This window comes from Rhizophagus irregularis, chromosome 8 (assembly GCF_026210795.1).
Source record: "Rhizophagus irregularis chromosome 8, complete sequence".
NCBI classification, from domain to species: Eukaryota; Fungi; Glomeromycota; class Glomeromycetes; order Glomerales; family Glomeraceae; genus Rhizophagus; species Rhizophagus irregularis.
Genome location: NC_089436.1, coordinates 4,656,983 through 4,723,245, shown reverse-complemented (window position 1 = coordinate 4,723,245; position 66,263 = coordinate 4,656,983). Strand labels below are relative to the sequence as shown.

The 66,263-nt window shown below is 27.0% G+C and overlaps 9 protein-coding genes across 9 annotated transcripts; 4 read left to right on the top strand and 5 right to left on the bottom strand.

The window, feature by feature from the left end:
• Positions 1–18,496: 18,496 nt before the first annotated feature.
• OCT59_028901 (uncharacterized protein) lies at positions 18,497–19,620 on the bottom strand (the record flags this gene model as incomplete). Its single annotated transcript, XM_025330810.2, has 3 exons — positions 18,497–18,731; positions 18,800–18,890; positions 18,966–19,620. 3 exons carry the CDS (start codon positions 19,618–19,620, stop codon positions 18,497–18,499), a joined length of 981 nt encoding a protein of 326 aa, XP_025168428.2.
• A 373-nt stretch (positions 19,621–19,993) lies between these two features.
• OCT59_028900 (uncharacterized protein) lies at positions 19,994–22,279 on the top strand (the record flags this gene model as incomplete). The annotated part of the gene is made up of 8 exons (XM_025329483.2): positions 19,994–20,036; positions 20,126–20,354; positions 20,420–20,466; positions 20,542–20,847; positions 21,052–21,138; positions 21,299–21,547; positions 21,752–21,887; positions 21,955–22,279. The coding sequence occupies 8 exons, from the start codon at positions 19,994–19,996 to the stop codon at positions 22,277–22,279; spliced, it is 1,422 nt and encodes a 473-aa protein (XP_025168427.2).
• A 3,395-nt stretch (positions 22,280–25,674) lies between these two features.
• On the bottom strand, positions 25,675–27,872 carry OCT59_028899 (uncharacterized protein; the record flags this gene model as incomplete). The annotated part of the gene is made up of 9 exons (XM_025329482.2): positions 25,675–26,005; positions 26,086–26,221; positions 26,307–26,648; positions 26,731–26,817; positions 26,891–26,962; positions 27,036–27,341; positions 27,414–27,460; positions 27,523–27,742; positions 27,830–27,872. 9 exons carry the CDS (start codon positions 27,870–27,872, stop codon positions 25,675–25,677), a joined length of 1,584 nt encoding a protein of 527 aa, XP_025168426.2.
• Positions 27,873–28,449: 577 nt separating this feature from the next.
• On the top strand, positions 28,450–29,622 carry OCT59_028898 (uncharacterized protein; the record flags this gene model as incomplete). The annotated part of the gene is made up of 3 exons (XM_025328039.2): positions 28,450–29,116; positions 29,195–29,285; positions 29,358–29,622. 3 exons carry the CDS (start codon positions 28,450–28,452, stop codon positions 29,620–29,622), a joined length of 1,023 nt encoding a protein of 340 aa, XP_025168425.2.
• A 4,840-nt stretch (positions 29,623–34,462) lies between these two features.
• OCT59_028897 (uncharacterized protein) lies at positions 34,463–34,798 on the top strand (the record flags this gene model as incomplete). The annotated part of the gene is made up of 1 exon (XM_025328038.1): positions 34,463–34,798. The coding sequence occupies one exon, from the start codon at positions 34,463–34,465 to the stop codon at positions 34,796–34,798; it is 336 nt and encodes a 111-aa protein (XP_025168424.1).
• Positions 34,799–34,846: 48 nt separating this feature from the next.
• On the bottom strand, positions 34,847–35,062 carry OCT59_028896 (uncharacterized protein; the record flags this gene model as incomplete). The annotated part of the gene is made up of 1 exon (XM_066147644.1): positions 34,847–35,062. The coding sequence occupies one exon, from the start codon at positions 35,060–35,062 to the stop codon at positions 34,847–34,849; it is 216 nt and encodes a 71-aa protein (XP_065994332.1).
• A 5,095-nt stretch (positions 35,063–40,157) lies between these two features.
• Positions 40,158–43,005, bottom strand: OCT59_028895 (uncharacterized protein; the record flags this gene model as incomplete). The annotated part of the gene is made up of 10 exons (XM_025308583.2): positions 40,158–40,521; positions 40,591–40,726; positions 40,811–41,008; positions 41,179–41,265; positions 41,340–41,402; positions 41,645–41,794; positions 41,865–41,911; positions 41,973–42,186; positions 42,285–42,401; positions 42,948–43,005. The coding sequence occupies 10 exons, from the start codon at positions 43,003–43,005 to the stop codon at positions 40,158–40,160; spliced, it is 1,434 nt and encodes a 477-aa protein (XP_025168423.2).
• A 127-nt stretch (positions 43,006–43,132) lies between these two features.
• Positions 43,133–44,092, top strand: OCT59_028894 (uncharacterized protein; the record flags this gene model as incomplete). Its single annotated transcript, XM_066147643.1, has 3 exons — positions 43,133–43,595; positions 43,668–43,758; positions 43,843–44,092. The coding sequence occupies 3 exons, from the start codon at positions 43,133–43,135 to the stop codon at positions 44,090–44,092; spliced, it is 804 nt and encodes a 267-aa protein (XP_065994331.1).
• A 6,878-nt stretch (positions 44,093–50,970) lies between these two features.
• Positions 50,971–51,339, bottom strand: OCT59_028893 (uncharacterized protein; the record flags this gene model as incomplete). The annotated part of the gene is made up of 3 exons (XM_066147642.1): positions 50,971–51,023; positions 51,085–51,135; positions 51,210–51,339. The coding sequence occupies 3 exons, from the start codon at positions 51,337–51,339 to the stop codon at positions 50,971–50,973; spliced, it is 234 nt and encodes a 77-aa protein (XP_065994330.1).
• Positions 51,340–66,263: the final 14,924 nt, after the last annotated feature.

Below are 66,263 nucleotides of genomic sequence, written 5' to 3'. Positions count from 1 at the left end.
CGGTTCGTAGTGCTCTTTTTATCTTTTACTTTCCGCAGCCATTTTTACTCTAGTGCGTGGTGAGCAGGATGTGCTTAGCACTTCCCTCCACGGGATCATTTTCGACACCAGGGTGGTACTGTCAGACTTGGAGGTTTGGTTTACAATTTAATTTAGAATTACTTTAGGCTTACGTATAGTTCGTCCCTGTAATTTGTATCATGATTTTGTTCACATGGAATTTAAAAATAAAAATAAAATGACTAAAGATAAAAATATGCAAGATCAGCCCCAAAGAAAATTAAATAAATAATATCGGAGCAAGATATATAAGATTGGAACAAATAAAAAGCCAAAGTCAAAATTAAATGAGATCAAAAATAACCAAAGATAAAAACATATAAGATCAGAGTAAATGAGAACCGTGAGGTCGCGCCTGTTTAGGCGACTGAGATGCCTGAACGTGACGGGTGCGCCTTGATTAAGGCGCATAAGCGCTGCAGATGCGCCTTGGTTTATGCGCCTGGAACAGGCACGACCTGCCGCAAAAATGCGGCAAACTTTTGTCATGGATGGCTTGTCGTAGTATCTAGTATGCATATGGTTACATCCCCGCCACAGGGTTACCTCAACAATGCAATGTTCAATAATACTTAATATAATCCTATAACCTATAAAACACTAATAAGCAAATTAAAATAATTTCAATAATGGTGTTTATTCAATAATACAATAATGCTTTTATAATTAGTCCGTGAACACGATATTCAAGAAATTTATACCGCAGAGAAAATTCTAGACTTTATCATCGACTTTAAATCTCATCTAATAAATTCAAAAATCCGTATTAATATTCTTCAATAAAATTTGATACTTTCTTTCAAAGTAGGATTTTAGTTCTAGAAATTGGTCCTACTTACTTTTAAGCTTCTTTTATGAATTTTCTTCGATACTTTGTATTAGCCAGGTAATTAAACAAAATTTCCCTAATTGTATAGTTATAAATTGCAAATAATTATTTAACTCACCATGGTGCTAATTTAATGTTTTAAATAATAATCAAAGATTCCAGATAAATAACTAAAGAATCCATGCAAACTAAGATAGAGGGTGAAGCTTTTAAGAAAAATTAAAATTAAAGCTATAATTATTTTCCCATTTCTCTAAAATTAAATGTTAAAATTTGATAATTACAACTATGGTAACATTCCTCTTTATAATAAATATCTGTTGATGTGGGTCATAATATAAGTGTTATTGTATTTGTTGTTAAAGTTGTTATCTGCATGTACATTAAAGTCAATGAATTCCTCTTTTTCACTCTAAAATCGCTAACTATATGTTTACTAATTGTAATTAAATAATATATGAACACAGTTTGTTTACTCGTTAGAAATAAAGAATTAAGATCAGTGTTGTAAATAAATTAAAAGTCGACATCAGCCCATCTAAATAAGCTTCAGTAGCGAAAAATCACTGTTCCGTTCTGTTCCAACGGATCAAAAAAATTGATGATCCAAATGTTCCGAAGTCTGAACACGCAATGTGCGCTTGGTTTTTTAATTGACGTGATTGGTTGGGACTTGGGAGCAAACGGAATAGATCAAATGCGATTTTTCTGCTAGCTAAAAAAAATATGCAAAAATCGGCACAGAACGGAACAGAACAGAAATGAACAGGGCTACAGTATTATCTTTGTCAATCCACGATAGTAAAAAGCATAACGAATGGTATCACCATTTTCACGTTAGGATAATAATCATTATATTCCTTAATTCGCATTCATTATCATTATTGTACAAGCTGTATACTGTACTACCCACAATTCTTACAATAATCATCTTTTAAGATTGAGCTTATCAAATGGATCAAAAAATAATGAAATCTGGTTATAAGTATAAGCAAGGAATGTGATTAAACTTTAAAATATAAAGAACATAATTTCTTTGAAAAAGATTAGAGAAAAAGGTTCAGTTGATGATTTGTTTTTCGTGATTATCATTTTGAAACAAAAAAAAAATGAATTGTTTGACATTATTTACCGTATTTCTGTATTTGTAGTATTTGTGGTTCAGTGATCCCTTGTTACCATCTGGTGATTCTGGTGATTATGTGATATGTGATATCATCGAGTTGTCCATAATCATATATAATTAGGAGTGTTTGTTAAATTTTTTATTCTTATTTTTATCTTTTTATCCTACAATCTGACCAGGACTACATTTCTATATGATTCTTTTTTGACTGGCTTGTCTGCGGTCTTATATAAAACAACAATGCATTTTATGGCATTTTTTTCTCTAATCGTGAATAGCGTTTTGTAATATCTTCAAATGAGATTACTTGGATGGTAAATATTTAACATTGCATATTTCTAATTATGGTTTGTAAGTGAAAAACGGTTTATTTAATTTTAACTTACGTTTTTAATTAGTGTTGGTCGCCGTAAGGTTGTGACGTATTTGCCGTACTAACTAATATGTCACGTGACCCGAATAATAACTAAGTGATCGACCCGGCATTAACGAACTTGGCTGAAATCAATTATAATTACAACTTAACGTAATGCGGCATTTTCGTAATTTTGAGTCGTAATCCAAAACCTGGGGTAGAAAGTCCAAATCGTAATCCGAAATGGCGTAATTATTACTTACGGCGACCAACCTTATTTTTAATAATATCAAGAATTTAAATAAATTGAATATTGCAGAAAATATTGAAGAATTATTAAAAACATTCAATAAAATTAAACGAAAATATTATATATCTTAACATATGCCAATGGCGATAATATTAGGAAATATTTCAATTTATTTTTATAATATTTGTATTTTATTATTAAAGGTAATTTGTAATATATAGTATTGATAAATAATTTTTTTATAAAAAGTTTTAAATTAAAATGACGAAAAGAAGGTATTATCATCTTTGTTCGTTTAATAAAAATCTCTTTAATTTCATTATTAGATTATTTGTCTGCCGTTATACTTTTATTAGATGTCCATATTATTCATCAACTGGATATTACTTCAAATTATAACTTCATTTATATCTTTACAATGTGATGACAAAAGCAACTTAGTTATATCTTTCGGTATAATTTTATTACTATTATTATAATTATTCCAATTTATATGTATTGTTCTTATAGCGATACGAAAATGTTCAAAAATTTTATATGTTCTATTTTATTTTATAGGCTTATCTTAATTGGATGATTATATATAGAAGAATATATTACTTTTCGCGACTGTGGATGGTAATTAGTAATTTTTTTAACCAGCTTTATCAAATGATTTTATATATTAACTACATTTAATATTCAGTATTCCTAACATATACTAGGATTCAATATTACTGATAACATTATATTTAGAGAACATCTTGCTATCGGTAAGCAAATTCTATTTTGAATGGTATTTTAAAATCAAGTTTACATACTAATATATTGTATATACGGTATATAATTTACAATTAGCTATACCCAAGGTCACTTGTTCATCTATTTTAGTATCTTTTAGTATATAATTCAGAAAATAAAAAGATTCTAATAGAAATCTCTCCTAAGAAAATTTCTTAAAAAATTTAATTAGCGCTTAAATCGGAGGTAAAAAAATTAAATGTCAAATAAAACCTGGATTTTACAGTTAATATAGTAAACATTAATGACGAAAATTTTAAGCATTGACAATAAAGAAAATGAGATGGGAAACATCAATGACAGTGAAAATGTTGATAAAGATCCTGGCGGCGAGAGGTTATTGCGTGACTATTAATGCTTGAACTTTCTCGTTAACAAATTCTATCAATATCGCCGAAGAATATTTCTGAGTAGGTTATGCATGACTTTGAACTTGTAAAAAAGGATTTGAGCCAGATTATTGATATAGTGTTAAAATTCCTTTTGATACTAAATCAGATATCATGGTGCAAACAAATTACCCTTTAGTTAATGATACCATTTGATGCTATTGCTTTGAATACGAGTAAGAACTTTTAATGTCAAATTCCGCTGTTCTTGACTTTTTTATTGTACAAAATTAAATTTAGTTCCTTACTTATAGATGCTACTATTTCTTCTCAATCTTCGTCTCCTTCGCCATCGGAAGAATGTTGGTTTCTCTCATCTCCTCTATCACAAGTAAAATTTTATGAAATAACAATTTTGTCAAATCCGTATAATGATAAATATTCTTACAAGTGATTTTTAAACTTTTTTCTTAGATTATACCTGAATGCAATCCACGTTCAGTAGGATTTCGTACGATGAAGATAAAATGAAAAGTATACTGGATCAAATATACCGACAGATGGGGCGACGTAAATACTCTTACAATTCTTACGATGAATGTTATTGCTAATACCGGCCTATTTTATAATTGGTATCCTACAATCCTACAATCGGTTCTAATGGTATTTATAACTTAAAAGTTATTATTTTTGGTCAAAAGAAATTTAAGTATAAAGAATCTAATGATATGCTTCATCCGGGATTTAACAATGTAATGCAGTTACGTTCTAAGTTAATACCCCCTTTGGTAAAAACGTTGATAAATGGACCAGTTTCCCAAAGCTAAGTTAGAGGCCAAATCCGCACCAGCATTCAGAATGCAGAAAGGGTTCGCATATCCTTTGCTGATGATGTCGAAGAAGATATTTGTATTATTGATTTGATCCAACCAGCAATGGTGTCTGATGCGGCTAATGAATAGGGTGAATAGGGTTCTCTGGTAATTGGGATAATGACCTTTTCTTTTCATCCAAAGGATGTTCACGTGCATTTCTAAATTGATGCTTATCACGCCATAGGTTTGTTCGATCCAATAAAGTTATTAAATGTATTGTACGGACAAAGATCTTCATAGATCTTTTTACATGGGTGACCTTTTACGATGTCGTATTGTTGTATTCCTTTGGTTTAATGCACTCCGGAAGTTGTTACTAATGCCAATAGAAAAGCAGAAAAACAAGTGTTTTAAAAGTGGGAATAAAATATTTGTTTTATGGCAACAATAATCAAATAAAGTTGGATAATGTAAATAAAAATACTTAATTTTTTTATTGAATAAAATTTTTTTTTAGCTAAAAAAACTTATTAAATTCAATATAATGAAATGACTTATATATTTACTATGATATAATTTACAGGGAATCCTATTTTTTAATTACATAATTATCATTCTTTTTTATAATCTACATCCTCTACGTATAAATCAAACATATTTACTTTCTCAACTTGAAATACTTCATAATCATCAATATCAAAATAATTTTTTGGTATATTAACATTAGAGTAAGTATTTGGATAAGAACTCCAATCACCATTTTGATCCATACTTAAATCACATCTACCTTTCTTATATTTTCCAAAAATTGGACCCCATTCTGGATCACTTATTACAGCACCACGAAATTTATTATTATTTATTCTACCAATTTTACCAGTATTAATATTTTTATAATCACCAAATGAAAATATAAAACTATCAGAAGTATTTTTCCAACCAAATCTATTCCAATCAAGTGGATTATAACCTCCAACTATTTGATCCGAATTTTTAATTTTTATAATTATAATATTTGCTCCTTTATTATCACATTTATTATGAAATGTTATAGGATCAAATCCATCCCTACTACCACGTAAAATAAGATTAAATTTATAATTAAATAAATATTTAGAATTTCTTTCTTTTCTATCAATCCAATTCGCAAAAAGTGTAGTATGTTTTTGATAAATTAAAACAGAATCAATTTTACATCTTGGTGTATATGTATCAAATGTTGGTTCATATTCGGGAACCGTATGAAATTTTAAAATATCTTCTCTTAATTCTTTAGGTAAAATTTGTTCAAAAGGTTTAATCTTTGTAAAATAATCATCAGTAGATATATCATAAAATCCAATCAAAGGTATAAATTTACGAAGGTTTCTTTCAAGATTATTAAAAGTTTCACGATTCCATTCAGAAATGTCATCATAAAGGATATTATTATTATCTTGTGATAATCCCCATTTAATTAAAATTTCCCAAATCTCAATTTCATCTAAATTTAAATCATCTTGTTTTAAAATAATTTCCAATAAAGAAGAAGGTAAATGAATAAATTCATCAGAATTAAATAAGATATATGGTTTAAAACAGATCATATCTAAACAAAATTTTTGTATTTTATTAAAGGTATTAAGATGATGAACCCTTTGAAGTATTTCAACTGAATCATATTGTAAGAATTTTTGATGATTTTTAATAAGAAAATTTTCTCCAATTTGAATTAATTCATTTAATTTTAAATCAACTGAAACAATAATAATATTTAAAATTTCATTTCCAGTTTTATTATTTAAATTAATTTTTCCCTTAGAAAGATACCTATTAAAGTGAATAAAAAAATTTTTTTTTTTTAAGATTCTTTTTTTTTTATTTTTTTAAAAAAATTTAAACCATAAACATATAATAATAAAATAAATATTTACTTGATAATAACATCAAAAATTTGTGGTGTAATATTTGGTTTCTTAATTAAATGTTTCTCATCTTTCTTTTCAATATCTTTAATAGAAAGTATTTCGTCAAAATAATCGGATTTTTTACGTAAAGTTTTAGAATCGGCATGAAATTCCTTAAAATTTGGTTCTTTTCCAACATGAATAATAACATCATATTTTGTATTAGTTTTATTTAATTTTTTGAATACTTTTATAAGCGACATTTTTTTTTTATTTTATTTTCAATTATTTTGTGAAGAAAAAAAAAAAAAATTTAGAACGAAAGTTTAATTTATAGAATTATTTGTTACACTTGCTCAATTGCTGTACTATGATCTGCTTAGTTCAGTAAATAGAATTCTATATTTGTATTAATAAAGACAAATTACGCCCTTATCTACTGCGGCATAAACGCATAAACGTTAATGTAACAATATTATAAAGATAAAAATAACAACAACATGTATTAAAATTGTTTCATCTTAATCTTCTTTTATAGTTATTATATAAAATTCTAAAAAAAGGTGAGCTAGCTCGATAAGCAGCCGAGCTCCGATCCGGGCTCCGGGCCGAGCTCCGCGAATCAGTATTCGAGTTGCACATCATTTCACCGCAGCTCGATTTTTTGCGTTCAAACCACCGTCCGAGTCTGATATTTAATGTATTTAATGCAACATAATTATCGTATTATCACAAAAATATGGTTAAAACTTTTAATATAAAATTACTGACATTTAATATTTACTACTATCAAAGATGCTTAAAAAATTTTTTGACTTTTGAAAATTTTTATAATTGTCAATATATCAAAATAAATTCTTAGGATATTAATATCAAAAATGAAAAATTTGTATAAAAATTTTTAACTTACCATTTCATTATATCAACATAATTGTTTTATTAATTTTAGTTTTAGCTTAAATGTTTAATTCAATATTTTTTTTATAAACACTAAAATGAAAATATAAAGTTATCTATTTTACGAATTACTCTAACCATATTTTAATATACTATATAACTGAACAATGAAATTTAAAATATGTCAGATCTTCGATAAGCAGAAAATGGATTTAGACCGGATAACTAATATGCAATATGATATTCTAGGATTCGTTTAGTTAAAAACACAAACAAATAAAAATTTTTGTAACTAAAATTGACAATCATATCCTGAAATGCATGATTTTGATGACAATCATACCTTGAATTGAAAAAATTTGGCGTATTTTTAATATTTTTATAGATTAACCATAATTCCCAATTTGGATGGACGAAAAAAAAACCTCGCAGATAATTTTATATATTGTTAAAAAGTATGAGTGAAACTAACGTTTTTTAATTTTTTTTTTTCATTAAAAATATTAGAAGTGGGAATCACCTTCCATTTTTGATCTAATTTTTTTTCTCTTTTTCGTAATAATGAAGTTATTTTTGAATAATTCAAAAAAATTTTTCTTGGAAATCACCCTCCATTTTTTCTCTTTTTGTAATAGTGAAGTTTTTTTTTTAGAAAATTCAAAAAAATTTTTTAAGAAATCACATTATATTTTTGATCTAGATTTTTTTTCTTTTCGTAATGATGAAGTTTTTTTTGGGGGGGGTTTTTTTTTTGAACCTATAATTGTTTATGAAAACTCAAATTTGATTGACTTTATTATTTCGATTGTTATTTATAAATTCTATCATATTGTATTGTACCTTTATTAATAATAAAATTACAAAAAAAAAATATAAGTAAAAAATTATAAAACCTAAACTTTTGACTTTAATCTGAAATTACACATTTTTTAAAAAATATTTCACGTATAGATACAGCAAATTTTGTAGTAAATGGAGGCTCACAAAATGACATTAACCTGTGCTACTGTTTCTTTGGATACTTTTATATTTACGTATTGTCGATCATATGTTGCAGGGAGCAAAATAATAAATCAACTTGTTAAAATTTTAATATTTTTACTATAAATTCCCTGATTTGGCATGACGAATCACGTGATTATATAACCTTAATTTTGGCCGGAACTATAAAATATTTAATTCTGGTAAAAGACAAATGGATGTTTCACGTGATTTATAGCAATCTAAATTTAAATAAAAATTTTGGTACATTTTAATTTATACCTCCAATGAGGGCTTTCTACGTAAGGTTATAGAATTCGCTTAAAAATCTGGTTTCTTAAATGTAAGTTAATAGATGACGACATGAATTGGTCACGTTATAATTAAAAATCACGTGACTATATTGTTATTTATTTTCTTTTTTCTATTTATACGAATGTATAATTATTAATTTTATTATTAGGTTGAATTTATTACAGTAGCCATTCGATTTCTGCATTTGTGATAGATAGATTTTAGTTAAATTCAGTAGTCAATCGTGATTTATTCGATGGTAACATTTATAATTTTCACTTCCTTGCACTTATTCTGAATATTAATCAATAGCCATTTTGATTATTTTTAGTAAAATACATTAAACAATATAATTTATTTTCTGTGGTCATAAATTGATTTTATTTACATGATTTATTTCATTTATTTCTCCTTTTCTTGTAGATCTTAGCGATATACAGAATGGTACAAGTCCGTGACTATCCGTGTTTTTCATCTCGGGAACTTTTTTTACAAGGTGTGAAATACTTGTGAAATCAATTAATTAATGCCGTAATGCCGGGCAAAAGTCCTAGACTTCTAAAACAATAGGATCATCGAATTCGTATTAAATTACCTGTAAAGGAATATAAAAAAAACCATTATTATACTTTTATAGTGATGAATTATAAATCAAATCAAATCAATTGTGAAACATGATAAATTTATCTTAAATAGATTTATTTTATTCTAGCAGATTCCAAACGATAAATTATTTAGAATAATTATTAATACTTTTTATTTATTGTTGGAAAAAATAAAATTTAGATTATCTGATAAATAAGAAAATTTCATGATTATGGCATTTGGCGTTCCAAACTGCATATTTTATTTTTTATTAAATCAGGTACCTTTTATCAAAGAAAGATTCATCAAATATGAACAAATTCAGATAAAAAAAATCAAAATTATTTTTTTTTCGAAAATGTCGAACATTTTTAAACATTTTATTTTTAAATATGACTAAATAGCTTGTTTAATTTTGTAAATATCAATATAACAGATGGTGATATTGGAAAGATTTTTATTAATACGTCATGTATTACAAAATTCCATATATTACAAAATTCCATATACTCACTATCTCACCATCTACTAATACAAAAATTGCTAATTCAGAATGCGATTTATAATATAAAAAAGTTAAATTTGACTTTTTTCAATCACAATAGCTAATAGAGCTAATAGATAACAATTGTTGTCGCGATGCTGTTTACGCGTTCAAAGTATAACCGAAAATTTGCGTAACAGTAATTCTAATATAAATACTCCCACAAATCAATTAATACATAATCATAATTTTTTTCAAATTCTTTTCAACAAATTCTTTTCAACTTTCAACTTTTTACTCAAACTTTTTTTTTATTTTTATTCGTGTATATTCAAATTTCTCACCTCTATATTGAATAAAAGTTTTTTCTTGTGTTCAATATGTTCAATATGTGTAAGTATAAAATTATTGAGGAAGTGTAGGTGATAAATTCTGGGAAGAGGAATTCGTTATATTCCTTCCTTTATCATAGAAAGCAAAACGTTTTGATGGGAGTGAACAAAGAACAACTAACAGAAAGTGTACACTCTATAATGGAAACAATGAATTTTGACGTTGGTAATTATCATATTCTAAAGGGGCAAGACAGTGAGTAAGTATTTTTTTCCATTGGTTAGAGTTCCTTTAATACCACATTAATGATCGATTTTTTTTTAGTTTTGTTTGGACATATACATCTGGAAAGTGAGGATAGTGCGGGAACTTTTACAACAAAGTGCAAAATCAAGACTTTGTTTTGAACAATATAAAGTTAAATTTTTTATCATCAAAACTAACTGGGTCAGCAGCTCCAACCGTTTAAGAAATCAGGAATGAAACATCAACTTTAACAGCTTCAAATCATCCATCAAAGAACTTATTTCCGATCATTCATTATCACCGACCGTCCGATCATCCATCTTCAGGACAAGCTTCTGATCATTCACAAGCCTTCAAAGTTCAAACAGACAGCTTCAGAATTGAAGTCCAATGACTTGAAGCTCATTTTCAAATATCTACAACTTATAATTTCGTAAAATTGCTTGCAGCAACGTAAACATCAAAATAGGTATTTTTTGCAACAAAATTAAATAAAATAAAATGTAATCGAACCTTTTATAACATTTGTTATTAATAATTAATAATTATTGCATATAAAAATCCCAAATTTTAATAAAGAATACTCTTAGAATTTGATGAATTTTACTGTTAAAAAAAAATTTAGAAAAAATTTAATTAAAACGCCAATATTTATCCTAAATAGGAAGCTAAGACCTTAAAAAATAATTTATCAATATTAAATGATATTTAGATCACCCCTTATAAGTTAATTTGAATTGGGTAACGAGAAATTATCGCTAGAATGATTTGATCGTATGAAGAATTTCGATCCCGGTTCGAAGCAACGGGCTGCTGTTGCTAGTATTTAAAATATAAAAAATCACATAAATCAAAAATTATTGACCTACCTTTTCTGTGCGATTTGGGTTCTGTCATTAAGAGTTTTAGAACGCTATACAAAATCCTACATTTTTATAATAACAATAAGTTTAAGTGAATTTTAATTTTATACACGAAAAACTTGTTTAAGTATCTTCTCATAAAATGATCTACAAATCTGTGTTACAAAATCATTTGCGAATCTTTTTTATTTCAAAGTCATATCCGATTCTAAAAAAAGTTCAATCTTCCCTTTTCACATGTTTTTTTCCTTTCCCTTCACTTGCTTTTTCTCTTCGTTCTTTCATTTTCCTTTCCTTCATTTTTCCCTTCCTTCGTTTTCTCTCCTCGTACTTTATTTAAAAAGAGCTGCAAAAAAAATAAAATTCAATACTCTATAACAAATATTTATAGCATTTCGATTTTTTTTTCATTTATTTTAATGAATATTTCTAATTATTCATTTTCTTTCTTTTTATTAGGTATTTTTTCGAGTAACTGAATGTGGAAATGGATAAGTAAAATAGGTGTTTTTCGAGTCTCTAATGGGAAATGGAAATGGGTAAGTAAAAAAAGACTAAATTTTTTTATATTTTAACGAACATTTCTGATTGTTCAGTTCATATCGGCTGATCAGAAAAGCCTCCCATAATTTTATATGCTAAATGACAATAAGTAACCCATCAGTTATATAATGAACCCATCAACTGAGCTTAAATATTAATTGGCTTGATTTTTCCAATCAGCCGATATGTTTTCATTTTTTTTTAGGTATTTTTTTGGTAAGTAAAATAAAAAATAACTAATCTTTTTTTTATTTTTAGCAAACATTTTTAATTATTCGTTTTTCTTTCTTTTTTAGGCATTTTTTGTAGTCTTCTCTGGAACTCACTTGGATCTAATGGAGAGGGAAGGTTTCCAGACACTTTTTGTTTAGATTTCAATTGAAACCAATAAGTAAAAAAGAAAAATTTTTAATTTTTAACTTAACGAGCATTGAACTAACTGTTTGTTTTTTCTATTTTTTTTTTAGACAGCTTACTCTTCAGATTTTCACTTGGATGTATAAGATTTCTAATTTTAGATTTTTTTTCGTTTTTTTTTTTAATTTTATAAACTGTTACTATAAACAGTTCGTATATTTTTCTTTTTTTAGGCAGCTTTGTTCTTCAGGTATATATACGTGTGGAAAATTTGATAATTTTTTTTTAACGAAGCACCACATTTTGTTAGGCAGCCTAAACATGTGGAATTTCGGTAAGAAATCAGAAGCGTTCTATAACTTTATTTCTTTAACGAAATATTTCTAATATTTCGTTCTTTTTTTAGAAATTTGGAACGTGAATTTCAAAGAATTTCTTTTTAATTTACTTTTTATTCTCTTCCTTCTTTAGACGGCCAGTTCCGGAAATTTAAAACTACTTTTAAAAAAAAGGTTTCTAAGCTTGGATGGGTATGTTTTCAAACACACTTTGGAAACCTGTTTTTCTTCAGGGAAGAGATATTACCAATTGCTTCTTTTGTTATTTTTTTTAGGTTTTGGGATGTTCTGAGAAAAAATAAAAGAACATAAGTTTCGTATGTATTATCACGAAACTTAATTAATATAACATTTAAAAAAATAAAAATAAAACTATTATCTTTATTTTATATGTTTTGGCAGTTCTGGTCATTCACGTTAGACTTCAAAGATTGGTGGCACGTTTGTATATATAACAACTATTATAGTACTACATATTATTTGTATTGGCAATATTAGCAATTTGAAATAATCACCAAATAATTAACTAAATAAAAGAACAATGTAAAATCAATTTGAAATCAATTACGATTTTCACATGAAATAACAAATAGAAACGTAATAAATGAAATGTCATTTTAAATACTTTTTTTTTAAAAAAAAATGAGAATAAATAATAATCAAATCACAATCGAATCTCAAATTCTAATATTCGATTTTCAATTGTTTTATAAATTTAAACTTAAATCTTTGTGGCGTAACGATTTGATTGATGATCAAACGAAATTTTTTTTTTATTCCACAATAAATAAATTTCAACAATTATTTCAATTTTTTGATATTTTTATTTTTTAGTTTTTTTTTTCACATTATTTACGAGTTTCTCAATAATTAATTTTTTTCATTTTTATTTTATTTTATTTTATTATAATTATTTTTTTTTTTTGGCAACACGTATTCTTTATTAAGATACATAAAAATCAAACAGAAAGAAATATGTAATATATATATATATAAAATAAATTATATTTATCCCTCTATCCACAAAAATTCACACTTCACTAAACAAGAAACATTAGTAACATTCTTTTTAAAAAAAATCAAAAGTTTCAAAGTTTAAGGCTTCGAAACTTACCATTTCCAAAGTCCAAACCATCCCAACGCGAAGTCGAAAGACCTACAAAAGAAAGAACAAAGTATTGTAGCACAATTTATTGTCTGCTATTCTTCTTGAAAATTAATTATTTTCATTCTCAGTTAATCTCTTTGTAATCGAATTTTATAATTTTTACAGTAAACGTAAGAAGTTTAAAGGCAGACTCTGATAGCGAAAGGAATAATAGTCAAAGAAGTGAGGCAGATTCGGATAGTGATGCGGATCCGGAATACGATGATTATTATGAAGAGAAACTTACTTAAATAACCGAAAATTTTCTTATAATGCCATGTCACACATCAAATTTATCAAATTTCGTTTTAATAATCATGGCAAATGTTTCAAACGTAAATATGTTTAATGTTCTAACAAATTGGCCAAACGATGCAACTATAGCTTTAATAAGGTAGATTTAATGTATTCACAACCACAGTATATTGCAACATGTAAGAAGTATATTAAACGAATTAGTTAAATAAATTTTAAACAATCATTTTTAGGCTTATGCAAGAATATGAAATACGAAGGGATAATAGACGAAGATAGAGGAGAGATGCTTCTTTATATAGTAAGTAAAGATCATACATTTGGACGGTATATACCATTCATCCTTAGTTAAACAATAGTTAATTATTTTATAATTTTAGGTGCTAGGCATGCCTAACGAAGTTAATATCAACAAGAAGAGTAACGAGAAGTTACCATTGTTCATAAAAGTTTAAAATAATTAAACATGCCAAATCTTATGTACCAGAAAACAGTTCCGATGACAAGTTATTAAAAATTTATCAGAACAAGAAGGAATGCAACAAATTTACTGCTTCTACTATTGATAATGACATATCAATCAATGTCTTATTGCCAGATGGGACAGAGTGGTACCTATAAGTAAACTATGCTCAGTAAGTTCTTCAAAGAGGTATACCTCAAGGGGAAGATGCCATTTACCCAGTGGTTGTTATTGAAGAGCATGTAATGACGCTCATCATAGTTTTTATGGCGTCCACACACGTCCATATAGGTGTTCAAGGGTAGCATAATTAACTGGGTGATAGTCCTTGCATGCTCTGAGATGATAATGACTAAAAATTTTTTTTTTTGAATTTTGTAGGGAATACTGGACATGGCCTGGAAATAGATGTGCACGAAAATTATTGCATTTGTTGCAATTATTCATATTGCAAATGCAAAGCTAAGAATCACCTTATAATATTATAAATGCTACAAAGGAAAAGGTGGTATATATAGAGCTAAAAATGGCATGACTCGATCAATAAAGTTTTAAGAAAAAGTATAGCGACTTCTTCAGATCAACAGAAGAAAGATAATAATGGTAAATTTTGAATACTTGAAAATTTTTCAAAGGTTTACTTTCGAAATGGAGAGACCAGAACACCTTTGGCTTTCCAGACCCATAAAAAAAAGTAAATGAACATTGGTAATCACTCACATTAAATTAAACTAACTACCTTGGGAATAGAATTAAATTATTATTTTACAAGAATTTTATTACACTATTAAATCTTATCACTATCATTGTTTATTTTGCTTTCTATACTTTTATAATTTAATGTATTAAATTAAATTAATGATCAATAAAAAACAAACAATATAATTTCTCTGAGTGTTGGAATTGTAAGAATTATCTCTAATAAATTTGGAAACTTTCTCCGATGTAAGGTATGATAAAAGTTATGATAAAATGGTGATAGACTTGAGTTGACAATGATGTAGATTCTATTTGGCGTCTAAAATTAGCACTGGGAAGGTATCGGACTCATTTTTATTAAAATTAGTAATTTTCGTAACAAAATAATAATTTAATAGGTTGCAAATGAAAATAGTAACATTATTACCAGCGATGTTTTAACTCCAGTGTATCGTTATTTAGTAGACGTAACATGGATAAATGAGAATAACCTTTATATATTAAAAGTAAGTTAACCAAAAATTAATTATAAATCTTCACAAGTAAACTCAAGACTAATTTAATACACATTATACATAGACCCAATCCATTATTTACAGAATTGAGCAAGAAACAAGAACACGAACGTAATAATAGCCAGCCATACAACTGTAAGCAGCCGAATTTCAACTTCGCATTCGACGAGTTTTATCAATTATCGTCATCTTTAGTAATATTACCTATGAGAATGGTATAATGAATCTGACAATACATCCAAAGTGTCTATATGGGAGTTAGGTCGGGGAGATCTGCACACATTTACTATTAGCTCTACGATTTCTTCAGGGCCGGCACTGTGTAATGCTGGTCGGCATTATCCACAAATGGAAGCGATCTACATGATTTGGCTCATTCTAAGCAAATAATCAGCCCTGACCTTTCTATGTATAGCTCAGTCCTGTCTATATCAGTAATTTTCGTCTCGAAGCGTCAATTGGTAACCTTATCGTTATAGTTTCTAAAAGTAGCATGCAACTTTTAATTCCTATATTATCACCTGTTATCGACTTAAAACTAAAGATGGTCATCGGTCCTAGAAGACCGCGGTCCTACGGTCCTACACCATAAAAAGACGGACCGGTCCGTCTTAGTGTAGGACCGCGGTCTTTCGGTCCTGTATCACATATAATAAGACCGTCGGTCTTTTTAAGGACCGCAGTCTTTTTAAGACCGATCGGTCTTTTTTCTTTTTTTGCAAATAAAAAAAGATTTTCTTCCCTAACTTTATTAGGAATAGCCTTGTTTTATAAATGAACACTAATTGGGATGATTTTTAATATAAATTTTTTTTTTACAAATCACCTGGATATCATCACAAAACGTCATGCAAAATTTAAAGCTTTGAGAAAAAATACTTCAAAACGCAATATCTCGCTATCCAGTGATTATAAAAGGATAATTTTACCACCATTCGAATCGTCTCGCTGCGGCGCGTCGAATGGTATCAAAATCATGATTTTAGAATCGATAAAAAAAAATTACGTCGGCAAAACTATTTGATAATAAATTCAATAATTACCGACTATCTATCGATCCTAGAAACATGATTTAGTCACCATTCGACGCGTCTCGCTGAGACGATTCGAATGGTGGTGGTTTCATCCTTTTATGATCACTGGATGACGAGATATTCCGCTTAAACGCTTTTTTTGGAGTTTCGGAGTTTCAGCGTTTTGACATGCAACTCTACAAGTGGGAAGAGTGATTGTCATTATTTATTGGTTTGGAAATGGCCGGTCTTTATATTATTTTATGAAGATATTTGTCAGATTAATAGGTTTATTCAATATAAAAATCATTTATTATATGAAGACCGGTATGAGGACTGGTCGGTCCTCAGGACCGGTCCTACTGCGCCACAAAAAAATGCAAGACCGCGGTCCGGTCCTACAAGTCCTGGGACCGACCGGTCCAGGACCGAGTAGGACCGGTAGGACCGATGACCATCCTTACTTAAAACCGAAGAAATGATTGATCAACAGAATAAACAATCAACTCAAAAATGAGTCGTAATTTAGGTAGATTTGATTTAAATTCCAATGCTATCATGAAAAAGCTTTGAAATTGGGCAGAAATTATTTTTTTTTCGATATTCAAATGCTGCAATGATGCTTTAAAACTTCTTTATAATATTGTAAATGGAAATTACATTATTTTTTTTTAATATATTAACAAGATTCTATAGTAAATATTTCAACCGTGTTTTTACATTTAGACGAATTTTGTTTCTTTCATTTAATTATCACCTGGTGATATGCCCAGAACATAAAAATGATTTAATGGAGACATTAGATTCACACAGGAAAAAACTTATAGAGTTTCTTAGTTATACTTAACTCAGATGCTTTCATCACGTCAGATACGTCAACAGAAATAAAATGTTACAATGATTTATTATCTTTAATACACGTCGAAAGAATGAGAAAAAAACAATTAAGAAAAAATTATCACTAAATAGAATATAAAGAGGAAAATAAATTAAAAAAAAATCAGTTTGAAAATAATAATATTATTATTATTAAAAAAAAATCAGGCTTGAAAAAAAAAATCTGAATATTTTAAAATAACTGACATTAAAAAAAACGGGCTTGAAAAAAAAATACAATAATTAAAAAAATCAAGATTGAAAAAAAAACTGGATTAATAATATTAACAAACTTTTTTCGTTAGAAAGATAATTAATTACACATGACCCGACAGCCAATCAAATTATTCAAATAATAAATACGGGAATAGATCAGGCGCAGACGTATCATGCCTTTCCTGTTACATAATCCACATAATTCAAGTTATTTAATTTTTTTTAATTATATAGATGATGCGAGGTTAATCCACTTAATGTTCACCATTATAATTGGCCAATATTAAAATCACGTGGATGAAAAATTTTTAAAAACTTGTCTATATGTACACATCTCAATAATCTCATGTTATTTTTAATATGATTAATATAAATAACAACATTAAAATCCATAAAATGACTAATAAAATGTCAAAATAAATGATAAATGATTGTATAATTTTATGTACGCCACGATTTAGTGAACAAAGTGAGGAGTAAATAAATCCGCCCGCCCTCGTGCCCCCGTCTCATTCAACAAACAATCAAAATTAAATGACTGAAATGATTCAAATGACAGATGAAATAGGAATAACGACAATGATTTATCAAACAATGGTAACGTAAAAGGAAGTTGGTGGATTTTTGTCGGTATTGTCCAAAAAAAGGAACGACCTTCATGATTCTAAACAAAACTCCGGACCGCCTAAATCCTAATTACTAAATGTAAATTACGCCAAAAAAAAATATTTTTAAATAAATTTAATCCTGGTAAGGCCATACAAATGATACAATAACAATGAACTATTAAAATTTCCAAAAAAACGTTTTCATTTGAAGATATTTGTCATTTGAAAAAAAAAATTTTCAAAAAAAAAAATTTCACACAAAAAACTATTCAATAAAAAATTCGTAATTGTATTTATTTAATAATACATAATCTTATAGGTGACATTCAAGAAATTTATGCCGCAGTAACGATCTAGACTTTATCATCGACTTTATTGTCTTCTATTAATAAATTCAAGAAACTGGTATCAAGATAATATTCTTTAAGTATATTTTCAATGCTTTGAACACGTTCTTCTAAAGTAACATTTCTGGTCCTTCCGCTAATAAATGGAATTGGTTCATAGTATTTAGTTTGGATTTTCTTTATAAGTCGTCTTTGATATCTTGTACATAAACAATTAAACGCATGTGTTTGCAAAAATCCCCTATCGAAAGGAATAAATTTTAATTTACAAATAAATTTATTAATTAATTGTAATTGTATTTAACTCACCATGGTGCTAATTTAGTTGCTCCAAATAAAAATACAAAGAACCCAGATAAAGAACTAAAGAATCCACCAACATTTGATATAATCGAGCCAACTAAAGAAAAGAATAAGTTAAAAAATTATTATAATTATATATTTGTTCTGAGAATTTATATAATTTGATAGTTACGATCATAATAAGATTCCTCTTGATAATAAATATCCGTTAATGTTGGTATTAATAAAAGAGTTGGCGCATTTCGAGTTGAAGCTGTTATATGTTCTGTATGTGCATTAAAGTCAACGAACTCTTTTACTTCTCCACCCGCAAGACCATATGCATAAATATCGACCATGTCTTTGCTAATTGTGATCGAATAATATACTACCATAGTTTGTTCACTCAGAGGAAGTGGTTGCCTAGTTGATAATTTGCGTGATGGATAATATTTGTCGTCTAATACAATTCCATCTAAATAGACTGCAGTGATAGGAGAATTTATCTTTATCTCTGTACTATCTTGAAAGTCAAAAGTATAATAGTTACAATTAGACATATTATGATGGTCATGGTACTCATCTAGTTTACAACCAACATTATAATTATAATTGTAAGTACAGTTTATAGGATATGATGAAGAACTACAAACTCCTACAATAATCTTAATATTTGCACTCTTTTGCTTACGGAAACTAAGATTTGGTTTAACAATCGAGTCAGAAAATAGTAAAAATTGATTATAAATATAAAAAACAAGCGTAATTACTAGTGCAAAAGAACACAATTTCTTTAAAAAAACAAAAGAAAATGGTTCAGTTGATGGTTTGTTTTCTGCAAATATCATTTTCTCTTGATATTATTTTATAAATATACAGTACATAAAGTATTTATTATTTCAGTCGAATGCGGGACACCTCATTGATTATGTGATACCATCGAGTTATCCTTTTTCCATATAAAATATATAAAGCAGATAATACAATATCAATTGAAGTGCACATCTCATCATGTTGAGTATTAAAATATTAAGAATGTTAAATTTTTTATTTATCTTATTAATCATCTTCGAAATTATATTTCTTATTATTTATCCTACAATCTGGCCACGTTTATTATGGTTCACGCTTCCATTTGTTTTTTTAACTGGCTTATCCGCGGTCTTTCATAAAACTATAATTCATGCTATAGCATTCTTAATCGTAAATTTTGTTCCAATTATGATAGCGCTTTGTAATATCTTCAAATTTAATTATTATTTTGGTATATATTTTTAATTATTAATTGTGTTTTTTATGAAAAGTGGTTCATTTAACTTGACTCTACGTCTTTTAAATATTAATTACGATAAGTATATGGTGATCAAATTTTAATCGATTTAAACAAAACAAATATCGAGAATTTACAAAACTTGACTGATGCATATGACAATTTTGAAATTAAGAAAATAAATGAAATTATTGAAGAATTAAATGAAAATATATCAAAGTATTATATACCTCAACATATACCTGTGGTGATAATTTTAGCAATATTTCAATTTACTTTTATAGCGTTATGTACTTTATTATTAAAGATAAGGTAGTAATTTATAATATTTGATTTTAATTAAATTTTTTAAACTAAATATAATTATACTTTTCTAGATCTTGGAGATGGATTAAGGAGTCTAAATTAAATAACAACAAGAAATGTATTATCTTTTTATCTGTTTAAAAGTTCTTTTAATTTAATAACAAATATTAATTTATTTTCTATTATGAACCAGGGGTCCATATTATTTATCAACTTGAGGGTACATTACTTTCAATTACAACTTCATTTCTTGGAATTTGGATATCAAAGATATACATTTTATATTATTGGCAACCAGGAGAAGTTTTTGGAGTAGTTCTTGGAGCAATTATTGATATATTCGATATCATTACAATTATTCCAATTTGTACGGTTTTCATAGCGATACAAAAAAATTCAAAAATCCTATATAGTTTATTTTATTTTGCAAGCCTACTTGAAATAGTAATTATAATTGAATTGTTGTATACGTATTATATTATTCTTTCTACACATAAAAGTAATTAATAATTTTTTTAAATTGAGAATTTTTTTTTTCAAATGATTTAAATATTAACTACATTTAATATTAATACATTCAGGTTATGTGTTTTATAGAGAAGTAATTATTATTGGTAAACAAATTCTATTAGAAAATTGTTTATATTTAAAAAATTGACTTTATATATACTAATAACTTGAATAATTATATCATCATATTCAGGTATACCAACTGTGTTGTTTTTAATAATTTTGAACGTTAACACAATTTTATGTCAGAAATATATTAACGAAAAAGTTGCTACACAAAGTGAGTAAAAAAAGGAAAAAATCCATGTTTATTAACGTTTCACATTATATACTAATTTACTTATTTATTTTATTATGTGGTTCAGAAAATAAACGGATTCTGATAAAGAGATCCATAATTTTTTTAAAAAAATCTTTTAAAAAATTTTTAAAATTTTTAGGGAAGGAACCAGATTTAGACTTAAACAAATTAAGTGTCAATGAATGGAAATTTGTGCCTAAATCAGAAATTTCATTATTGGAGATTGTAACCGTTAAAAGCGACAAAAATAACAAAAATAATGGGGCTGTAGGCGTTAAAAATGACAAAAATACTTCAAAAAAAGACCATAGTGTTGAAATTTTTTTTAATGCTAAATCTGATGTTATGATACAAACGAATTATCCTTTACCAAAAGCTCTTAAGAAAGGTAAGAATCATTAATTATCTGGAGTTTACTGCACAATTTTGTGGTAACCCATGCAATTTTCCTTCTTCCATCCACTTACGTTCCCTTTTATTTATTTTGTGACACGTGATTTTACTACGGTTTCCGTTCACCTAGTATATTATTATTTACTATTATCCAATTTTCCTTTACTAACTGTCACTTTCATCTCAAATATAATAATAGATACCTCTTCCATCTCTTCATCTCTTTCACCACCAGTCGAGTATTATTACTATGAAATTACAATCTTATCAAATCAAAATATTGATAAAACGATAATTGCTATTGGTCTTACTTCAAAAAATTGCTCAACAGACAAGTATGCATCTCAAGACATGAATTTTATATTTAGATCAAGCGAATTTTAACATATTTTTTTTTTTAAGATTACCTGGTTGTGACGCACATTCAGTTGGGTTTCATTCAGATGAAGGTAGAACATTTCGTAATGAAGGGTATACAGGTTCAAAATATGCTGAAAAATGGGGAGAAATAAATGATGTAATAGGTTGTGGTTATTGCCCAAGTATCGGACAAGTCTTTTTTACGATGAATGGTAAAAATTTGGGTATTGCTTACACCGGATTATTTCATCCTTGGTATCCTACAATTGGTTCTAACGGAGTTTGTAGTTTAAAAGTTAATTTTGGTCAAGAAGAATTTAAATATAAAGAAGCTAATGGTATGAGTGTTTCCGGAATGCTAGTATGATTAGGATGAACGCAAACCCTAAATCATTTACTTTTTCAAAATTTTGTTACTTTTCTGATGTCTCAATTATTAATTATTCTTGTATGAATTTCTTGTATCAATTTGATTTTTTAAAATATAAGTACTTTATTTCTTTTTACGATCTAATTTTTATTTTTACGACCTAATTTTTATTTACGATCTAATTTTTATTTTTACGGTGATAATTTTGTTCTTAAAAAAATTATAATTATTTATTATAGTGGACATGGTGCTTATTACTTTTTACCAAATAAGCTTAAAAAATATTTCATAATCATCATAATAATTATGTTCATATCTTGTTTCAACATTTCATCTATAAATCATTACTATCACTTTTATAACCATCGCTCCAAAATTAAACTCTAGTTACTATCGCCTACTATAGCTACTACAAACAGCATGATGTATTCAGTTTGATTTTAACTAAACCACTCACGTGACTTTGGCCCGCATTACTGCGTTAAGCACTAGCACAAATAGGATTTCACAAATTTAATGAAGGTCACGTGCCGGTGACCAAACTCGTGAATACGCACTTTCAAATCTTAACGGATAACGCTACCGGTCTCACTTTCGATATCGCAGACCGAGTGAATGATACTCCTCTTTTTAACTTATCATCAGATCACGGTCAATCCATTTCCTGACCTTACGAGCCTATTTTACAATTACGTCGGAAAAAAATTTATACGCGACCCTCTTCTAATCAAATATTTACAAAACTTTATCGCCAATCTTAATCGGACTACTTGGAAAGAACGAGCATCTCATTTCAAATCATGGGAAACATCACAGAATATCACTAAAAAGAAAAAAAAAGAATTACCACAAATTTCAAAACTCCTCCTCACACAAACGCTAATAGCAATTCTTCACAAGATAATGATCGGCGTCCTCGCCCACGACCTCGGTCACTCATACCTACTAACAGACCTTATCAAAAACCTCTTCTAAGATTAACGACGCATCATACATACGCTGGACTTCCAGCAATTTTTTACATTCTGGTGCTTGGGAAATTCATAGAGATAATTTACTTTTCGATAATGTTAATTTTTTTTCTTTTTTCTATAATATATCTTGTATAGTTACCTCCCTAGATAGATAGTTTTATTTTTAATTTTTATTTCTCTTTTTTCTTTATACTTTGCGTTCGGTTCGGGCCCTTCCCTCAGGGAAGGTTCGTCCAGGTTCGATAAAATAGATAACCAAGGTGACACTGTCAATTCTTGGCGGTTTGGTTCACGGTTTTATAGAAATTACTTTCGGTTCTATTATATAGTCTCCATGTAATTTGTACCGTGGCCTAGTTCACGTTGAAATAAAAATAAAAATAAAAACAAAATTATTCTTTATCTCAACGTAAAATCTTGTGCACATTTTCGATTATATTATTATGTAGTAACCGCACATTACTGCATCAGCAACTTTATTTATAAATAATAAATAAAAGATCCGTAAACGTCATTTCATTACTCATTTAAATGTGATATGGTAAGCGCTATAATTTTAGCCTTCATCATGAAATGACCAAGTGACAAATGAATTAGAATAATGACCATATCATTTGAATAATCAAATGGCCAAGTCATTTACTAAATATTGTAAACTCAAATAAATAAATACTACTAAAGGAAGTTCGGATTTCATGATGTAATTTGAACTGCCGGTATTGTATAAAGAAGGAACGATCTTCATGATTGTAAGCAAAACTCCGGTCCGCCTTACAAATTTGCTGAATGGAAATTACGCCAAATTTAAGTTCAATCCTAGTAAGGCCATACAATAATAATGAACTATGAAAAATTTCCGAAAAAAATGTTTCATTTGAAACAATTTATCATTTTTTAAAAAAAAACAAAAAATAAAAAAGTAAAAACTTGTTTTATAAAAAAAATTATAATAGTTATTATTATGTTATCCACAAACAAAATAGGGTATCATCCGAACACGAAGAAAAGAGATAAGAAAAATTGTTATTGACCGCGTACGAAATAATACAAATTAAATTGTAGCTTCATTTAGAAAGTAAATATTTTGCATTGTGTTATACAATAAATACAATAAATAGCATTTCAAATTGTGAAATATTAAATACTGAAAATAAATAAAGAATTGGTGTAATTTAGGTGATTAAGTGATTAATTGCTATTAGTTATTCGGCTTGAAGTGCCGAATAAGTGATTTATCTGGTATCACGTGATTTGAATACAATGATAAAATCACGTGATACCGGGCAATCATATGCTTATCAAGATTTTCGAGAAAAAAATATATTTGTCGGTAATTTGATTGTTGGTATAATGTGCCTGTCCGTTGTTGGACCGATTCTCGACATCCATTTTCCCGACATCCATTTTCCCGACATCAACGATGATTTCCCGACAAGATAAATTCCTGAATGGACATTTCCCCGAAAATAAAGCATTTTGATATTATCCCGACATGAAATTTCCCGAAATCAAATTATTAAAAATGTAACTTTGAGTTGAGTATATAGTATCTAACAATAACACACTATAAATCGCAAATATTTAAATTTTAATTAGTTTTATTAATAATAAAATATTGTTTTGCAAGATCTACGCAAACAGTGTTTTACAAATAGATATATAAAATAAACTGAGCAAAATAATCTATTTAGAAAATAATTATTGTCTCATATTTTTTGTCATTAATATCTAATATTTTTAAATATAAATTAAGATTTTCATTAATTTTAATTTCATTTACAATATTTCAAATTAATAAATTTGGCGATATTTCCTAAACTGTAAATAATTTATTAAATAAAATTAAGTATTTTTGTGAATCATTTTTCGTAAATCGATTTCGGGAAATTGTCATATCGAGACAATATCATGTCGGGAAAAGTTCATGTCGGGAAAAGTTTTTTTCGGGAAATTGTTGTCAAAAGTCGGGAAAATGGACCGGGAAATCGTTCCGTAACCTACCTGTCGGTAAAATGATTGTCGGTAAAATATGTCGCACCTGTCGACCAAATAGGTTGTTGGTTAAATAATTAATTGTCGGTAACATGGTTATCTCAAAACTTCGGTATCAAGATGATAATATTAAAAAAATTCATTTATTTGAAATAAAAACAAAGATTCGACGAGTTCAAGAAAATTTTCTTTTTTACTGTATGTCACCAATCATCTTATAAAGCATGCATTTATAACGATATTGATAAAAATATTTTTAATTACGTGGATGACATTTCAGTATTCCAAAATGAAATTTTTCTTATACTTAATTATATTACACTTGATTATATTACGAAAGAAAATTCAGAATGGATTTGTGGATTTAATAACGTCGGTCAGTTTTAACAAAAAAAAAAAAATCCTATAAGTGTATTATTATTAGTCCTAGAAGCAAGAAATCAAGTCAGCAATGTTCATATCGTTAGCTTCTTTATATGTAAATTCTTCTTGACCAAAATTAACCTTCAGACTACAAACACCATTAGAACCAATTGTAGGATACCAAGTGTGAAATAATCCGGTGTAAGCAAAACCCAAATGATTACCATTCATTGTAAAAAAGACTTGTCCGGTACTTGGACAAAAACCACAACCTATTACATCATTTACTTTGCCCCATTTTTCAGCATATTTTGAACCTGTATACCCTTCATTATGAAATGTTCTACCTTCGTCTGAATGAAATCCAACTGAATGTGTATCACAACCAGGTAATCTTAAAAAGAAAAAAAAAAATATTAAAATCGCTTGATCTAATTAATCTGAATATGGAAATTTTTGTAGAGAAATATATACCTGTAAATTGAATGATTTTTTGGAGCCAACCCAATAGCAATTATTGTTTCATCAATATCTTGATTTGATAAAATTGTTATTTCATAATAATAATATTCTATCGGTAGTGAAGGAGATAATGTAACGGAAGAGGTATCTATTGTTATAAGTGACAGTTAGTCGAGAAAATTTAGAATAATAGTAATAAAAGTGATAATAATAATACATTAATTAGTTCTTACCTTTCTTAAAAGAATTTGGTAAAGGGTATTTTGTTTGTATCATGACATCTGATTCTGCATTAAAAGAAATTTCAACACTTTTTGAAATATTTTTTTCATTTTCAATGTCGATGACGTCATCGCTTTTGTTATCATTATCATCAATATTTATGCTTACAATCTCTAATATTGAAATTTCTGATCTAGGTTCAAATTTCCATTCATTGGCACCTAACATCCTCAGGTCTGAATTTGGTTCTTTTCCTAAAAATTTTAAAAACTTTCTAAATATTTTTTTTGTAAAACTAATAAAGAAAACTATAGTTCTCTTTATCAGAATCTGTTTATTTTCTGAACCATATACTAAAATAAATAAATTAATTAATTAGTGTATAATAATGTAAAAACATTTATTAAGATATTGATTTTTTTTTTTTTTACTTACTTTGTGAAATAACATCTTCGTCAACGTATATCTGACATAAAATTGTGTTAATATTCAATATTAATAGAAGTAACACAGTCGGAATACCTGAATATATATATATTAATATATTTAGTTATGTTATTTTTAAGTATAAAAAATTTTAATAAAATTTATTTACCAACAATGGCTAGTTCTCTATAAAACATAATATTCATAACTTTTTGGGATGGTATTGCAAGACCTTTAATATCTGAATGTGTTGATTTTAATGTAGTTAATATTTAATCACTTGAAAAATTTTGTTTAAAATAATTATTAATTACCTCCAATTAAAGTTTTAAGAAAACGATTATATTCATATAACCATCCAATTATAAATGATGCTTTAAGTATGCTTGCAAAATAAAATAAACAAAATAGAAATTTTGAACGTTTCTGTATTGCTATAAAAACAGTACAAATTGGGATAATTGCAATAACATCTAATAGCTCAATAGTCACTCCAAATTCATTAAAAACTCCTCCTAACTGTCCAGAATATATGAAATATATCTCTGATAACCAGATTCCAAGATATGAAAATGTAGTTAAAAATAATGACTCCTCGAGTTGAAAAATAATATTGACATCTAATAGAAGAATAAGTTACTAATACAGTAATGAAATTAAAAAGAACATTTAAACTTATAAAAAGATAGTACTTTTCTTCTTGCCATTTAATTTAGACTTATTAATACACCTCCAAGATCTAGGATAGTAATATTTTTTAGTTAAAAAGATTATTTTAAAAAATCAAACATCATCAATTACCTCATTTTTAACAATAATAAACAAAATACTATGAAAATAACTTGAAATATTCCTAAAGTTATCACCACAGGTATATGTTGAGATATATAACGCTTTGATACACTTTCGTTTACTTCTTTTTTTAACTTAAACGCTTGCTTAGCGTCGTATGCATTAGTATATTCGCTTATTTTCTCGACATTTGATTCGTTTAATTCGATTAAAGTTTGAAAATTAAATACTTTTAGAAATTATTTAAGTGAAAATTGAGTGAACATCTTATCATAAAAATTGTAATTAACGTTTGTATAATTTTTAAAATATTTACCATTAAAATAATCAAAATCAAAGATATTACAAAGTGCTACCATGATTGGAACAAAATTTACGATCAAAAATGCTATAGCATGCAGTATTGTCTTATAAAATACCGCCAATAAACCAGTTAATAAAACAAATGGAAGTGTGAACCATAATAAATTTGTCCAGACTGTAGGATAAACAACAAGAAAAAGAATTTCGAAGATAATGAATAATATAAATACAAAATTTAATATTCTTAATTTTTTAATATTCAACATGTTTAGAATGCGCATTTCAATTATGTTGTATTATATTCCTTATATGTTATATATATATATATGAAACAAAAGATAATCCGATATCACATGACTACAAATGCGGTTAATGTAGGCCCGCATTTAATTAATATGATCCTTTGTCTTGGAATTGTACTTCCAATCTTATTACGCCAATCTCCAATAATTTTTAAGTATTCATATTACTATATCTACATACATGCAAATATGTAAATCTATGGTTTTAGAAATGAAAAAATGTACATTTTTATACTAGCTAGTAAAATGGTAGAGTTCGAATCATAATCAAGAGCCTAAAATTATGTATTTATATAATACACCAACAGTTTGTTTTTGCTTTTATTCAAAAATGATGTTCACAGAAAATAAACCATCAACCGAACCTTTTTCTTTTATTTTTTTAAAGAAACTGTGTTCTTTTGCGCTAGTAATTATACTTGTTTTTTATACCTATAACCAGTTTTCACAATTTTCTGGCTCGATTGATAAACCAAATATTAATGTCCGTAGACAAAACTCGAAAAAAGCATTAAGTGAGATACAAAATATTAAGATTATTGTAAGAGTTTGCAGTTTATATCCTATAAACTGTACTTACAATAATAATGAATGTGAATCAAATGAGTACGTTGAACGTCGAAATATTCCTGATTGTAATAACTATTATGCTTTGAACTTCCAAGAAAAGGTGGAGATAAAGATAACTCCTTTTATTAATGATATTTATTTTCATGGAATAGTAATAGATAATAAATTTTATGCATCATTATTTAATAAATCTAATTCTTTATATATTGTAAATGATCAAATTAATGTTATATATTATTCATTTACAATTAGCGAACGTATAGTTAGTGATTATGTATATGGTCTTGCAGGTGGAGGGGAACAAGAGTTCGCTGATTTTTTTGTATATACAGATCATATAGTATCTTTAAATACTCTAAACGCAACAACGCTTGTATTAATGCCAACATCAATGGATATTAATTATCAAGAGGAATCTTATTATGATCGTAATTATCAATTTATACTTAAATATTTTTATAGAAAATAGAAAATAATTTTTTAAATTTATTCTTTTTATTTTTTAGTTAGCTCGATTATATCAAATGTCGGTGGATTCTTTAGTTCTTTATCTGGATTCTATGTACTTTTATTTGGAGCAACTAAATTGGCACCGTGGTAAGTTAAATATAAATTATATGTAATTAATAAATGTATTAGTGAATTAATATTTCAATTAAATTATCATAGGGGATTTTTGCAAACTTATGTATTTAGTTGCCTATGCACAAGATATCAAAGGAAACTTATAAGAAAACTTCAAATTAAATATGAACCAATTCCATTCGTTAGTGGAAGGACAAAAAACATCACATTGGAAGAACGTGTCCAAAGTATCGAAAATATACTTAAAGAGTATTATCTTGATACTGATTTTTTGAATTTATTATTAACAAAATATAATAAAATAGATGATAATAATATCGATGACAATAGTATCGATGATAAAGTCTAAAATAATAATTATTATTGCAAAAATATCTTGGACATCACTTTTAAGATTTATGAATTATTGACTAACGTTTATGACCTACTTTTTATTTTCTTGGCATCTTTTGAAAATATACCGAATGTCCGTAATAATTACTTACAGCTTTAAAATTTTTACTATTTAGGTTTAGAGCAGAGACAGTAAATTTTGTTAGGTCACACTAAAATGTATGACAATGAATTTCACGCCCTTAAATTTATCATAGGGAACGAATGAAATTCCATTTGGTGTTTCGATCTCCATAAAAACCGTTATCCGGAAAAATATCCGGTTTTTATCCGGATTCCAACCGGATGAACCCAAATACGAATTGAAACACTTATTTCATTCCCTACTCTTTTTTACAATAATTAGTTGATGTGTGCCTTATGAAGTCATCAATCACTTTATTTCCACTTACCGGAATCTTTTTGCTTATAACATTGATTCACAAACAGATCAGCACAAAATTAATGATTATTTACAATAATTTACGAAATTGAAATTACTCAATCCAAATTAAATTTAAGAATGACAATCCGTTTTTTTTTAAATTATGAATGATAATATGTTATATCGAACTTTAAGGGATAATCCAGTTTCAGTTTCAGCCGTAACAGATCGATCAGCATAATAATGTTAATAATACTAACAAATTGATCAGCATAATAATGTCAAATCGATCTGCATACAATAATATAATCTTAACCAAGTTAGAAAACTCGCATGTAAACTTCATTTTTCGCAAAATTTGATTATTAATAAACGAAAAAACGAATAATTACATTTATATTTTATTTTATAATTTATGCATTGGAAAACATAACATTTTACTATTGATCAACTGAACAATAAAACGAAAAAAAGATAAAATAAAATAAAACGAAGTAAAATAATACAAAGGAAAAAAGCTATAACTAAAAAAAACGAAGAAATAAAAAATGAGGAAAAAGTAAAAAAATAAAAATACAAATAAAAAATAAAAAAAAATAAAAAAATAAAAAATAAACAAGTTTTTTATATTGAACTTTAATAGTACCAAATTATTTAACATAATGAAAAAACTGGTGTTAGACGCCAGTGGTTTAGGACACCACTCACACTAGCGATGTGGTTTAGTTATCAAATTGATCCCATAAAAAAATTACCAAATATATCCCATCAAATAAACCATAAATACACTATCAATATTTTGAACTAATTACAGCATTAGTAGTGCATTATCGTACAGTGTGTATAAATTTAATAAATTTGTATTGTAAGACTTAGCAATTAATTAAGTGCATTTGAAGTTAATGCAATTATTACAACATTTTTCACTATTATCACAAGTAAAGTTAGTGGGCAAACAATCCGAAGGTGTTGCCCTCTCGGTTTTAAGATAGTGTGCTTCAATAAAAATTGTTAAAAAACAAAGAGAAGCAACGAAAATTACTTTTAAGAATGTAGAAAAATGCATTGTGTATTGGAATGTAATAATTTTTCAAAAATTGAATTATTAAAACTTGAATTTTAAAAAATTGAATTTTTTAAAAAAAAAACTGTCCAAAATTTAGGAATCTTTATAAGAAAATTTGAATAGGAATCAATTACTATATTTGACCGATCTATACTATTTTATTGCGAATGAGTTTTTTAAGTTGATACATTACTTCAAATTTCTTTTTAAGTACTGATTAGATAATAGTACAAACGCTATTATTTTTAGGGGCTGCATTTTAAGAGAATTCATTTTCTCGGCCAGTAGATCATTATCCACCACTTACGTAATTAAAATTACGGATATAACTATAAATATACACATATCCGCCGATCTGCAGCAAATCGGCGGGATATGCTATATGCGATGGTTTTGAGGTGTGACGTGTAACATTTTTTAAAGAATTAACTTAAATATGACCAATCCCATTTTTCGTAGATAATTGCCAATTTGTTGATCAGAATGTTAGAATTCACAATAATTCTAATGAACTTTATTTGATCATTTCTATTTTTATTAATTTATTGTCTTAATACCGTGACAGCTTTCGCTATAATCATTAATACTAAAGAGTGGTTCGTATCCTGCCAAGACATTCAGTGGTTATCGGCCTATTGGTTTAGAAAAAATTTTATCAAAAACTCCGTGAATATGATACATTTACGGAAATAACATGGAATAAAATACTCAGAATAAATTCTTTATAGGGCTTTTTACTAATAACTATATACAGGATTTTTTATTAATTTTTTGCATTATTTAAAAATTCTAGTAAATACATTTTTAGAAATATACTTTATTTATTTACTTACTTACTTATTTATTTATTTTACTTACTTATTTATTTATCGTTTATTTATTTATTTATTTATTTTTTTATTTTAAAAAAAGAAAATAACAATGATATAATTTCGGAATATAATGCACAAGGTTTATTAAATTTCACATTTTACTCGTCGGTTGATCCCCATACTTCATTCAGTTATTTGAAACTATTTATAATGATTAACATATTTAGAAAATAATTTGTTGATCGAATAGTAACTTTATTTCTGATCTAACAAATCGATTGACCAATCCCCAAAACCCCACACGGATAAATGGTTTTTACTGCCACTATCACACTCTGCTCTTGATGGCGTAGAAGTCGAAAAATTTTTATGAACTTGTAACAAAAACGTCGGAATCAATGAATTTCTTTAAGCAATAAAATTTTAATGGTACAAGCGTTCAATATACATATTATTTATTTGGTGTATCTCAATATCCAATGCTAAAAATGATGATAAACTATTTAAGAATATCTTGATGACGTAGAAAAATACAATGTGTGACGATTGATGTTGGAATACGAGAAACATTTATAAAGTTTTTTTCGGAAAAAACGATTTAGGAAATCTTAAATGAACAAATCCGAGTCTTCTATAAACCTTATAATTTTAAACAATATTATCTAAATATAATATATAATATTATTTTGATATCATTTGATATTGTTACAATAATACAATATCAACATCATTATGACAAATAATGAAATGATATTGTTATGATATCAGAATGAGGCTGTTGAGGCGATCTTTAACAATCTTGTTTGAATTTTTAAAGTTTCGGAAAAGAATTTTTTTTTAGGCCACACAAAATTCGATTTTTCGGTTCACATCACCCGGGACCCGGCCGGGTCACTTTTTTATTTTATAATATAGACAAGAACAGGAAATAACAGAATTGGTCGTTACAAGTATTACAAATACCAGACTTAACTAATCCAAAACAAGTTATATTCCAACCCCACCAAATGGGGGCGTCTCGTCTGTTGGGTCACTTTTTCAATTTTCAATAAAAAAGTTTATAAAAAATTATCACGTGATGAACTAATGCTTTTTATATTGTTTATTATTCGTGTGTCGTCTCAGAAAAATAAATATAACAGTAAATATAAAATACTAGTATTTATAATCCTCTAATACCAAATTACTAAAATTTTTACTAGCATAGCTTCTTCAAGCGATGCATTATGCTGAAACTTTTTCACGACTAATGTTTTGATGGCCTAGATTCCACTTCAAAATCTGCTTCTCACTCAATCAGACGATAAATGTAAATCGATCGATCTCCACAAAAGTCTTCCTTTTTTGCTTCTTTTCAACAAGTAAACCACTATTACAGCAAAATTCGAAATATAGTGAACACTTGAAAATTTTGATTGTCGGGATTGTCGGGTACCCGGGTTAGTCGGGTTATTAACACAGACATATAACACGTGATATATATATGATGGCGTAGTATAAAGTATAATTGTATAATACTATATAATGAACTCTCTCTCCCCTTTTCGTTTTTTTTTAAATAGAAATCCGCAGTAAATTTTATTTTATTTTTTTTTTCACATTTTAAATTTTTTTTTTCGAGGAGTGAGGACTACTTGGTGGCCTCTACGGAAAGGCCTCCTCTATACCCTAGACCCTTAAGAGAGATGAAACGCCGTTTCTAAGAAGTCTACTAAAAATATTATAGCTTCTTCTTCAAATTTTTCAAAAAATCCCATTACAACAACGAAAAATACTTTCCTTGTCTCTATGAATAAATTTCACGTGATGACCGATTGTCGTACTGAGATTTATGAATCTTGGCGTTCAAAAAGTTTTTTTTTTTGAGCTTGCCGATCTTTTCTCAGACACCAATAACCTTCATTTATTAATTCACACTAATGATTATCAGTAAAATGCTCACACACTTTTTTTCCTTACAAAAAGTTTTTCCTCGGCAAATTCAACAAAAATACTTTAATCTTATACGTCGAAAATTATTGGAACGTATCGACTTCATCAAGTCACGAGACTCTAACGAGTCCCTTAGAAATAAACTTACACGTACCTTTTTTAACTTCTCGTATAAACGTTACCGTTTTTACTTTGGTATTTACATCCTTTGCGACCACTTCTACGCGCCTAAATCTTCTAGGATTGCTACCCGGTGTCGTGGTCCCAGCCCCTTTGTTATGTCTAAGAATAGACATGCTTGCGGTGCTCATCAATCAGTGTTTTTTCACAATCAAATTAATAACAACCTCAAATTTACACCACCCGACGAACTGATTTTTATTAATTCAAAATCTTCACATGCTAATCATATATTTGATCTTTGGCAGAATCGATATCTCCAAAAAATATTCTCTAACCGCCTTGGTATTGAATATACTTCGCGCTTCACAGCCAATGGTACTGATTTCGTGCGGCGATATCCTACCGCTTCGATATACAGAAAACACTTATCGGATTTTAAACTTATTCCAAGCAAAAATCCCAGAACTAGACGTAAACAAGAAGCCCGTTTTAAGCGACAATGCAACCGGCTGGTTCTTCGACTCCCCTGGAAAGCCTTAAGGACAAACTTGATGCCGGAAGACGTTATCGCTTCCTTTTCCTCGGGACTCAACACATTTATAAAGTGATTCACCATTTAAAGTACAAACGTCACCCGAACAAGAAATTATCTGATTCTAATGATTATGCATTCAAAATTCCTTGTCATTCACAAGCTGGTACTAACAGCTTAATTCACAATCGGTTATTACCTAATTTACAAAACACTTTAACAGTTCACCCTACTCAACCTCCAGTGGAATCATTACCTCCAGTGGTTACTTCCATCCCAAATATTTATCACCTTCGGAAATAGCGGCGCTTGCTCCTTTTCTTCCACCACTTCCACAAGCTAACAACTTCTTCAAAACAGCTCAAGGATATAATCCATTTGATCCGACCCGTCTCGGTTGGAGTTACTATTTACAATACGACCCCGAACACCCGAACTTACCCCGGAAATATGTGTTCGCAGCCCTGATCCGCTCAACGTTGATGCAGGATGACGGGAATACGAAGATTTTATGTCATCACCATTTGCACCGACGCCTTTTCCAATTCCCAACACATGCAACAACATTTTTCCGACACTCCGGCTGATTACACCTCGGACGGAACTAAACAGGTTGAATCCCGTCCTCTTAAGAGGGACAATCTCTCTGATTCTTTAGAACACGTTCGAAAGGACACACTGTTAAACGACCTCGACACGCACGTGATCGGACTCCCCGATCGCTGGTCCTAGTACTAAATGATTTTAGTTTAGTTTTTCTTTATCTACATTTAATTTTTACTTTGTAATGAGTCTTTATTTTTTAGGCTAGTTCCTTTTATATTTTTACGCATCTACACATTATACATCATATTACAACTCCACATTAATGTGTACTTACGTACTTCTTCAAAACAATTTAGAATAGTGTGAATCACTCCACTTATGACAGTATTTACAAGTGGCAGCTTAAGTGCTGAAAGAAAAATACGTTTCTTATTAATTTTTTTTTTAGGGTTGTAATTTTTCTTTAATGGTTCCTTTCGGTAGTTTTAATTCGGTTACGCTATAGACCGCAGGCTATGCCTGGTGTGTTTTTCTTAAATAGCAGGCAGGGCGATTTCACTGGTTCTCCAGTTGAGGTTGGGTACTTTCATGACATTGGGTTTATTAGACTTGTAGTTTATGTTTTACTCATTTATTTGTAAGACTCCAGTCGTGTCTAATTTTAAAAATAAAAATAAAAATACTATATAATATGTAAATATCAATATAACATAAATTAATAAATATACTTTTTTTTTCAACAATATTACTTTATTTGATTTTTATTGAACAATGACATTTTATTTGGAATTTCGTTTGAATGCCTGTCCAATTTGTCTTATTTCTTTAGATTGTCAAAACACATATGGTCAAAAAGCACTTGTCAAGCAAGAGAAGTAATATGGAAGAGGAATAAAGCTGAACGTAATTATGCAGTAGAATTTGTTCACAAACCCCCTCACGCCGCAAACCAAAAAAGTTGTGTTGGACTCGGAATTTGTTGACTGGGTTTTTGCTAATATTTCGAAGGAAATAAGGAAATTGAACTTTTACCAACCCAAAATGATGTATTACATTATATAGTATATTCAATTATACTTTATTATACTTTATACCACGCCATATATATATGTCACGTGTTATATGCCTAATAACCCGACTAACTTACATAACTTACAATCCCGACAACCAAAATTTTCAAGTGCCCACTATATTTCGAAACCCGGGTCCCCGGGTCCCGAGTCGATTTTAAATTCCAATTGTTACGTGAACCGAAAAATCGAATTTGTGTAACCTTTAACATATTTTGTTATTAATACTTAAGAAAATCTTATTAATAGGATTTTGGGTTAAATTAAAACAATACTTTATAAGTGTTCACATGTATATCTACAATTTCTTAGCATACTCTTTCTTTTTTAAGGTTTTTTTTTATTTATATACTGTAACATTATTTTACAAGATATTTGATTCTGCCACTCAGCAAATAATTATGAGAAATTCTTCACTACTAGATCTATTCAAAGACTTAACCATTTTTATATCGCAAAATATATAGAGTTTTTGATTTTATTTAGAAATTTCCTCAAACGGATAATATCCTAGGATTGAATCCGGATATTTATTATCCGGATTGTATCCGGATTAACTTTTGCATTGTATATCCGGATCTACAATTTAAGAAATGGATAATCCTATATGATAATCTAGGATTTTGGCGAAGATATAATATTTATTGTTTAAAATGTAAGGAACGATATATAGGTTTATACCAAAAATTAATTGACCTTAATTGATATTACGATTGACATACTATCATACTATGATTGACATTTAATGTGAAGAAGAATTTTGTTAAAAGAATAATAATTGATACGGTCATTTACTCGAAATTCTTTATAACATTATCGTCGAAGAACATACTAGTAATAAGCGAAACGGACGAAACCAGTGATGTATTCGAAGAATTGCATATTTTCGCTATTATTAATATTTTAATATGTACTTCCCTTCTAATATTAGTCACTGACAAAGTAACACATATTATTTAAACACGTTATCTTTCTATAAAGTTAAATATTGAAAATGTTACTGTATATTAAAATTAAAATAGTCTCGCAGAGGCTTCTTTATTAATAAGCCTATAAAGACTTTTCGGCAATGATATTTTTAAGTATACAATCATTGTAGTATATACTGTAGATTATAAAATACAGTATTCTAATTAATATTTTAATTAAAAAGTAGCAGCTCAACTTTCTATTATTTGGCTATAGTAGCGCTTTACTGGCAAAATTGCAAATTGGCTCGAGAAAAAAATTCGTCCTTTATCCTAATTTTTTTTTTAAAATTTTTTTTTTTTCGAAAATAATCCTTTACCTAATGAAATCACTGGAATCACTTCCCTAGCCGCCCTATAAATGGAAAATTCCAATAAATGATCATTTTTCTAGTTTTCATTCCAAAAAAACTCCGATGTGATCAATTTCCTAAAAAATTTTTTATAGGGGCCCTTACTCTATATATTTATAATTCTTACCTCCCTTAATTCTTGTGGTAGTGAAATAGTGGAGTAGGTGGCACAAGACCATCTCTCGAGGTTCTCAACCGTATATCTTTCGAACATATGATACGTTCATCCTGAGCATCCTCCTTTAGATCCAAATGATAATTTTCTAGCATTACTTTTCACATATAGTAATCATCGATGATTATTGTCAATTTGGGGCATATTGAGATTTCGGGCACAACATCGATATCATGAAATTTGCATTATTTTATTTTTACTATATCAGATATGTAATTAAAAGAAAAATATTTATTTATATTTGGTATTTATAGTTTCTAATGAATAAAAGCAAAGTTGTCAGAATTATTAATAAATTTAATTTATTATTGCAATTTGAAAATAAAGTCTATAATTTTTTTAAAGCAGTAAATTTTACTAAAAAATAATTAATTTGAAATTAACTGAACGCTAAGACGCAGCAAAGGTGAAAGGCGCAGCCAACGAATAATTTTCGGTGAAATGACAAGTCGGGGATGTCTAAAGCGGAGTATTATCTCGTGATCATAGTAAAAATAATTGTCACATTTGTAATTTCTTAATCATGCCGTAATGCTGGTCAAAACTATTCCACTTTAGAAGATCCCCAAGTAGAGGTAATTGTCATGCCGGTAAAATGCATTTCAGTGAAATGAAGTTAGATAATTTTCATATCAGCAATATGGAAGTCAGCAAAATGATGTCGGTTAATTTCATGTCAGTTATCCCTATAAAAAATTTTTTGGGAAAAATTCTGATAAATGATCATTTTTTTTAGTAAAAAAACTCCGATATGTGATCAATTTTCTAAAAAATTTTTATAGGGTATGTAATAAACATTAAAACATTTAAGAAATACTCACAATTTATAATATTACTACCAATGAAATTTTATTATTATCGATAATAAATTCATTGGTAGCTACAAGTTTTCCCAGACCTGAATCAAGGAATAAGACAGCGGTAGCAACAAATACATTTCGAAATGATGAAGTTAAAGAAAATGAGGAAGGTACCAAATAACTTTAGGGATGTTAACGGTCCGGACGGTCCGGTCTTCATCAGTCCGCGGTCCGGAACTGGACCGAGGACCGGACCGATCAGTCCTTGGACTGCGGTCCTATAAAAAAAATTTTTTTGAAAATTTATAATTCCAGCCGGAGTTAATATTTCCTAATACAGTCGTCCTCCCATATAGTCACCCTCTGTATAATCACAACTCCCTTATAAGCACATTTACATTAATCCCAAGTTACTAATAAACTTATTAAAAAAACCTTCCCTTTAATCACATCATATATAATTATTATAGTCACACCATTTTTTTTTGGTCCCGAAGGGTGTGATTATATGGGAGGATGACTGTATGTAAATTTGCGCATTCCCAATGTCACGTGATACTTGATAAAGTTAGAAATTTGATAAATTCAATTCATGCATACGTATGAAAAAATTCATCAAAATGAGTCGGGTGATCTAATATTTTTGCAATTAGCGGTAAGAACGTTCACTTTGACGAACAATATAAGGTTCTTAAATAATAAGGTGAAATTTATTGGAGATTCAATATAGTTTATTATATCGTTTTTTTTTGTTCTTTTTTTTTTCGCCATAAGTAGCATAAAATCCCAAAACATAAGAAAATCAAAGAATGTTTTAATTTATGTAAATTTATACAATAATAAGTAGCATCTGGTTTTATTAGGATTAGGTTTTTTCTTGTAGGTCATTTACTCATTTACGTACATTATGGTACCAGACTTTGGGTACGTCGATAGAAAAACTCATATTTTCATTATTTACTTTTAAACATTACTAAAAATCGAAATAATAATAAACTAAAATAATAATGTAGTTAGCCGTAAATATCTAGCCGTAAATAGTAGTTAAATAAACAAATCATTCAAGATCGACATGGGTTGGGTGTTGTTAGCCGAAAATTTACTGCGCCTTCGGCTGAATTTTTCGGCTAACTACACCATTATGAAACCAGTCCAATTTCCATGGTGTACGCCAGATTTCAATGAATTAATGAAGTTTCCTGTTTTTGTGATTATTCTGAGTTAGACAGAATCTCTTCAGCGAGAAGTAAAAATAAGCTGCAATAATCGATATCAACCATTTTGAAAATAAAAATTCCAAAAAAATTTTGTACAATTTAATAGTTTCGAAAATCCATGATATAAATATATATTATTGGAGTAGCTATATACCGAGATGAAAATGGGTCACGTAGTCCAATCAATAAAGGGCCCTAGCCTCACATCCAATAAAAGTGTTATCGTTCTGACGCTTTTGATCATGCATTAATTACACTAATTATTAACATCATAATTAAGCTTATACCTAACTTTCCATCTATAAATTTCCACTTTATAAGCTTTATTTAAAATATTTATAAACATTTTCATTTACACTCTTTATACTCTACTTTATCATATGTATAATCATATATATTATATCGATCTATGAAAATCTGAATGATCCTATTAGGCTGAACGATAATTATTCAATAATGCATGATCAGTCATAATCCTGAAACGTATACTGCAATAAAAAAAAATATATATCACAGTTCTGAAGGGACGGAATTTATGCCGTAGAAATAATCTCATTATTATTCTCGGCTTTATAAGGAATCATGTTAGTAATACTCAAATCATTAGCTTCCTTATATTTAAATTCTTCCTGACCAAAATTAACTTTTAAACTACAAACTCCGTTAGAACCAATTGTAGGATACCAAGGATGAAATAATCCGGTGTAAGCAATACCCAAATTTTTACCATTCATTGTAAAAAAGACTTGTCCGATACTTGGGCAATAACCACAACCTATTACATCATTTATTTCTCCCCATTTTTCAGCATATTTTGAACCTGTATACCCTTCATTGTGAAATGTTCTACCTTCATCTGAATGAAATCCAACTGAATGTGTATCACAACCAGGTAATCTTTAAAAGAAAAAATATATATTAAGATCGCTTGATCTAATAATGGAATTTTTGTATAGAAATATATACCTGTAAATTGAATGATTTTTTGGAGCAAAACCAATAGCAATTATTGTTTCATCAATATGATGATTTGATAAAATTGTTATTTCATAATAATAATATTCTATTGATAGTGAAGGAAATAATGTAACGGAAGAGGTATCTATTGTTATAAGTGATAGTTAGTAGAATAATCACATAACTGCGCTAAAAAAGTAACAATAATAATGCATTAATTAGTTTTTACCTTTTATAAAAACATTTGGTAAAGGATAATTTGTTTGTATCATGACATCTGATTCTGCATTAAAAGAAATTTCAACAGTTTTTAAAGTATTTTTATCATGTTTAACGCTTATATACTCTGATACAGAAATTTCTGATTTAAGTACAAATTTCCATTCATTGATACTTAATTTCTTTAAGTCTAAATCTGGTTCTTTTTCTAAAAATTTTAAAAACTCTTTAAAAATTTTTTTTAAAAAACTAAAAAAAAAAAGTGTAGTACTCTTTATCAGAAACTGTTCGTTCTCCGAACCATAAACTAAAATAAAAAGATAAAAAATTAGTGTATAGTGTAAAAAAGCGTACGTTAATAAAGATATTTTTACTTACTTTGTAAAACAATATTTTCGTCAATGTATTTCTGACATAAAATTGTGTTAACATTCAAAATTATCAAAAAAAACATAGTTGGAATACCTGAAATTTATAAATTATAATTATATATGTTAGAATATAAATTTTCTTTATATAATAAACAATTTTCAATTTACCAATAGTAATTATTTCTCTATAAAACATAACATCAATAATATTATTGGAAGGCAATATAAGAACTTAATATTATTATTGAATATTTTAATGTGGTTAATATTTAAAATCATTTGAAAAATTCGATTAAAAAAAAATTATCAATTACCTTTGGTTGAAGCGATAATGTAAAAATAATATTTACATAACAATAAAATTATATTTGTTACTTCGATTAGGCTTGCGAAGTAAAATAAACCATATAGAATTTTTGAATGTTTTCGTATCGTTATAAAAACAATACAAATTGGAATTATTGTAATAATACCAAATACATCACTGATTATTCCAAAAATTGTTCCCAAAACTTCTCCTGTCTGCCCATGATATAAGAGGTATATCTCTGATTTCCAAACTCCAAGAAATGAAGTTGTAATTAGAAATAATGCCTCCTCAAGTTGATAAATAATATGGGCTTCTAATAGAAGAATAAATTAATACAGTAATGAAATTAAAAAGAACCTATAAACTTTATAAAAAGACCATACTTTTATTATTATTAGTTAATTTACACCTTTTAATCCATCTCCATGATCTAACAAAGTATAATTATATTAGAAAATTATTTTATAATATCTCATGATATTATAAATTACCTTATCTTCGATAATAAAATACAAAGTATTATAAAAGTAAATTGAAATATTCCTAAAATTATCACCACAGGTATATGTTGAGGTATATAATACTTTGATATATTATCGTTTAATTCTTTAGCAATTTTATATTTTTCCTCACTAATGTCTCGTTTACTACTCGAATAATTTATATCTTCGGTATTTGTTTCGTTTGAAGCGAGATAATAAAATTCTTATTATTATTCAAATGATGTAAATTCAAAATTATATGAACAATTTTTTTCGTAAAAAATCGGAATTAATTTTTTATGCAATTTTAAAAATATTTACCATTAACATAATCAAATTTGAAGATATTGCAAACCGCTATCGTAATTGGAATAAAATTTACGATCAAAAATGCTATAGCATATATTATTGTTTTATGAAAGACCGCGGATAAACCAGCTAAAAAAACAAATGGAAGCGTGAACCATATTAAACGTGGCCAGAATGTAGGATAAACAATAAGAAAAATAATTTCGGAAAAAATTAAAAAAATAAATAAAAAGTTTAATATTCTTGATATTGTAATATTAACCATGTTCAGAATGTGCACTTTAATTATATTGCATTATCTTCTTTATATCTGTTTTATACTGAAACAGGGTAACTTGACAACGTCATCAATTTCGGTCAAATGACCTATGATCGGCCGAATTTTTAAAAGGTTGCAGTATTCTAATTTATTTTAATGTATTTTCATTGTTTCATTGTTTTATTATGTTCCAAAGTATTTTTCTATGCAGAAATTAGAAAAGAGAGTTTTTTTATGCACCAAATTTGTTGGTCGATCAAATAACTCGATCAAGCTAATATCTTATGACCAATCATTGATTGATTAGTAATGTCGATTAAGAACTTTACCGTGTGTAATAAAATAAGTATTTATATTATATTTTAACAGCTGTTTCATCTTTATTTTATTCAAAATGGTATTCGCAGAAAACAAACCATCAACTGAACTTTTTTCTTTCATTCTTTTAAGAAAATTATGTTCTTTTGCACTCATAATTATTCTTATTTTTTTTACATATAATCAGTTTTTGCAACTTTATTGTTCAATTATCGAACCCAATATTAATACCCGTAATTTTTATAACTTTAAACAAGGCATCGACAAAAATATTAAAATCATAATGTTAACTTGTAGTTCACTTCCTTTAAGCTGTACTTACAATAATGGAGAATGTGAAGAGTACGGTAATGATATTGATGCTTGTGAGAATGATGATCATACCTATCGTTATGCTTTTAATTATCAAGATATAGTAGAGATTACTCCTTTTATCACTGAAGCTTACTTAGCTGGACTAGTAATAGATAATATATATTTTCCATCAGAAGAATTTTTATTTAATAAACCCAATTCTATACTTCTTGTGAATGAACAAATTAATGTAATATATTATTCATTTACAATTAGCAAACGTATAATTAATGATTATGCATATGGCCTTGCGGGTGGAGAGGAAGATGAGCACGTTGTATTTATCACACATACAGATCATATAACAACTTTAGAGACTACGAATGCAACAAGGCTTGTATTAATACCAACAACAAAGGCTATACAATATCAAGAGGAATTTTATTATGATCGTAACTATCAATTTATAATTCTTAATAGAAAATAAAAAATAATAATATTTTAATATATTCTTTTAATTTTAGTTGGCTCAATTATATCAAACGTTGGTGGATTCGTTAGTTCTTTAACTGGATTCTTTGTATTCTTATTTGGATCAAATAAATTAGCGCCATGGTGAGTTAAATGATTATATACAATATATAATAATTAATAAATGTATTTTGTAAATTAATACTTTTTTTATTTTTCTTCTAATAGGGGATTTTTTCAAAAATATGTGTTTAAATGTTTATGCATTAGATATCAAAAAAAACTTATTAATAAACTTAAAACTAAATATGAACCAATTCCATTTGTTAGTGGAAGGACCAAAAATGTTACTTTGGAAGAACGCGTTCAAAATATTGAAAATATACTCAAAGAATATTATCTTGATACTGATTTTTTAAATTCATTATTAATAAAACATAACAAAGTCAACGACAATGAGTACTATGATAAAGTCTAATTTATTAATTAATTATTATGTCATACATTTCATTTCATGGACTATTATAAATAATTTATAAATATGTAATTATTAATATTTATTCACGAACCTAAGAAAATAGAAATTAATAGAATATTTATTTAGAAATTCATTGATTATTCAATCGAATTTAATGTTTGGTGTCACATATTTTATTTTTTATTCTGGACTTATCCCAAATCTAACTAGTTTAGGTAAGATTCCCCGCCGTAATTTTATAATTATGTACACTACGTATTACAAATGGTTTTACAAATTTAAGGTTGCCGCATGTCCGTAATAATTGCTTTAATTGCTTACAGCTAACAATTTACTACAAAATTTTTGTTATGAATGACATTCCTGTAGCAGCTGATTTACACAAACAGATCAGCTTTAATGTTTTGGAATTTACGAAAACAGAAATTATTTGTTTTGAATTATAATAATTATAATATGTTACATCAAACTTTAAATTCTACTTTGATAATTCGCACAATAAAATTTTAGCCATCAGGTCATCGGTCAGATAAATAATACCGGTTTCTATTCTGATCATTCAACGAATATAATTCGGGATAAATAATTTTTTTTTTTTAAGAAAATTCCAGATATGACAATAAATACAAAAATTTTTAACTGTACTGCTATAGGAATATTTCCGGAATTAATAATCTTATATCACGGAATTTATTGAATTGTTTACATTTTCCGTGAATGGATCCATTAAAAGGCTCATTTTTACAGAAATAACGGATAAAATTTTTTATAGGGTTGATACGATTCTTTTGATTCTTTTCAAACAGATTGAATTTTTTATTTGTTTTATTTCATAAGTGGTTTAAGGACAAAAAGAATTTTTTTTCGTATTTTTACCGCGCGGCTGATCATCACACTGTACCAGCATTAGCAAATATTAGCGGGCGGAGTTTCATGCCATTTTTAGTTCTGCCCAAAATTCTATCCTAATTCTGGTAAGGCGACAAATGAAAATCACTAGCGTATAGTCAATACTCTTTTGTCTCGGTAATATTTTTTTATGAAGATAAAATTCATATATCTGCTGGTGATGGTATTATGATAATATACTAGAAATAAAATATTTGAGTGTTTAGTAGTGAATATTGTGTGAATCCATCAATACCTTAATTAAGGACCAAAATTGTTTATTGATTCTTTGTTGATATTAGATGAAAAAATAATAAATTTTGTAATCAATAAAGCCTAGAACCGGTTATGGTTGATGATTACTTAACCAGTTAAGACAGTTTTAAACTTATTAATATATTTCTTTTAATCATGCGTACGGAGATTGTGATAATATTATAATTAATTGAGTAACAGTAAGGTTTAAAAATTTGCGTAAAGCTGCAATTCGAGTGCACGTGATTGTTAGGCCAGAACAATCGTAATGTCAGCCTGCATTATCGTTAGAGGGAAAAAAATTAAACAATTTTGGCCCACGCTATGACATTAACTGGCCTGTTCTGATTTCTGATTTGAGTCCAAGCGCGTATTGTATTAACCCTGGTCGCAATTCAAGAAACAAACAAAACCAACGAATTCAATTTTTAAAATAAAAAATAAAATGGCGAATTAATTTTCTTGTAAGCAACCAAAAATAAAGCTTCCTTTATGAAAATATATGTTTGTTATTCCATTAATAACAGAAATATTCATCGATGCCTTGGGGGCCCCGAAGGGTGGGGAGAATCATATGGAGTATTTGTTTAGATATCCATGGAATTACCGGCTTATCTCATTGTTTATGACGGAATTTATACTTTTTTATACTTTTTTTATACCGATGGAGTAATTTACAAAAAATCCATAGGTGTATACATAATACCGATGGGATAACAGCACGTATTTTATTTTATAAAAAAGTTATCAAATAAAAATATACAGTAAATTGAAAAAAAAAATTATCTTTTTCTCAATCAAAAAAACCGAGAAAATTGACATTTTCTGTAGATATAATATAAAATAAATATAATATAAAAAATAAAATTAACCGAGAATTAATTAGAAATTATTTCCCATAAAATCACAAAAAACACCCAGAAGATTTCAATATTTTAAGAATAAGATCATCATTATGAAACTAGTATGTTAAGTAAGTGATATCACTAAAATAAATATTTAAATGACAAAAGTTTATGCGAAATTGCTTTAATTATAAACTTATTGATATAAACCATAGTTTGTCATTACTGCACATATGAATAAATTTTTTGTGCATTGTTTGTGATACAAGGAAATTTACGTGGAAGACTCGGAATTATTGTCGTGGTTTGCACACATGTAGAGCTTGAAAACAAGTAAATCCAACACAGCAACGTAATTCCCCACCACAAGATTCATTTTCTAGACCACATGAATGAATAGAAGATAAAGTCCTTCTCATGAGATGGCGTTTGTGTTTATTATTATAGCGTGCTTCAACATTTAATGTTAAAAAACAAAGAGAAACAACAAATATTGTTTTTAAGAGGGTAGAAAAATACATTGTGAATTTTGTGAATTAGAATGTGAGTATTTTCAAAAAATTAAATTCATAAAATTTTTTTCTTAAATTTGGTTAAATTTTAGGAAGCTTTATAAGAAAAATTTGAATAATTGTCAATTATATTTTTGATTGATTTATACTATTTTTATTGTGTACGAGTTTAAATAATTTCGGCAATTGTAGAAATGTAGAAACTTGTAGAATGTAGAAATTATATTGAATTAATTTCAGCATTTCTACAACGAAGTACTTTGTATAATAATTTTAAAATAGTTACATAATTTCTACGTCGATCAATTTCAGCAGGCAACTTTAAAAATAGATTCAATACTTAAAATTTCTTTTTTTAGTACTGACAATAAGACTAGGTAACAACAGTACAAGCGCAATCAATTTTTGATTATTTATTTTGTGGCCACATTTTGAAAGAATTCATTTCTCTGCTGGTTCAATTGTGCGCATGGAATTTATCATCTTAAACTTGGGGCTAGGTAGATCGTTTATGCCCATACATAATTATCCCCTGATCGTCACATTTACAAAATTATGTGATCACGCTTATACATAACTTGGCAGCAGGGACCACTAGGATGAGAATGATCCAGCCGTTAGGCTGATCATTAGTAAATCAACGGATAATTATTAATAGCATAGTTTGTCGACGCAAATTATTAATTAAATATGACCAATCTCGTTTTTGGTAGATCATTTGTTAAATTGCGATCATAATTCTGTCCAACATTATAGGATTATCCCTAATTTTTATTTTCTATTAATTAATTATGGTCTAAAACATTATCTTTCAAAAAACACCAATAATTGCTATAATCATTAATCAGCTTTTCTAAGGCATGTGATATTATGGTATTAGAGAATTGCAAATACTAGTATTTTATATTATACTGTCGTATTTATTTATTTTTCTGAGACGACACACGAATAATATACAATATAAAAATCATTAGTTTATCACGTGATAATTTTTTATAAACACCCAAAAGGCGAGACGACCCCATTTTTGTGGGGTTTGGAATATAACTTGTTTAGGATAAGTTTAGTCTGGTATTTGTAATAATTGTAACGACCAATTATGTTATTCCCTGTTCTTGTCTATATTATAAAATAAAAAAATTGACCCGGCCGGATCCCGGGTGACGTGAACCGAAAATCGGATTTTGTGTGCCCTAAAAAAACTATTGTTCAAAATTCTTTTCCGAAACTTTAAAATTTCGAACAAATTTGTTAAGATCGTCTCAAGAGCATCGTATTTTTTATTGAAATTGAAAGTGATCCAACAGACGAGATGACCCCCATTTGGTGGGGTTGGAATATACAGTAACTTGTTTAGGATTAGCTTATTCTGGTATTTGTAGTCCTTGTAACCAATTCTGTTATTCCCTGTTCTTGTATATATTATAGAATAAAAAGTGACCCGGCCAGGTCCGGGTGATGTGAACCGAAAAATCGTATCTAAAAAAACTATTGTTTAAAATTTTTTCCGAAACTTTAAAATTTCGAACAAAATTGTTAAGATCGTCTCAACGGCTATCGTATTTTTTATTGAAAATTGAAAGTGACCCAACAGGCGAGTCGACCCCCATTTGGTGGGGTTTGAATATAACCTGTTTAGGATTAGTTTAGTCTGGTATTTGTAATACTTGTAACGAACCAATTATGTTATTCCCTGTTCTTGTCTATATTATAAAATAAAAAAATTGACCCGGCCGGATCCCGGGTGACGTGAACCGAAAATCGAATTTTGTGTGTCCTAAAAAAACTATTGTTCAAAATTCCTTTCCGAAACTTTAAAATTACAAACAAGATTGTTAAGATCGTCTCAACAGCCTCGTAACAATATCATTTCATTATTGTTTTGATATTGTTAATAAATGTAATAATGGTGATGATATTGTATTATTGTAACAATATCAAATGAAATAATATTATATTTAGATGATATTGTTTAAAATTATAAGGTTTATGCAAAGACTCGGATTCGTTTATTTAAGATTTCCTAAATCGTTTTTTCCGAAAAAAACTTTATAAACGGGTTTCTCGTATTCCATCAAAAATATTCTTAAATAGTTTATCATCATTTTTATAGAGATACACTAAATAAATAATATGTAAATTGAACGCTCGTATCATAAAATTCTATTGTTTAAAGAAGTTCATTGATTACGACGTCTTTGTTACAAACTCATGAAAATCTTTCGACTTTTACGCCATCAAGAGCAGAGTGTGAGAGCTGTAGTAAAAACCATTTATCCGTGTGGAGTTTTGGGGATGATGATGTGAATTTGGTCAATCAATTTGTTAGATCAAAAATAAAGTTCCTAATCAACAAAATTCAAATTTGTATATGAAAATTTTTTAATTTATTGTATCATTTATTTTAAAAAGTCTAGTAAAATACATTTTACAGTAATTACTTTATTTTATTTGTTTTATTTATTTCATTTTTATCTATCTTATCTATCTATTTTATTAATTTAAAAATGAAATAACGAATAAAAAAAATGATATAACTTTCGAAAAAGACAAGTGACGTATCTGGTAAAATATTAAATTATATTTGATTGGTTTATTAAAATCTTATACGTATGCATGCTAGACAATGGACAAGGTTTGTTAAATCGAACCAATTATTAATATTTCATTAAAAATAATAGAATTTGATATATCGGTGAAACGTTCAACATTATTTATTTAGTGTATCTCAACTAAATATCCAATTTTAAAAAGTGAAGAGAAAACTTAAAAGTTATTTTTAATATCATAGAAAAATACAATACATGATAATTATTTAATTATGTTGGAATGCGAGAATTTACGAGGATTGTTTTAGTTCTTTAGTTCTTTTTCTGGAATAAAAAAAAATTTAGGAAATCTTACATGAACGTGTTCTTTGATTTTTGGCTGTAGCTAGTAATATTTGATCGATCATGGAAAAAAAACTAAAATGTTTTTCTAATTTCCGCATAAAAAATTCTTTGGATCAATAAAATAATTGATTAATACGAAATATATTTTAAATATAGATTCGAATAAATGAGATATGGTAAACATGGGCAATTTTTTATAAAATTCAAATCATTGGTGGCTTAAAATCTATTGCACGTGATCATTTCGATTTTTGATCGATCAATTTCTCTTTTTGAGTCGTATGTTAGTATTGTAGCAACCAATTAATGAGCCAAAGGTCCCGCAAACTGAACCTGGGTCATTCATCAAGCCACCCATTCTCAGCTAAGTCTAAACTGGCCGACCAAAGGATAGAGAAGAGTGGTCTTTCAGTCAATTTTTTTGTCTAGTAATGCAAAAAGTATGATAATTTTTTTTTTTTTTACAAATACATCCTAGTATATTCTTTGCAGAAACCCCTGGTTTTCGCAAAATATGTTAGACATAATCACTACATGTTACTAACAGATGGTATATATATGTTCTACATATTTTAATATACGCAATATGTTTGTAATATTAATAAAATAATGTTATAATATTTTTAATATATGTTAAAATTTAAACTTAAACTAATATAATGTAGTAAATAATTTTGTAATATGAATAAAATATTTTTACAATATTTTCAAAGTATGTTAAAACATGTACTTAAACTAATGATATAGTGAATATTTTGAATACGTTGTTAATATATTTCAAATATGCTGTTGTTATATGAATAACATATTTTGAATGCTGTTGTTGATATACGAATAATACATTTTGAATATGTTGTTGATATATGAATAACTAGCAACTTTAACGCTTCTAGCATGTGACTATCATATGACTATAAGGTCGATCGCTAGTGGCATTTTTTTTCGTCTCGGCTGTCCTATATTGGCTATATGAAGGCTGTATGAAATCAATTTTTTTTAATTTTAAATAATACAACTATTTTTTTTTAAAAAAAAAAATTTATATCCTTTTGATCCTTTCACTCCAACTTGGCAATAAGAATGTTAATACAACAATTTTTTTTATTAATCCATTAATGAAAATATTATTTGAAATAAAATTGATATATATATACCCTATAAAAAAATTGTATACGTTTTTTATAAAGTTTTTATACGATTTTTTTTCCTTAGAAATAACGTATCATAATAGGATACGGAAAAATGCACAATTCCGTATCACCAAAAATATGGTTTGGATACGGAATTTGCACGGGATTTATATGGAATTTACATGATTTGATCACTGATTTTATCACGAAATTTATACGATTTGGTCACTGAATTTACTATTTGTATTACAGTTTACTATAATTGTATTTACATAAATCTAATTTCACTTTATTAAATTAAATAAAAAATAAAAATAAACAAAGTACAAATACATTATGAAAATTCCCTCTTTATTAAAACCACCTATTGCAACCTAAATTATCAGGTTCATTTGTAGTCAAACAACCTAAAAGAACAAAAAAAAAAGATTGGAAACAAAACCCCCCATCTGCAATCGTCCAAGTCACCAAAGGTCAGCATTCCTACAAAAAAAGAAAGAGAACTCCAGAATGTCTGACCTACATAAAAGAAAAGAATTATGAGGCGTCTAATGAAAAAGAAACCAAAACAACAAAATAAATCCAAAACTGACCTACAAAAAAAGAAGACTCTGAAGCAACAAAACTGAAACAACCTACAAAAAGAAAAGAATCTGAACCCAACTTACAAAAAAACAAAAAAATTTGAACTGACCTAAAAAAAGAAAAAAAATCCTGAATCATCCTACAAAAAGAAAAGGACTCCCAAACTGATCTACAAAAAAAAAAAAAGAAACTGAATATTCTCACAAAAAAAATCTGCTGGCCTATGAAATTAAATATAAATAAAGAAGAAAGGGGAATAAAGAATAAACCAAAAAAAATATTTTTTTAAAAAGAGAGATAACGAAGTTAGGAAAGTTAAAAAAAAAATTTTTTTTAAAGGGAGGACGTCAAAGCTAGAAAAATAAAAATTTTTTTATAAAGAGGAAATAGAAATAGAAAGAAGAAATTTTTTTTTAAAAAAAGAAGAGTGGGAATAAAAGAAAAAATTTTTTTTTAAGGGAGTGATGAAAAAAAATTTTTTTTCAAAGGAGAGTGACGAAAAAAAAATTTTTTAAAGTGAGGTACAAAAAAAAAATTATTTTTAAAAGGGGTGACGAAGAAAGAAGAAAAATTTAGAAAAAAATAACAAAAATAAGACAAGAGAAAGAGAAAGGAAAGGAAAGACTGAAAGGAAGATCGGAAGATCAAACTCATCAAAGTAAGGGTTTATATAAAAAAACAAAAAACGTATCATAACAAAACAATAAACAATCATGTGATCTCGTGTTATGATACGGAATTTTTGTAAAATTATCTTCTAAAAATATTAAGTTTAAAAATTCCGTATACATTCCGCATGATTAATTTTTTCCGTATACATTTCTTATACATTAGTTTTTTAAAAAAATGTTCAAAAATGAATTACTTATTAAATATACGGAATTTGTATACGGAATCTATAGAAACGTACATAAAATGTATACAAAACGTATCCTTTCCGTATACATATTTTTTATAGGGATATAGTTGGAGCTTACTTAAGAATCATAAACTTCGTAGCCACGCTCAATTAAGGCAATGTATTACTAGACCTACACTAAAGATGACTTTAGCAAGGCTTTCTTTGTGAATTAAAGAAATTTCATACACTTTGCCAGCTGGTGGGATAGCTTATGACCTTTAACCTCAAATCTGTTTATACTAATAAACCCAGAATGTTTGCACCACTAATAAAAAGTATAAGTATAGTTAAGACTTAAGGTACTTCAAAGAATCTCTAAAAAGAAAAAAAAATTAAATGAGCAATTAGTAAACATTCATTAAATTAAAATAAAAAAAAATAAAATACTTTCATTTTGTTTATAATCACATGGTATCAATTGAGATAACAGTTCACACTTCAGACTTGTACAGACAATCCCGGAAAAATTACAGCCATACAATCATCAATATATCAATTATCAACCAAATTTTACACGTCTAGATCCATCTAAAGAGCAAATATTCATCGGAAATCCAAAAATTTAAGCTTCTTACTCTAGTTCCTGTCTAATATCGTCAAAGATTAGCTTTAAATACTTTTTTTAAAAAAGAGATGAAATGATTTAAAAGAATAATAAAATATAATTGTTTCAATCTAAAAGTGTATAAGATATAATTGTAAAGAATATGTAAAATAAACATTTAAAATGTATAAAATATATAATATTATACAGAGCTCATAAAGAATAAAATGAGTTAATTAATTAAAGTATATGGTTTATTCTAATTTAATGAAAGTCTCAAGGCAACGTTATTAAGCTTCTTAATTAGACTTGATATTATATTTAGTATAACTGATAATGTATTCTCTGACGAATACATATCATTATTCATATTATTTATATTAGATATATATATGTGTGTATATATATGAGCACATATATAAATATTATTAAAAATATAAAAAAAAAAATTTTATTTCGGGAAAGCCTCCTATTTTATATAAAATTATTCGTCACATGAATCATGTGATACAATATTAATATAACCGCAGCCACAGCCGCAGTTATTTATTTAAACTAAAAACACCCCAGCCAAATGATCGACATAGTTTCTAAGCTAAGTGGGCGTGCACTACATCCTAGCTTATAAACTGCCCATGGGCCAGATTAGCCCACGATATCTGATTGGTCCAAACAACTTACCAACATTTAATTACAAATAAGGCAATTTTATAACTTTTGACCGGATATTTACTTATAAACTCATGGTCAAGGATTTCATTAATGTACATTTTGTACCACCTTGTAACTATAAAAAAGGCAAAAAAATTTTCAAGGTTACACATTAATTTGGCCAGAATTAAGATAATTTCGCCCAGCAAAATTTGGCCGGAATTATAAAACGGACATAAATGTCCGTTTGCAAATTTGGCCAGAATTATAAAAACGGACATAATTTGGCTGGAATTATAAAAACGGACATTAATGTCCGTTTTTGTAAATTTGGTCAGCATTATAAATGCAAATATTATAAATTGCATCAATTTATCATAATCCAGTAATCATAGAAAAAATAAATTATAACTTGTTAGCTTTGTCTCATCAAGACATGTTAAATTGTTAAATTGTGGTTTCTATCATCAATAGATGGAAAGTTATTGGCATTTGGAAATATTTAAGAATTCAAAAAAATTCTTTTCAAACAATGTAAATATCTTATTATTTATTAATCCTAAAGGTATAAAACTCCTACCATTTAATACATCTCAATACAATCCAACAAGCTGTGTATTATTTTTTTACAATTACTTTGATGACAAGTTAATGCAATTTAACTTTTAGCAATTTGGTATATTTTAACCAAAAAAAATTTTTTTTATTGTAAATTTAAGTTATTTAACATTTAAAAAATGATTTTTTGTTTTTATTTTTCACTATTAAATACAAATTATTTCAAAAATGCAGAAAATTAAATCTTTTAATTATTATTTAAAAATTATGCTATTAAATAAAACATTAATTTTTTTGTTTTTTATTTACTTTTTTACTATTAGATCTAAAAATTGTCAGAAATTTAAATCCTTCAATTATTAATACATTACATATTTATGGAAGTTAAATAAACATACTTATTTAATGTAATTTAGCAATTAACATTGATTAATTTTGATTTTATTAATTTTTTTTTATTTGATGATTTTGATCTAAATTATTTCAAAAATTAATAGAAAATTAAATGATTTGGCTCTTTTAATTATTAATACATTACATATTTATGGAAGTTAAATAAATATACTTATTTATTAATCTATTTAATGTAATTTAGCAATTAACATTTTATTTTAATTTTATTTATTTTTTTATTGATCCAAATTATTTAAAATTAATAGAACATTAAATGATTTATTTGGCTCTTTTAATTATTAATATATTATATATTTATAGAAGTTAAATAAACATACTTATTTAATCTATTTAATGTAATTTAGCAATTAACATTGATTTTATTTTAATTTTATTTTATTTTTTTATTTGATCTAAATTATTTAAAATTTGATAGAAAATTAAAGGATTTGATTCTTAATTATTAGTACATTATATATTTATGGAAGTTAGATAAACATACCTATTTAATAATGGAATTTAATATTTAAAATTATTTTATTAATATAAAACTTAATTTTTGTTTTGTTTTTTATTTACAGTATTTTTTTCTTTTTTCTTTTTATTTTTTTTATTAGATACAAATTATTTTAAATATTGTTAGAAATAGGATCAACAAAATCATTTATTAAAAAAATTTGGATTTGCAAATATTGCAGTAAATGTTTATCAGTACATTTCGCAAATCCAAATTTTTTTTAATGAATGATTTTGTTGATCCAATTTCTAACAATATTTAAAATAATTTGTATCTAATAAAAAATAAATAAAAAGAAAAAAAGAAAAAAATACTGTAAATAAAAACAAAAAAAAATTAAGTTTTATATTAATAAAATAATTTAAATATTAAATTCCATTAAATAGATATGTTTATTCAACTTCTATAGATATAATAATATACTAATAATTAAAAGAATCAAATCATTTAATTTTCTAATAATATTTAAAATAAATTATATCTAATTAAAAAAAAGAATAAAACTAAAATAAAATCAATGGCCTATTAATAAAATAATTTTTCAATTGCTAAATTGCATATATAATGTACTAATAATTAAAAAATCTAATTTTTTGACAATTTTTAAAATAATTTGTATCTAATAATAAAAAAAATATTTTAATTAATAAAATAATTTTAAATACCAAATTACATTAAATACCAATATGTTTATGTAACTTTCACATATATTTAATTTACTACTAAATACTAGATAGGTATATTTATATATGTAACTTCCACATATATTTAATATACTAATAATTGAAAGATCTAATTTTTTGGCAATTTTAAAAATAAAAAAACCAAAAGTCAATATTTTTTCAATAAACCAATTTTTTAAATGCCAAATAACATTAAATAAATAGTATATTTATTATCTACAAAGATAGTATATAATGAATTGGATAATTAAATAATTTATTTATATATTCTTAATGTAATATATATATATTATATTAAAGTAAACTTCTATAAATAGCATGTGATGTATTATTTTATAACAATTAGAATAATAAATTAAATTATTAATTAATTATATCAATTATAAATTTTTGTAAATTTTCTTTATAAAATTTTCGTATAATATTTATAAAACACAATGTTCATATAACTTTTATATATTAAATAAATAATAAAACAATATCTAGTATTCTGATTTAAAAAAAAACAAATGTCTATTATCTGATTAAATATTTACATTAAATTGCTGAAAGCTAAACTGCTTTAGCTTGAAATCAAGTAATTACAAATAGAAAGATAAAATATATATAGCTTGTTGGATTGTTTTTTTGAGATATTTTAAATGGTAGCAGTTTTATACCTTTAGGATTAATAAATAAATAATAAAATATTAACATTTTCTTGAAATAATTTTTTATATTTTTAAATATTTATAAATGCTAATAACTTTTATTTATTGATAATAGAAATTCCACTATTTAGCATATTTTGATGAGACAAAGACAACAAAATATAATTTATTTATTTATGATTACTGAATAATTAGTTAAAATATTTACATTCATAATGCTGGCCAAATTTACAAAAACGGACATAAATGTCCGTTTTTATAATTCCGGCCAAATTTATATCCGTTTTTATAATTCTGGCCAAATTTGCAAACGGACATTTTATAATTCCGGCCAAATTTTGCTGGGCGAAATTATCTTAATTCCGGCCAAATTAATGTGTAACCTTGAAAAAAATTTTGCCTTTTTTATAGTTACAAGGTGGTACAAAATGTACATTAATGCAATCCTTGACCATGAGTTTATAAGTAAATATCCGGTCAAAAGTTATAAAATTGCCTTATTTGTAATTAAATGTTGGTAAGTTGTTTGGACCAATCAGATCTCGTGGGCTAATCTGGCCCATGGGCAGTTTATAAGCTAGGATGTAGTGCACGCCCACTTAGCTTAGAAACTATGCCGATCATTTGGCTGGGGTGACTAAAAATAAGCTTTTTCCTTTTTGGGTTCGATTTTGATATAGTAAGTTTTACGAATAAATTTTTACTTTTTTTTTGAGAAAAGTTACTAACTTTTCTCATTTCTTTTGTAGGTTCCATTTTTTTCTGAATACAGAAAGTTTCGCAATTTTTTGCAAAACTTATTTTTTTTAAGAAACCAGATTTCAGTAAATATATTTTTCATTTTTTTTTTAATATTTTAACGAACCATTTTAACAGTTTAGTTCTTTTTTTTTAGGTAATTCTTTAAGTCTCTTTGGACGTGGGAATTCGGCAAGTAAAATTTTATTTTTTTCTTTTTTAGTTTAACAAATAGTTACTAACTGTTCATTTCTTCTCTTTTTTTAGATGGTTCTTTCAGGTTTTTTTGGAGGTTACATTCTGGTAAGTTTTTGACTATTTTTTTATTTAACTCTTCCATCTTTTAACGAACAGTTTCTAATACATTTCTTTTTTTTTTTACAGTTTTTCGGATTTCTCTAGATATTGGATTTTGGTAAGTGTATATTTTCAAATTTTTTTTTCACCTTTTAACAAATGGTTTCTAACAGTTCGTTTTATGTTTTTTAGGGCGTTCTCCCAAATCTTTGGATATGAAATTTTGGTAAGTTTTTTCAATTTTTTTTCTTAATAATTTTATTTTAACAAACTTATTAACAGTTTATTCTTTGGGTTCTTCTTTTTTAGGTTTTGGCGATTCTTTCTGGAAATGGAGGTGGCTATTAAAGATTAATGGAGTGCCAAAAAAGTTGAGTGTCAAGACGTATCAAAAAAGTTGGCTGATAATCATCATACAGATTATTTAAATTAAAGTGCAGCAATATTGAACAAAAACATAGAATTTTATAGTTCAATTTCATACACGGTTATTAAAGACAATCAAGAACCTGTACGATTAAAACTTCATATTGGTGATATTGTAGATATTGTAGATCTAAATGAAGAATCTAAAGGTGTCGCATATGCTAAAATTGAATTTATTATTCAACATAAAGCAAACAATGGTCAAATTTTACACTTTTTTATTTAATTAGTTTCAGGTGATGAACTCTGTTGATTCTATATCAAGATGCCCACTTTATAATCAGAAGCTGGAAGAATCACGTTGGTTTTGAATCTTTCCAATCAATTTTATTGATCACATGTCTCAAGTTCACTTTATTCACGAATGTAAAAGTACATGTAGCACCAAGCATAATGAGGCTAATCGAAGTTATGTTTTAAATAGTTTTTATTATACTGCAGTTTAATCAGCTAGACAACTATATTGCTAACATTATGTTATTATATTACACTAGAGAAATTCTTTTAAAAATCAAGTCGTACATGAATTTATTGGAGAAATTTTAATTTAAATCGAAATTTTTATCATATAATCATTATATTATTTTATTATTTTTGAAACATGGCTATTATATTATTTTGTTATTATTACTCTATCTTCGATATATTTTCAATATATGATTGTTATATAAAATTGAATTTCTATTATATTATTGATACATATTTACCATATGATAGCTATATAAAATTAATATTTTGAATAATATTTTTATCATATCTCTGACACATATTTGGCATATAATAACCATATTAATTTAACATTCAAAATAATATTTTTACCATGTCTCTAACATATAGTTACTATATAAAAATAAGATTTTTATATTATATGTTCAACATATTGTCAGCATATAGTTAAAACAGAGATAACATAAATGGGAATATCATATGTCTGGTATATTTTAAAAATATCGCTAACATATTTTATGAAAACCAGAGGTTTCTGCAAAGTTATTTTTGAAAGTAGCTTAGGCGTAATACTGGCAGAATTGAAAATTCTCTCACATAAAGTAAAAAAGTTCGTTCCTCTAACCTAAATTTATTATTATTATTTTTTTTTTTGGAAAATAGTCCTTTGTCTAATCAATTCCCCATCCCTTTAATCTTGTGGTGGTGGAATAGTAGAGTGGTTTGATATGATGGTTGTGGAAACGATAGATGGTGGAGGAGAAACGGTATGCAGTCAAACTCCAATATAAAGATACATATGAATATATTTGAACAATATCATTATATTAAAATTATATCGATATTTAAACATACTCTTGTATTATGGAAAAGTAAATTTTATTGTTATATCGAGTTTTAATATAGTTCAGTATATCGAATATCGGTATATCAAGGTCTGGCTATAGTTTTATTGTCAGATTGGAACATATCTGCTTGCAATTATTAAGCTCGTGGGTATAAGCTTTCGCTGCTGGAGTCCTACTATAAAACTAGCTAATTGCGGCACGGCACGACATGGTGCTACGCGTAATTTTTATGGGTAGAGTAGTGCGGTGAAATTGATGTGAAAATACGAGAATTTTCATAACTTTGTCATAACAATTTATTATATTAATTTTATTTCTTGTCATCATAATTATTATTCTTTTTGTTCAAATAAAAGCCACAGCAGCAATTAATGCAATAACCCAAGAATAATAAAGAAAATTGTCTTTCTAATTATAATGGTTTGACGTAATAAGAAGTAAAAAAGAATGAGTCAGAATATTATGATCCGAATAACATAAGGCAAATTATGAAAAAAAGATAATTTATCCTCCTAACTTACAAGCCTTAATAATATCTCTCAAGTTTTACAAAAAAGAAGATATTAACCTTTCTACACGAAGTTAAGATACAACGAATTTAAAAAGCTATAATATCGAATAGGGGAGACACGAAGTAAATGCTGAGTTATACATATCTGAAGTTACGCTGCCACTAGGACAATTGATAAAGAACTGTAAGCGCAACGTGGCCACAGTTGTCAAGTAATCAGACTTGCCTACTGTGAGCGTTCTTCTTTATTTAATTATCTGAAAGCTACCGTGTTTAAGTCCAGGTTGTGGTGAATAGGATATGTTGCCGTGTCAAGCCCGGGACGTTATCTTAATAATTATGATGCATACTTACTTATTTTGTTTCTTTAGATTGTCCAATGGTGATGGGGTGTTTGAGTATCTTTAAATTATTTGTTTGTTCCTCATCCTTCAACTGATTTGTGGGGCAACTATACTTTCACAATTTCTGGAATTATAAAAAGGTAATCCCCCAGTAGATAAAGTTATTTAATATATTGGACGGCTAACATAATTGTATTTCTGGCCATCACCATGCTTTTTGGTGAACGATCAACAAGTATCAAATTCTTGCTAAATTGATGTATTTCATTATTTTCATAACTTTGAACTCTTCCCAATATTTACGTTCCAAATTTTATTATGTATAAAAATATTTTATCCATGTAACGTGTTTTTCGAGAAAATGATCATTTACGTTTCAGTTACAAATAACAATGAATATTTTTCAAATACATCTATATAGGATATACTACTTACATTCACTGATCTAACACGTGCTGACAGTCGTCTTATTTTGTGTAACACGAAATATCCAAATATTAAAATCGTTAATATGATATTCGAATTTATCGTTCAGCCAAGTAAGATCATGCGGATTTTCATAGACCGATATTTTTTTTAACAATAACATTATTATTGTAGATCATGATATTGATATAATTGATATAATTGATACAACTATATTGATTACATTAAATTTCTGTTCTAATTAGTTATTTATGTTATTTACGTTATTTACAGTAACTATTATTGGTTATTACTTGCAACATTAATTTTAACATTGAAATTAGATAGAGCACCGCTTTGAATGAGCGAAAGAAGTTGTTCTGGTTGTATAGAAATTTCCAGCGAATTTTTATCTGAAAGCAAAGATGGTTTTTCATTTGTAATAGATTTATCCAATGGTTTAGAATCTTGATTGCTAATTTGATAAAATGAAAATTTTTATAATAGTCTAAATTTAATAAAATTTAAAATATTAAATATTATACCTTCTTTCGCTGTTTTTTCGGGTGTTCGGTGTGTTCGATATAAAATGGTTAAAATTTCAGATTGTCAACATTTCTGAAAACGGCAATAATAATTTGAATAAATTTATTAAAATTATTTAAATTACAAACTAAGAATTTTGTAAAACATTTATTTCTCTAGTCTTAGTGTTTAAATAATCCAAGATAAAAAAATAAATGATAATAATTTAAGAATTTTTCTAACTATCACCGGGGTGATGATCACCGGTGACTGAAATTATGACAATCGACCAGCATTAAAAAATATAGTGCCGGTAAAAATGGATAATTCTGGCCAACGGTGATGATCACCCCCGGTGATTTGAAGTAAAAACCATAATTTAAAATATAAAAAAAAAATTGTTAAATGATTCAAAATCCATCTAAAGTCAAATTATAAATTAATTATTTGCTTTAAAAAGAAATCTTATTTATTTAAGAACTTACCATCAGGAATTTCCTGTTCATCTTGTTCTTTTGAATGAAGATTTGGATCATTATATACTTCGTCATCATCTGTAAGAAAATAAATAATTAAATTAAAAATAATATAAAAATTATTTGTTATTACGTAAAATTTTCACCTACCATCGACATGTTGTTGAGTTATTTCCTTTTCATCATCTAAATTTTAAATAAAAGTCATGTTAAATAAATGAAATTGATATAGTAATTTATTCTTTAGTAATTTACTTACTATTTGACTTTATTTGCAGCTTTTTAAATAATTTAGATAATTTTTTATTACTATCTAAAAATTAAGATATAGATTTAATATATAAATCAATCTCGATTTGACAATAACTAAAATATATACATTACCTTTAAAAATAGTAATTATTTTTGATGATTTGCTATCTCGCTTACTTGATTTATTAAAATCATTAACTAAAATAAATATCAATTATTAAACATCATTATGTAATAATTCAATGCTGTAATGTTAATAATTACTTACTATTGTTAGGAATGTTAAAGTCATACAATTTACTATGAAACCCTATTAGTAGTAAAATAAAAACTAAATTATTATAGTAACCAAAAAATGGTAGAAATTATTATTTATACGGTTATACCTTCTTGTTCTTCTATTATAATAAAAGACAACATTAATAATGTATTTAAAATAAATACATTCATTAATAAAATATTATACACTTATACCTTCTGTTGCATTTTTTGGTTCAGGTAGATTTCTAAAGTTGTGAATTTTGCTTGTAAATAATCTGCTACTCATATAATTTTCTTCTACTTTATTCATTTCTAAATTATCTATTTCTGATTTGAATAATTCATCTGACATATTTTGATATACTAAATTAAATCTTTTCATTCTTTCCCAAAGTGCATGAACGTCAGGTCTTTTTAATGGACCAGCATCCCAACATTCTTTCATTAAATTTTTATATTCTAATGGAGTTTCTGGCACAATTTTTGGTCTTATACCGTTAATAATATTCATTACAATATCATTTTCATGTTCATAATTTATAAATGGTGTTTGTCCAGATGAAATCTCCCACATAAGAATTGCAATACTATAAATATCAGATGAAAAAGTATATTCTCTTCCAACAATAACTTCAGGTGCTATATAAGGAAGATTTCCATATATACTTGCTGAAGATTTATCAGCAGGTCCACAAAATCCAAGATCACTAATATACCAATGATCATTAAATTGTGAATATAATATATTTCCAGAATGTAAATCTCTATGAATTGCTTTCTCAAAATGAATATAATAAAGTCCATGAATTATTTCATAAGTAATCTTAATTCTCATTTTCCATGTAAGTTGATTATGATTTTGTTGTAAATATTTTCTTAAATCTATCTCCATTTTATACATTGCAAGCATATAATTTCCATTTGATGGATTTTGTGTTAAACCATAACATCGAACAACATCCGACCATTTATTACTTATAGCTAAATGTGATTTAGCCTAAAAGATAATAATTTGTAAAAAACTTATTAACATAAAGACTGTATAATTTTATTCAATAAATTTAAAATATAATAATACAAACCTCTTCAAACCAACTTTTATTTGTACTTTCGACATTTACTAATCTTTTAAGTATTATTTTAAAAGTACCACTTCTTTCTAATTGTTTTTTTCCAAAATTCCATTCATCATATCTTCCATTAATCCAATCTGCTGTATAAATTTCTGAGAATCCGCCTTTTGTTAAATATTTAATATTTACTAAATTACTATATGGGATCCATTCAACTACCCTATTTGGTATAAGCGTTTTCATTTGACATTTCTGTATTAAATTATCAATATCACCATTCCCGGATGTCCAATTTGAAAATTTTTCTTTTAAATAATTTCGAACACAATATTCACAATATAATGTGGCTAAACATTCTTGGTTACAATTTTCACAAATTCTTCTTGTTCCTAAATTAAAATTAATTTTATTTCGATCATAAGCTCTAGTTAACTCTCTTATCGCATCAGTTTTTTCATCATTTGTAAGAATTTTATCAGCAAGGACTATTTGTTTTTGAAATTCAAATTGTTTGTGTATATCATTGTAAATATTAGTATCTATTAATGATGCTGCTCTATTATTTGTTGCAGCAATTAACTCATATCGAAGATTGGACATAATGTAATCAATAAGAAAGAAATAAATAATTATTTTAAGTTTCGATAAATTAGTAAAATGCAAATTGTTGATCAAATTTTGTGACCTTGAGGCGTAATATTTTACGCCTCATAACCAAAAAAAGAAAATTATTACTATCCGTACTTTCTATACTTAGTAGGATAATCTATAATTAAAAATTTACTTTTTAATTTTCAGAAAACTGAGAATACAATTTGTGTTTAACAAATTTGATTGTCATACTTAATGAATAGATAGTATCCTTGATTCTTATCAGTTATTGATTAATTGATAAAACAAAATCAATGATTGGTATTCAATAGATTATTAATTTGTTGTTATTTTTAAATCTTATTTAAAAAACCAATATAAACATGATTGATGAGAAGTCTATTTAAAATAAATTCAATTGAAAACAACTAAATTAACAACGTGGCGAATAATGAACATGAAAGATTATAAGAAACCATTCAATTTATTATTTTTACTAAAAAACTCATATCTAAGAGAAGAATTTCTGTAGAATTATAATTATTGTTTTTTTTAAGATGTAATGATGAATCGCAAATTTTGGTTTAAATAAAAATATATAGTTTAATAAAAAAAAAATAAGTTTGAATGAAAGAAACGACGTAACATCGTAACGTTAGTGTAATAATAAACAAGTTAACATTAAACATGGCAGGGAGCTATAGTCATAGTATAATTAGAACTGTAATAATTCTGACTTTTTTTTTAATTAAGTTGGTTTATACTACCATACAGTATCATAATTATGATAAATAGTTTTTAAGATTTAAAGAGAATTTCTAAATTTTAACTGGTGGAAAAATTACTGGTAGATCATGTGATTGTGTATTAAATATTCATGTGATTTATTATGATGATGCAATTTCATTTGGCTCGCTTCGCTCGCCGGGCTTTTCTAGCCAAACCATAACTTTCACTTTATTTGCAAAATTTTTGATTATATTTAACATATCTATAAAAAAAAATGAGAAATTACTCTTAACTAGCTATTAACATAATTTTTTTTCTCATTTGGTAAAGGATGATCATTTTCGGTTTATTTTACTTGTTAATCATTTTTGGCTTAGTTATTTCACTTGTTAATCATTTTAAGGTTAATTATCTTGATTGTTTATTTTTTGGTTTAAAAATAAAAAAATATATATATCAGAATATGTGATTAACTTTAAATAACAATACAGAAAGATTGTTTATTACTTGATAAAGCATTTATTTAATATTTACTATCATCATTTTTGGAATTACGGCTCTGGAAAAAAATTTTTCACGATTATATTGTAATAAAACAATTCTACTATCCGATTGCTGATCATTTTTAGTTCTGGAAAATTATGATAACTGAATATCATAATAATAAGACAATGATAATGAAATTTTACCATTTAGTTGTTGTTTATTGTTTTGTTTCAAAATAAAAAATTACTTGATATAACATTTATTTAATTTTATCATCCAATTGTTGAGAAAAAAAATTTTATGATAACATTATAATAAAACAACAATTTTATTATCTGATTGTTAATCATTTTTAGAATTACTACCCTGAAAAAATTTTCATGATAGCATTATAACTAAAGTTGCCTGCCAAAACTCTACAGGCTATTGTCGAAATGTTGAAACTAAAACCTGTAGAAATGCCGAAATGCCGAAATAGTTTTGACATGTCAAAATTGTCGAAACCTAAAAATATTACGTTTCACGTAATAACTCGGCATCCAATGATCGTAGAAAGATGCACCATAGCTCGTTGGAATCGTCTCATAACGACGGGTCGAATGGTGGCTAGATCGTCTTTATACGATCACTGGATGCCGAGATATTGAGCGAAACGTCAAAAATCAGCATTTTGTATTTTGCGATACTGCGCCATTTGACGTTTCACTTAATAACTCGGCGTCCAATGATCATAGAAAGATGCACCATAGCTCGTTGGAATCGTCTCATAACAACGAGTCGAATGGTGGTTAAATCATCTTTTTACGATCATTGGATGCCGAGATAATAGATGAAACGTCAAACGGCGCAGTAGCGCAAAATACAAAATGCCGATTTTTGATGTTTCGCTTAATATCTCGGCATCCAGATATCGTAGAAAGACGATTTAACCAACATTCGACTCGTCGTTATGAGACGATTCCAACGAGCTATGGTGCATCTTTCTACGATCATTGGACGCCGAGTTATTACGTGAAATGTAATATTTTTAGGTTTCGACAATTTTGACATGTCAAAATAGTTTTGACAATTTTGACATGCTAAAACTCCCTTATTTCGACAGGCAACTTTAATTATAACGATAATGTAATGACGACGATAATGAAAATTTACCATTTGATTATTGTTTATTTTTTTGTTTAAAATAAAAAAAAAATGTATCTATATTTAAATAAGTAATAATACAAACAAATTGTTTATTTACATAATATTAAAATTTGTCATCCGGTTGTTGATCATTTTTGGCTAACAAAAAAATTATTCAGTTTTCACATGATTTGCTAAAAATTTTATCCCATAATTATTAAGCAAGAAAGATCATTCTATATAAGTGCAATATCACCCTATGGGTGGGTGGGTGGCGCGTCACGTTATTGTTATGACTTGAAATGATTGACATGTCATGATAGGTTAACGTTAACTTAACGTTAACATAAGATTAGTTTTTGAGTGATTTCCATTTTAAGATGCTGATCCCCCATCTTTGGTATTGATTTGCTGATTATATAAATACATTTCAAATCAAGCTTTTCTATTTTAGTACGATCGGCAACCAACAAATCTTTTAGTGTTTTAATAAGGAATAGATCAGACACGAGTATATCACGGGTTTTCATATTATGACACAGTTACACAATTCAAATTATTTATATGGAGACTATTCGTCTATTCTGAACAGCAGATAAAATTTTTTGTTACATAGATTAGAAAAATTTCA